This window comes from Triticum urartu, chromosome 1A, assembly GCF_056163025.1.
Source record: "Triticum urartu cultivar PI428250 chromosome 1A, HENAU_Tu73, whole genome shotgun sequence".
In the NCBI taxonomy this organism is placed as follows: domain Eukaryota; kingdom Viridiplantae; phylum Streptophyta; class Magnoliopsida; order Poales; family Poaceae; genus Triticum; species Triticum urartu.
In genome coordinates, this window is record NC_141873.1 from 568500256 (window position 1) to 568572344 (window position 72089).

Sequence of the window (72089 nt, forward strand, 5' to 3'; positions counted from 1 at the left end):
TGTGCCTTGTTGCCAGTGCTGTCACTAGGAAAGGACACCGCAAGATTGAACCCAAAGCTAAGCACTTCTCCCATTGCAAGAAAGATCAATCTAGTAGGCCAAACCAAACTGATAATTCGAAGAGACTTGCAAAGATAAACCAATCATACATAAAAGAATTCAGAGAAGAATCAAATATTGTTCATAGATAAACTTGATCATAAACCCACAATTCATCGGAACTTGACAAACACACCGTAAAAGAAGATTACATCGAATAGATCTCCAAGAAGATCGAGGAGAACCTTGTATTGAAATCCAAAGAGAGAGAAGAAGCCATCTAGCTAATAACTATGGACCTGAAGGTCTGAAGTAAACTACTCACACATCACCGGAGAGGCCATGGAGTTGATGTAGAGGCCCTCCGTGATCAATGCCCCCTCCGGCGGAGTTTCGAAAAAGGCCCCAAGATGAGATCTCTCGGGTACAGAAGGTTGCGCCAGTGGAATTAGGTTTTCGTGGTGCTCCTGTATGTTTGGGGGGTACGTGGATATATATAGGAGGAAGAAGTAGGTCGGTGGAGCAACGAGGGGCCCACGAGGGTGGAGGGCGTGGCTAGGGGGGTAGGCATGCCCCCTGCCTCGTGGCCTCCTCGATTGTTTCTTGACGCCCACTCCAAGTCTCCTGGATCACGTTTGTTGAGAAAATCACGTTCCCGAAGGTTTCATTCCGTTTGGACTCCGTTTGATATTCCTTTTCTACGAAACACTAAAATAGGCAAAAAAACAGCAATTTGGGCTGGGCCTCCGGTTAGTAGGTTAGTCCTAAAAATGATATAAAAGTGTAAAATAAAGCCCATTAACATCCAAAATAGATAATATAATAGCATGAAGCAATCAAAAATTATAGATACGTTGGAGAAGTATCATGCGGTGCCCCCCTCCACCATAATCCACCTCGGTCATATCATAGCGGTGCTTAGGAGAAGCCCTGTTCTGGTAGCATCATCATCACCATTATCATGCTGTCGTGCTAATGAAGCTCTCCCTCGACACTCTGCTGGATCATGAGTTCGTGGGACGTCACCGAGCTGAACGTGTGCAGATCACAGAGGTGTCGTACTTTTGGTACTAGGATCGGTCGATCGTGAAGATGTACGACTAATCAACCGCGTTGTCATAATGCTTCCGCTTACGGTCTACGAGGGTACGTAGACAACACTCTCCTCTCTTGTTGCTATACATCACCATGATCTTGTGTGTGCGTAGGAAAATTTTGAAATTATTGTGTTCCCCAACACCTGGAAGCACCGCTAGGTGACAAGCCTGCTGCTGACGACGTTAAGAACATGTGGCAAAGTAAAGCTGATGACTACTCAATAGTTCAGTGTGCCATGCTTTACGGCTTAGAATCGGGACTTCAATGACATTTTGAACGTTATGGAGCATATGAGATGTTTCAGGAGTTGAAGTTAATATTTCAAGCAAATGCCCGGATTGGGAGATATGAAGTCTTCAATAAGTTCTGCAGCTGCAAAATGGAGGAGAATAGTTCTGTCAGTGAACATATACTCAGAATGTCTGGGTATCACAACCACTTGACTCAGCTGGTAGTTAATCTTCCTGATGATAGTGTCATTGACAGAGTTCTTCTATCACTGCCACCAAGCTACAAGAGCTTCGTGATGAACTATAATATGCAAGGGATGGACAAGACAATTCTTGAGTTCTTCGCAATGCTAAAGGCTACGGAGGTAACAATCAAGAAGGAGCATCAAGTGTTGATGGTCAACAAGACCACCAGTTTCAAGAAGAAGGGCAAAGGGAAGAAGGGGAACTTCAAGAAGAACAACAAACAAGTTGCTGCTCAAGTGAAGAAGCCCAAGTCTGGACCTAAACCTGAGACTGAGTGCTTCTACTACAAAGGGACTGGTCACTGGAAGCGGAACTGCCCCAAGTATTTGGCAGATAAGAAGGATGGCAAAGTGAAAGGTATATTTGATATACATTTTATTGATGTGTACCTTACTAATGCTCGCAGTAGCGCCTGGGTATTTGATAATGGTTCAATTGCTAATATTTGCAACTCGAAACAGGGGCTACGGATTAAGCAAAGATTGGATAAGGACGAGGTGACAATACGTGTGGGAAATGGTTCCAAAGTCGATGTGATCGCCGTCGGCACGCTACCTCTACATCTACCTTCGGGATTAGTTTTAGGCCTGAATAATTGTTATTTGGTGTCAGTGTTAAGCATGAACATTATATCTGGATCTTGTTTGATGCATGACGGTTATTCATTTAAATCAGAGAATAATGGTTGTTCTATTTATACACTAGAAAAAGGGCCTGTTGTCCCGGTTCGTAAGGGCCTTTTGTCCCGGTTCCTGAACCGGGACTAAAGGGTCGGTACTAATGCCCTGCCCCTTTAGTCCCGGTTCAATCCAGAACCGGGACTGATGGGCTTCCACGTGGCCTGTGCGCGGAGCCCAGGCAGGAGACCCTTTGGTACCGGTTGGTGGCACCAACCGGGACCAATAGGCATCCACGCGTCAGCATTTCTGTGGCTGGGGTTTTTGTTTTTTTTTAAAGGGGGGGGTTGGGGGTTTTGGGGGGTTAATTTAGGTGTTTCATATATTGTGTTAGCTAGCTATAATTAATAGAGAGAAGTGTCCTCTCTTATGTCCGTGCTTGGTCGACGCTACGTACTATACATACGTATAGAGAGGACTAGACACGCTAGCTAGCTAGTAAGCAAACGAAGGAAACAGAAGATCGTCATGAACATATATGCATACAGAGAGAAGTGATATCGACCACCTCTCCTTCTCCGAGAGATTGGTCGAACAACAAGTTCTCGTATATCTATCCGACACTACCGGCTACATATATACAATAATTATCTCTTACAAATATAATAATACGGACTCATGGTCCACATAGTATTCTCCGTCTTCAGTGATCACGTGGTCAAGAAAGAATGCCGCCAATTCCTCTTGAATTGCTCGCATGCGAGCTGGTGCTAGGAGTTCATCCCGCTTCCGAAACATCTAATTCGAAGAAGGGGGTCAATACATATATATATGAATGAATGAAACTCAACACAAATGATGGTAATAAAATAAAATTGTGAATGTTGTTATTTACGTACTTCATATTGTTCGTCAGTGTAGCCCCGCTCATAGGTCGTGTGGCGGATGGACTCGCAAACGTAGTATCCACAGAAATCGTTCCCTTTTTCCTGCCACAACCACTTTACAAGAAATAGAGGTCAATCAAACTAATAAGCAAGAATGCCAAATCAATAGGAGATGCGCGGAACATGCTACTATAGTACTTACTTTCGGGTGTCTAAATTGCAGCTTCTTCGGGAGTCCTGGAGCTTTTTTGGAGAATTTTTTCCAAACCCTGCCAGACAAAGAAAACAATTACTTGATATATCAGGAAATGAACAAAGTTGCTGATATGGTGGATAATGATCGATTTAACTTACTTCTCGAGCATTTGAGTCATGTCCGCATAGTCCTGGGGATCTTTTCGTTTTGAGTCTAAGACAGTTACTAGTCCCTGCTCAAGCTTAATCTCTAGGAGAATACAGTGGTAACTGCACACACATGCATAACTCATCAATTACATTACTATAGCCTTGACTAATATATATAAGGGAAACCGAATACGCACAAGACAGTAACACTCACTTGAAGTTGTAAGGAAAGAGTATTATATCTTTGTTTTCATTTATTACCAACGATCGTAGCAAGTTGGCCTCGGTATCTGCGGCATGAAATTTAACCTGAGTTGCATCTATGAGATATGTGTTAATGAACCTAATATCACCGACTTGTCTTTTCTTCAATTCGGCGATCTTCAATCTGCATAATATAGTGAGGATGATTATAAATACATGCGATGAAAGAGCTGAGCTATATAGAGAGACTTAATGACAGAAGTAGTACTACTTACAGACAGTAGCAGGTGACCGTTGTTTTATCGAGGGCCAATTGATTGAAAAACTGAAAGAACTCCTCAAATGGAACAGGCAACAGTTCAATTCCAACGAGGTCATGCTCCTTTTTAACTTTCACATACAAAGTACTCCTCCCCCCAGAGTCTCTGCAGATTTTCAAGTACCAATCATGCAATCTTCGCATCATCGTTGATAGAGATCTTTCATCTTTGACAAGACGCTTCCCATACTCGTATCTTTGTATCTGGACCTCCATGGGTTCATAATGTACATCGTCGGGCAGTTAATCGGCAAGATTGCTATAACCGGGCACCATCCTCGGATCATTAGCGACGTTGTCGCTAGGCACCTTGAGCGGGGGGCACGATTGCTTCGCTTGTTCGCCGAGCTGGGCAATTTGTTTCCCAGCTCGTCGTTCTTTTAGCCTTTGATCACTGACAGTACTTCCCGACCGCTCCGCTTCGGCAAATTCCTTTCCAATAATGCGCTCATAGTTTCCTTTCGGCGGAGACTTGGGTGGTTTTGTCAGGGCAGCCAGAGTGCGCTTCGCTTTCACCGGATCTACCTTCTCCTCCGGAGGTGGATGTTTGTTTGCTTTCAACCCTTGAAACCAGTCATCCACTTCGGTTCGCGTGATCTCGGCGTTCTCCTCCGGGGTCCTCTCGTATGGTAACTTCTCTGGAGTCTTCAGAGAAGGACCGAATCTGTATGTCCTCCCGCCTCTGGCTGTACTGCTAGACGCCGGCCGAGCAGACGGAGCGGTTGTCTTTTTTACTTGCTTACGAGGCGGAGGAGAAGGACTACGATGCGCCAGAGCAGCCGGAGCGGCGGCAGGTCTCTTCCACCCTTGCTGACGAGGCGGAGGAGGAGGAGGCTGGCTGCTCGGGCGCGTCGGCGCAGGCGGAGAAGGAGGCGGAGTGCCGCCACACGCTGGAGAAGGAGCCGGTCGAGTGCCCTGATCATCACTCGCCGGAGGAGGAGGCGGTGGAGGAGGCGGAGTGCCCTGACTCACTGGAGGAGGAGGCGGTGGAGGAGGCGGAGTGCCCTGACTTGCCGGAGGCGGAGGCGTCCAGTTCGGAAGGTTGGTGAGCTCCTTCCGCCATAGGCATGGAGTCTTCAGAGCAGACCCCAGCCTAGTCTCCCCTTCACCGGTAGGGTGGTCAAGCTGGAGGTCCTCAAATCCCTCCGTTATTTCATCCACCATCACCCTAGCATATCCTTCTGGAATCGGCCGGCAGTGAAAAGTTGCGCCGGGTTCAGTAGGATAAACAGAGCCAACAGCCGCCTTGACCTTCAAATTCATCCATTGCGTCATAAGATGGCAATTTTGAGACTCCAAAATAGCATCCACGGGATAGCTGGCAGGAGCCGTCAAGGCATGCTCCGGCTGAAGCAGCTCGGTGGAAGCCACGCTGCTTCTCCGCTGAGATGGCGGGGTAGCTTCGGGGGAAGCTTCGGCAGTACGTTTGCTGTGATTTGCTTCTCGTTCCTCTATCGCTTGTACCCTTGCTTGCAGCGCCTGCATTTGGGTCTGCTGCACTTTTTTCCTCCTCTCATGGGATTTGTAACCGCCTGCGTCCGGAAACCCAACCTTCCACGGAATGGAGCCTGGCGTGCCTCATATCTGTCCAGGGTGCTCAGGATTCCCGAGGGCCATTGCGAGCTCTTCATTCTCTCTGTCTGGAAAGAACGTCCCTTGCTGCGCTGCTTCGATATACTGCTGAAGCTTCCTGACTGGTATGTCCATTTGATCGTTCGTCCAAATGCACTTCCCTGTTACAGGGTCCAAGGTTCCGCCAGCCCCGAAGAACCAAGTCCGGCAATGGTCTGGCCAGTTAATTGTCTCTGGTTCGATCCCTTTATCAACCAGATCATTCTCAGTCTTGGCCCACTTAGGCCGGGCTACGAGGTAGCCACCTGACCCCGTGCGATGGTGATGCTTCTTCTTCGCAGCATTTTGCTTGTTTGTCGCCGACATCTTCTTACTCTTTTCCGATGTCTTATGGGCCACAAATGCGGGCCAGTGATCTCTGATCTTCTCATATCTGCCCTTGAATTCTGGTGTCTCATTATTTTCGACAAACTTATTCAGCTCTTTCTTCCACCTCCTGAATAGTTCTGCCATCCTCTTAAGAGCAAAAGACTTGATTAATTGCTCTTTAACTGGCTTCTCTGGATTATCCTCTGGCGGTAGGGTGAAATTTGACTTCAGCTCAGTCCAAAGATCATTTTTCTGCATATCATTGACATAAGACACCTCAGGGTCTTCTGTAGCCGGCTTAAACCATTGCTGGATGCTGATCGGGATCTTGTCCCTAACCAAAACCCCGCACTGAGCAACAAATGCGCTCTTTGTCCGGAGGGGTTCAATCGGTTGGCCGTCGGGCGCGATTGCTATGATCTCAAACTTTTCATCTGAGCTCAACTTTTTCTTCAGGCCTCGTCTCTTTACCGAAGTTGTGCTCGATCCGGAGGGCTAGAAAAAAGAACAAAGACTTAATTAATATGTGTACATACCAAAACAATGAATGCATCAATTAGCTAGTCAGCAGAAGCTTAACTAATATATATACCTGGCCGGACTCGGTTCGGTCACCGGAGACGTCATCACGGTCTCCTTCTTGCACCGGCATTGGGTCACCGTAGCCGTCCTCACGGTCTCCTTCTTGCACCGGCATTAGGTCACCGGAGCCATTATAATCATAGCCAGCTGCTTCCAGACCATCGGCGTCGTTGCGAAACAACGAGCAGACGGCATCACTTCCTCGTGCGATTATGTCCCCCAACAACTCTTCTTGTACTTCGTCTCGGGCGGTGTCCATAGTTTCTACAAATATTGACAACATGGCAATTATTATTCAAACATGACAGATGGATATATTAGTGGCAAACGTAGAACTAATATTAATTAATGGCCTCGACGCTGCTTCTCTAGGGTTTGGGGTGGCCTCGACGCTGCTTCTCTAGGGTTTGGGGTGGCCTCGACAACGCTTCAAGGATAAAAAAAGAAGAGGAATAAGAACTCCTCTATTCTTTCTTCTCCTCTTTTTTTCTTCTTCTTCCTCTTTTTTTTATCGGGAACGAGGGTCGTCGAGGGTCACCGAGCAGTAGAGGAAACCCTAAATAGCAAGTATCGTGGGTGTGAGATACATGTGGCTGTCGGTGTCGGACACTACATCCACGTCCCACAAGTGACGTGGGCGTCGAAGCCCGCGCCACTTGTGGGACGTGGATGTAGTGTCCGACACCGACGGCCACATGTATCTCACACCGACGATACTTTCTATTTAGGGTTTCCTCTACCGCTGAGCTATCATCAACACCCTCATTTCGATAAAAAAAGAAGAGGAAGAAGAAGAAAAAAAGAGAGGAGAAAAAAAGAGTGGATGTAGTTCTTCTTCTGTTTTTTTTCTTCTTCCTCTTCTTCTCTTTTTTTTCTTCTTCTTCCTCTTTTTTTATCGGAAACGAGGGTCGTCGAGGGTCAGGGTCGCCGAACGGTAGAGGAAACCCTAAATAGCAAGTATCGTGGGTGTGAGATACATGTGGCCATCGGTGTCGGACACTATATCCACGTCCCACAAGTGACGTGGGCGTCGAAGCCCGCGCCACTTGTGGGACGTGGATGTAGTGTCCGACACCGACGATACATGTTTCTCACACCGACGATACTTTCTATTTAGGGTTTCTCCTCTACCGGGACCAACCGGGACCAAAGGTCTCTTTTCGGCAGCCCAAAGGGCCAATTTTCGGCAGCCCACGTCGCTTGTGGGACGTGGATGTAGTATTCGACACCGATGGCCACATGTACCTCGCACCGTCGATACTTGCTATTTAGGGTTTCCTCTACCGCTCGGCTATCATCAACACCCTCGTTTCGATAAAAAAAGAAGAGGAAGAAGAAGAAAAAAAGAGAGGAGAAGAAAGAATAGAGGAGAAGTTCTTCTCATATATTCTTTCTTCTCCTCTTTTTATTCTTTTATTCCTCTTCTTTTTTTATCCTCGACGTCGATGGGAACCCTAAATAGCAATAAGTATGAACGGTGCGAGGTATATGTGGCCGTCGGCGTTGAACACTACATCTACGTCCCACAAGCGATGTGGGTGTCACTTGTGGATGCCCACGTCGCTTGTGGGACGTGGATGTAGTGTTCTACACCGATGGCCACATGTACCTCGCACCGTCGATACTTGCTATTTAGGGTTTCCTCCACCGCTCGGTGATCATCAACACCCTCATTCCCGATAAAAAAAGAAGAGGAAGAAGAAAAAAAAGAGGAGAAGAAGAAAGAATAGAGGAGAAGAAGTTTTCTTCTCCTCTATTCCTTCTTCTTCTCCTCTTTTTTTCTCCTCTTCTTCCCAACCCTCGCCCCCTCGAACACTTGGTGACCCTCGACCCTCTACCCTAGCTAGTTCCCGACCCTCGCCCCCTCCATCCCTCGAACACTCGGCAACCCTCGACCCTCTACCCTAGTTAGTTCCCGACCCTCGCCCCCACGAACCCTCAAACACTCGGTGACCCTCGAACCCTCGGCGACCCCCTCCCCCCATCATGTCGAAGTTACCGGGAGGGGGTATATCGACCCCGCTCATGTCGAAGTTATCTGGTAGGGGGTATATCGACAACGACATACCCGATACATACATACATAGCCATATGCATCCATACATATATGAACAAAATTAATATCTACTAATTAACAACCTAAATAAAAAAAACTAATGCATATCTGCATGCACACACATATACACTGCACACACATACACATACATACACATATACACTACACACATGCATACATATCTCAAAAAAACTAACAGAGGCGGGCGGCGGAGGCAGGGTGCGGCGGCAAACCGGCGGCGGCGCGGCAAGCGGAGCGCGGCCAGGCGGCGGCGTCGAGGCAGAGCATGGCGGGCGGCGGCGGCGAACCGGCGGCGGCGCGGCAAGCGGAGCACGATCAGGCGGCGTCGTCGGGGCAGAGCACGGCGGGCAGCGGCGTCGGGGCGCGGCAAGAGAGCACAGCTGGCGGCGGCAGGGCGCGGCGGGGGGAGAGGAGGAGAGGAGGGGAACGACACGGCGGCTCACAGTGGGAGCGGGCCGGGAAGGCGTCGGGGTAGGGCTCGGCGGCGGCGGCGAGGACGGCGAAGTGGAGCAGCCTGACGGCGTCGGGGCAGGGCTCGGCAGTGGCGGAGGCGACGACGAGGGGCAGGGTTCGGCGGCGGCGACGACGCGAGAGGGGCAGCCTGGCGGCGTCGACGATGAGGAATGGGAGCAGTTGGCGGAAATTTCCCAAGTGTTGTATATATAGCCAGAGCATTGGTCCCGGTTCGTGGCATGGACCGGGACGAATGCCTACCTATTGTCCCGGTTCGTGCCACCAACCAGGACCAAAGGCCAATTTTCAGCAGCCCAAAGGGCAGGAAGCGGCGGTCACGGTTCGTGGCACGAACCGGGACTAAAGAGGGGCATTGGTCACGGTTCGTGGCACCAACCGTGACCAATGCCCCCTTTAGTCCCGGTTGGTGCCACCAACCGGGACCAAAGACCTTGTGCTGCCCCGCGCCCAAATGTTTAGTCCCACCTCGCTAGTTGAGAGGGAGTCGCACCTGTTTATAAGGTGCGGTGCGCCTTCCCTCTCGAGCTCCTCTCTAAAGCAGGCTTTCGGGCCTAACCGTGCAATGTGTGCCTGTAGGCCTACTGGGCCTCCCGCGGGCCTGAATCCTGGCCCATGGTAGGGTTTCTAGTCGTATTCAGGCCGTGGGTGCCCAATAGGTGGCACTTTTTTTTTGTTTCTACTTACAACAAAATACTTATTGTTGCTATATTTAAATTTTTTTCAATTTTTTTGTTTTGTTTTCTGCATTATTTATTTTCTTTTGTTTTTTGCTTTATTTTTTAATTCTTTTTGCTTTTAGTTTTAGAAAAATTATAAACTTTTTGTTAGTGCCATTAGTTTTCAAATTTGAAAACACTTTTTTTGTTTTTTTGTTTTCTTTGTTGCTTTATTTATTTTATTTTGTTTCTACTTACAAGAAAATACTTATTGTTGCTATTTTTATTTTTTTCCAGTTTTTTGTTTTGTTTTCTGTATTATTTATTTTCTTTTGTTTTTTGCTTTATTTTTTAATTCTTTTTGCTTTTAGGTCAGCAAAATTATAAACTTTCTGTTGCTTTATTTATTTTATTTTGTTTCTACTTATAACAAAATACTTATTGTTGCTATTTTTCCAGTTTTTTTGTTTTGTTTTCTGCATTATTTATTTTCTTTTGTTTTTTGCTTTATTTTTTTATTCCTTTTGCTTTTAGTTTTAGAAAAATTATAAACTTTCTGTTAGTGCCATTAGTTTTCAAATTTGGAAACACTTTTTTAGTTTTTTTGTTTTCTTTGTTGCTTTATTTATTTTATTTTGTGATTAACTTTACTATAAAAATAGTTTTTTTCCTATTTTTTGATTTGTTTTTTGCATTATTTATTTTCTTTTGTTTTTTGCTTTAATTTTTAATTCTGTTTGCTTTTAGGTTAGCAAAATTATAAACTTTCTGTTAGTGCCATTAGTTTTAGAAAAATTATAAACTTTCTGTTAGTGCCATTAGTTTTCAAATTTGAATAGTTAAAATTTGAATTCTTTGAAAATTGTTTGAATCACAAGTTTGTGATTAACTTACTAAAAAAATGAGAATAGATGCGCTTATAGAGAAAATTCAACTTAAATTCCTAGTAAATTTCTATGAATTTCAGAGAAATTCACTAGTAAATTTAGGTTAAACTTTTCTCTATTAGGGCATCTATTTTCACTTTGAGAGGAGCTCAACAAGGCAGAGAGGGAAGGGCTTATAAACCGGTGTGAGCCCCCTTCGGTTGGCGAGGTGGGACTAAACTCTGCCCGCAACGAGGACCAACCCTTTAGTCCCGATTTGTGGCACAAACCGGGACTAATGGTCATGGGCCAGGGGCCAGGAGCAAAATTATAAACTTTCTGTTAGTGCCATTAGTTTTAGAAAGTTGAAACTTGAAAGTTGGCATGGGCCAGGGACTAATGGTCATGGTATTACGAGGGCCGAACCATAAGACATGAAAGCATTTCAAATGAACTCTGAAAAAGTTGAAAGTTGGCATGGTATCATAATTTCACCCACATAGCATGTGCATGTACAAAACGGACAATGGTAGCATGTTCGTGTGTTACAAAGTTGGCATGGTATCATCATAATAGTTGCGGGAGAAAGTCTTCACTTTTTCTTCGCTTGTGTCATTTGCTTATTGCGCCGTAACCATGGATAATCTTCATTGTTTATCAGGATGCTTGGGTCAGCCTTGACATTGAAGGGAGGAATTTCATGAAACTTTTCATAATCTTTAGACATGTCTGTCTTACCGTCCACTCCCAGGATGTCCCTTTTTCCTGAAAGAACTATGTGGCGCTTTGGCTCATCGTATGATGTATTCGCTTCCTTATCTTTTCTTTTTCTCGGTTTGGTAGACATGTCCTTCACATAGATAACCTGTGCCACATCATTGGCTAGGACGAACGGTTCGTCAGTGTACCCAAGATTTTTCAGATCCACTGTTGTCATTCCGTACTGTGGGTCTACCTGTACCCCGCCACCTAACAGATTGACCCATTTGCACTTAAACAAAGGGACCTTAAAATCAGGTTCGTAGTCAAGTTCCCATATGTCCACTATGTAACCATAATATGTGTCCTTTCCGCTCCCGGTTGCTGCATCAAAGCGGACACCGCTGTTTTGGTTGGTGCTCTTTTGATCTTGGGCGATCGTGTGAAATTTATTCCCATTTATCTCGTATCCTTTGTAAGTCAATACAGTCAAAGATGGTCCCCTGGACAACAAGTGCAACTCATCACAAATAGTGTTGTCACCTCTGAGACGTGTTTCCAACCAACTGCTGAAAGTCCTGATGTGTTCACATGTAATCCAGTCGTCGCACTACTCCGGGTGTTTGGAGCGCAGACTGTTCTTGTGTTCATCGACATACGGGGTCACCAAGGTAGAGTTCTGTAGAACTGTGTAGTGTGCTTGAGACCAAGAATATCCGTCCCTGCATATTATTGAGTCTCTTCCAAGAGTGCCTTTTCCAGTCAGTCTCCCCTCATACCGCGATTTAGGGAGACCTATCTTCTTAAGGCCAGGAATGAAGTCAACACAAAACCCGATAACATCCTCTGTTTGATGGCCCATGGAGATGCTTCCTTCTGGCCTAGCGCGGTTACGGACATATTTCTTTAGGATTCCCATGAACCTCTCAAAGGGGAACATATTGTGTAGAAATACGGGCCCCGGGATGACAATCTTGTCGACTAGATGAACTAGGACGTGCGTCATGATATTGAAGAAGGATGGTGGGAACACCAGCTCGAAAGTGACAAGACATTGCGCCACATCACTCCTTAGCCTTGGTACAATTTCTGGATCGATCACCTTCTGAGAGATTGCATTGAGGAATGCACATAGCTTCACAATGGCTAATCGGACGTTTTCTGGTAGAAGCTCCCTCAATGCAACCGGAAGCAGTTGCGTCATAATCACGTGGCAGTCATGAGACTTTAGGTTCTGAAACTTTTTATCTGGCATATTTATTATTCCCTTTATATTCGACGAGAAGCCAGTCGTGACCTTCATACTGAGCAGGCATTCAAAGAAGATTTCTTTCACTTCTTTCGTAAGAGCGTAGCTGGCAGGACCTTTATACTGCTTCGGAGGCTTGCCGTCTTTTTCGTGCAAACGTTGCAGGTCCTCCCGTGCCTTAGGTGTATCTTTTGTCTTCCCATACACGCCCAAGAAGCCTAGCAGGTTCACGCAAAGGTTCTTCATCACGTGCATCACGTCGATTGAGGAGCGGACCTCTGGGTCTTTCCAGTAGGGTAGGTCCCAAAATATAGATTTCTTCTTCCACATGGGTGCGTGTCCCTCAGCGTCATTCGGAACAGCTAGTCCACCGGGACCCTTTCCAAAGATAACATAGTGTAAATCATTGACCATAGCAAGTACGTGATCACCGGTACGCATGGCGGGCTTCTTCCGGTGATCTGCCTCGCCTTTGAAATGCTTGCCTTTCTTTCGACATTGATGGTTGGTCGGAAGAAATCGACGATGGCCCAGGTACACATTCTTCCTGCATTTGTCCAGGTATATACTTTCAGTGTCATCTAAACAGTGCGTGCATGCGTGGTATCTTTGTTTGTCTGTCCTGAAAGGTTACTGAGAGCGGGCCAATCGTTGATGGTCACGAACAGCAATGCCTTAAGGTTAAATTCCTCCTGTCTGTGCTCATCCCACGTACGTACACCGTTTCCATTCCACAGCTGTAAAAGTTCTTCAACTAATGGCCTTAGGTACACATCAATTTCATTGCCGGGTTGCTTAGGGCCTTGGATGAGAACTGGCATCATAATGAACTTCCGCTTCATGCACATCCAAGGAGGAAGGTTATACATACATAGAGTCACGGGCCAGGTGTTGTGATTGCTGCTCTGCTCCCCGAAAGGATTAATGACATCCGCGCTTAAAGCAAACCATACATTCCTTGGGTCCTTTGCAAACTCATCCCAGTACTTTCTCTCGATTTTTCTCCACTGCGACCCATCAGCGGGTGCTCTCAACTTCCCATCTTTCTTTTGGTTCTCACTGTGCCATCGCATCAACTTGGCATGCTCTTCGTTTCTGAACAGACGTTTCAACCGTGGTATTATAGGAGCATACCACATCACCTTCGCAGGAACCCTCTTCCTGGGGGGTCGCCGTCAACATCACCAGGGTCATCTCGTCTGATCTTATACCGCAATGCACCACATACCGGGCATGCGTTCATATCCTTGTATGCACCGCGGTAGAGGATGCAGTCATTAGGGCATGCATGTATCTTCCCCACCTCCAATCCTAGAGGGCATACGACCTTCTTTGTTGCGTATGTACTGTCGGGCAATTCGTTATCCTTTGGAAGCTTCTTCTTCAATATTTCCAGTAGCTTCTCAAATCCTTTGTCAGCCACAGCATTCTGTGCCTTCCACTGCAGCAATTCCAGTACGGTACTGAGCTTTGTGTTGCCATCTTCGCAATTGGGGTATAACCCTTTTTTGTGATCCTCTAACATGCGATCGAACTTCAGCTTCTCCTTTTGACTTTCGCATTGCGTCCTTGCATCGACAATGACCCGACGGAGATCATCATCATCGGGCACATCGTCTGGTTCCTCTTGATCTTCAGCAGCTTCACCCGTTGCAGCATCATTGGGCACATCGTCTGGTTCCTCTTGATCTTCACCAGCTCCCCCCGTTGCAGCATCACCGTATTCAGGGGACACATAGTTGTCATCGTACTCTTCTTCTTCACCGTCTTCCATCATAACCCCTATTTCTCTGTGCCTCGTCCAAACATTATAGTGTGGCATGAAACCCTTGTAAAGCAGGTGAGAGTGAAGGATTTTCCGGTTAGAGTAAGACCTCGTATTCCCACATTCAGTGCATGGACAACACATAAAACCATTCTGCTTGTTTGCCTCAGCCGCATCGAGAAACTCATGCACGCCCTTAATGTACTCGCAGGTGTGTCTGTCATCGTACATCCATTGCCGGTTCATCTGCGTGCATTATATATAATTAAGTGTCCAAATTAATAGAAGTTCATCATCACATTAAAACCAAAGTGCATACATAGTTCTCATCTAACAACACATAGCTCTCCAGAGCATATAATTAATTAAACCATACATTGAAACTATGTAAAACATTTCAATGCGAAAACAAATGCGATCATAATCGCAACCAAGGTAACAATTGATCCAACGGCATAATGATACCAAGCCTCGGTATGAATGGCATATTTTCTATCTTTCTAATCTTCAAGCGCATTGCATCCATCTTGATCTTGTGATCATCGACGACATCCGCAACATGCAACTCCAATATCATCTTCTCCTCCTCAATTTTTTTATTTTTTCCTTCAACAAATTGTTTTCTTCTTCAACTAAATTTAACCTCTCGACAATAGGGTCGGTTGGCATTTCCGATTCACATACATCCTACATAAATAAAATCTATGTCACGTTGGTCGGCATAATTTTCATAAACAATAAATGAACCAATAGTTATAAAGATAATATATATACCACATCCGAATCATAGACAGGACGAGGGCCGACGGGGGCAGATACCAAAACCATCGCACTATATAAGATGCAATAATAAAAGTAAGAAAATAATACAAGTATCTATGTAAACATACAAGTAAGAATATTTTTCCTTTCACAAAGAAGATAAGAACAAGAGGCTCACCACGGTGGTGCCGGCGATGAGCTCGGCGCGGGTGATCGACGGCGGTGAAGACGGGGACGGGGCGTGATGGACCGCTAAACCTAGACAAATATTATGGAAAATGGAGCTTGAAGGTCGAGCTTGGAGAGGAGAAAGCTTAAGTAGTGTGGCTCGGGCATTCCATCGAACACCTTGTGTGCATAGGTGGTGAGCTAGAGCACCACCAAGCCCTCTCCCCCTCGGCCAGAGAAAAACAGAGCACTGGGGTGCTCTGCTCGCGAGCGAGGGGTATATATAGGCACCTCATTGGTCCCGGTTGGTGACATGAGCCGGGACTAAAGGGGAGCCTTTGGTCCCGGTTCAAGCCACGAACCGGTACCAATGGTGGTGGGCCAGGAGCGAGGCCCATTGGTCCCGGTTCATCCCACCAACCGGGACCAAAAGGTCCAGATGAACCGGGACCAATGGCCCACGTGGCCCGGCCGGCCCCCTGGGCTCACGAACCGGGACCAATGCCCACATTGGTCCCGGTTCTGGACTGAACCGGGACTAATGGGCTGACCCGGCCTGGACCAAAGCCCTGTTTTCTACTAGTGATATGAGTAATATCTTTTATGGTCATGCACCCTTAATGACTAGTCTATGTTTACTAAATCTTGATAGTAGTGATACACATATTCATAGTATTGAGCCAAAAGATATAAGTTTAATAATTATAGTGCAACTTATTTGTGGCACTGTCGTTTGGGTCATATTGGTGTAAATCGCATGAAGAAACTCAATGCTGATGGACTTTTTGAATCACTTGATTATGAATCACTTGGTGAAGCGCATGAAAAATTAAACAATGTAAGAAAATATTCGTATAATTTTATAAAATATTTATTGTCATTATGAAAATGTAATACACATATTTGGAAACATGTTATCGTGTCACATTAAAAAATTGGAATTTCTTGAATTATTTGTGTTTAAAAAGTATAATCGGTATTTCAAAATTGCTTAGAAAAAATTTCAAGAAATATTTCAAATATTTTCAGGAATGCTTTCATAGATGAACGCTTCTGTCAGTTTTTCAAGACGACCCCCTTATCGGTGTGTTGTCCCGAGTTCAAGTCCTCCTACGCCATAAGGTTTAAAATAGACCGAGATTAAAAAATTTGATGTGCTGATTTTCGGTATTACAAGTTCAGATTCCATTTAGCTTTTGTCTACAAGTTTAATGTTTGTTTTGGACTTTTGCCATATGAAAAATGATAAGGTCTTCAACCGCAGCTGCGGCCGCCTACATATATGGAGTGCAACGGCCATTTATCGTCGCCCGGTTCGAATGAAGAGCAGTCGCCAAAACAAAAAGAGTTGGAACGAAGACAAAATACACACGTAGCCGGACAATGAATTAATCTCGTGGTTGCTTCAAGTAGCGAGCACGCTAGACGCCATGCCACGGCATGCGGCGTGACTGATTGGTCTCACCAACCTGTGGGGCTCCGTCCGGCCGGCCGATGGAAACAACCTCGTAGCATAGCGCCACCCCAGCGGAGCTCCTGCGCCGTGACAACAACGCCCACGCACGGACAATGATTTCTGCTGCGCGGCGATACCACGTACCAGTACTGTAGTAGTACCATGCACGGCCGGCATGGTCCATGCCTCGGATGTCGGGTGAGATACTTCCTTTGCGTCGATGCCACTGCTTTCCCCCAACGGTTAACGCCCCGCTCGCACCAACCTCCGGTGAGCATGCATCGATGCCATGGAAAAAACATTTGTCTAGGTAGGTGGCGCAGTGCTCACTGCGCCACCTACGTCCCCACATGAGACAAATGTTTATGAGCTGCACCGATCCCGGCCGGCGCGGCGGCCGTGGAGCCAGGATGCCACTACTCTCAACTTGAAACGCACTCCTCTGAAGCCTGAACCCGGCCGGCGACGTCCGCCGGTAATCATCGCTCGCAACGGCTACCACCAACGCCCGATGAGCCGGCCGGCCAACCGCCGTGGAGCCGAGATGATAGCCACTTAGCCAGGCCGGCCCTTAGCGCCACGTACCACCGTACCTATCATGGTATCAGCTAGAGCACGCACGTACGCACGTCCTGCTGCTATGGTACGTACTCGTATATAACGTACCTATACGAATACGAGAGACGGTGGGATTCAAAATTCCAACCAAGGATATCCTTGTACGTACTACCTACACAGGCATGCGAACCCCCGGCGCGGCCGATCGGATCACGTGAGGCTGAAAGAAACCGATCGGGGCCGGGAGAGGAGGGCCAAAAACAGAAAAGCTGGAGCGCCGGTGACGGTAGCAACGGGCCGGTAGCAGCTACCGGCATTTATGTCGTCGACGGCGTCGCTCCGCTGCCATTACTCCGACGACCCGTGCTCGATCCGCCCCGCTGCTTTTTTTGTTTCTGAAACGGCCCAACTACGTCGCTCACTCGCACGCTCCAAACCGCAAGCTCTCCATACTCCAGAGCGGCAGAGCCGAGAGGGGCAAGCAATTGAAGCAAGAGCGCGCGCCCGTCGGTCCACGTCGCAGGTGCGGTGGCACGCCGAGCCCACGACGCTGACACGCGGGGCACTCCACGGTTAAGAAAGGCACTGTTGTCTACTCCTTTCGTTTGGAATTACTTGTCACAGAAATGAATGTATCTAAGAAATGGATGTATCTAGACGTATTTTAGTTCTAGATACATCCATATCTGAGATAAGTAATTTTGAAGAAAGGAAGTACCAGCAAGGCAGAGGCAGGCAGGGAGGGAGGAAGGTTTTTGCCGTGGCACGCAGGAGATGCCAAAAAGGCATGCAAGCGTCGCTGTCGTCCAGATTTCGTCGGATCGCGGCAGCAGTGGTGATTCGCCATGATACGTACCGCGCACCAGCAGCCACTGCACCGCGCACGCACGAATGCATGCGGCGCATCATTGTCATTTGTACACATGTTAGAGCAACTCCAACGCGGCCTAACTCATTTCGTCCGCGTGCTGCCGTTTGTACACGAGCAACCCCAACGCGTCGACTCAAACAAACGTGCGCCTGTTTTTTGTCGGCCTGCTGACCTGTTTTCGGATCAAATTTAAGCCTCATTTCATTGGCGCGGACATGAAGCGGACAGGCGGCTCGCGCGCCTACTCCTCACCCTGGCCCATCAGTCGGCGACACAACCCGTTCTTTTTTATCCCCTTCCCCTGCACACCCTCTGCCCGTGCACAAATCCTACCCCCTTCCCCCACCCCCCACCGCCCATCTTCCCCAGTCACCTTGCTCGCCAACACCCTCCCCTCCTCCTCCCAGTACATCCACCGGCTTTGTACCTCCCTACGACCAGTGCAGGGCGCTAAGCGGTAGATCTGCGACGTCGGGATTTGGCGCATCCTGCCGGCCGGATTTGCCGATTTCGGTTGCCGGCGAGTGCGCCTTGTCATGGATTGGTCGGGTACCGGACCACACAGCCTCGGCAGTGCCTCCACGCCGCATGCAGGTGTTGAGGCCTCCTCTAGCCGCTCGGATCTACCCTGTCATCAGTTCGCCTTCAAAGCCACGGCCGACCTTCGCCCTGGCTCGGTGCTGGCCCAGATGCTTGTCGGCTCACCATTGCTGCTCATAAAGTGCGATGACAGTCTGCGGCAGGTCGTGCACCGAGTCTCTTCGGCGCCGGAACATCCCTAATGGGTGTTCATCAAGTACAAAAATGATGGGGTACGTGCTTATGTTGGTTCAGTTTTGTTCTCGATTTCGACGCAGTTTCAGTAGCTTTATATTTGCTTAAATTTGTGTGTACGAGGGACGCAAGTTTTGATTTTGGGAAGAAGAATACATTGATCTTTTGATCAAAAGGAATTTGCTAGATGTCCATGAACTTCTAGTTAGATGAGACTAAAGAAGAGACCAAAGGGGAAGCAACGTCTACTTTTTTATAATCAAAGAAGAAAAAAGTTGTGAAGCTCAAGAATCCGCAGATCAACAATGGAGACATAGAGTAGATATTAGTCCAACTAGTGAGAGCAGTTATGAAAGTTGAACATCTTCTAAAATGTCTAACTATTGTTTTTGTTTTCTTTGATCTTGCTCTCGTAGCAAAGAATTGGGGATTGCGGAAAAAAATTATATGAGAGCAGGTTTCACGGGTTAGCAGGTGAGACCCACTCTGATGGATGACACGTGGCATTCACAAATCATAAATCATCTAATCTCTCCTCCCTATTTCAAATGGGGGTGAGGTAGATGCTTTGTGGTTTGTAAATGTCACGTGTCAGGGCATCTCCAGCCGTTGGCCCCCCAGGAGGGGCAAAAGATCACCCCCTGGGGGCGCACCGGCGCTAAACCGCGCACTGGGGGCGTGATGCCCCCCAGTCGCGGCCCCCACGGGTTTTTTAAAAAAATCAAATACGGCGCAAACACGACTCAAATTTAACGCAAACATCAGCAAGTTCGTTCAAATTTAAACATACTTTACAAAAAAAGAGAAAAACTACCGCGGGCTACCCCCGCCGTCTCCCTCGCCGCCCGCCTCGCCGCCCGCCCACGCGGTTCTACATGCCGAGGAGGCGGTAGAGCCGCGTGTAGTCACCGCCGTCGTCGTCGTCGTCGCCCCCGCCGACGCCTCCGCCGTCCCAGCTGCATCCCTCCCCCGGTTGGCGCGGCGGGTTGGACGGTCCGGGTGCGTCGTCGCCGTCGTCGCTGAGGACCACGACGCCGTGCTCGTCCTCGCGCCCACGCTTGCGGGCGACGATCTCCTCTAGGGCCCGGCGCTGCCGGACCATCTCGTCGCGGAGGTAGTCGTCCCGCGCCCACCGTAGGGCGTCCTTGTCGGAGAAGCCACGCCGGGCTATCTCCTCGTACTCCACGGGGAGGCCGGGCTCCGGCTTGGGCTCTGGCTTGGGCTCGACGAGGACGAAGCGGCCGGTGGGGGAGGCGTTGTCGCCGATGCGGACGCCGGAGCTGCGGGTGCGCGCACTGACAGGCGCGCCCTGGGGCTCCGGCTTGACGAGGCGGAGGTGGAGGCAGGGGGAGCCGCCGGACGAGGAGGAGGACCCCCGGTCTCCATGCGCCTCGAGGTCCAGGAGCTTCCCCGACGGCGTGTGAAGGACGGGGGAGCAGGGTACTCGATGCGCGGCGTGTTGCCGCCCTCGATGTACTCGAGGACGGCCTCCAACGTGCGCCGAGCATGCCCCACCACCGAGGCCGGCCGACGGCGTTGAGCCTGCCGGAGGGCTCGACGCCGTTGGTGGTCTCGAGCTGCTCGGCGTGACGGCGGCGGAAGTAGGGCTCCCAGAGCGGGCTGTCGGAACGTACCGTGGCCCCTCCCTCGCCGCACGCGGCAGGGACGAGCGGATGCATGCGATCTCCGCACGCCGCGCCGCGCCGGTGGGTATCGGGGGCACCGGCACGCCGCCGGCGCTGATCTTCCACGCCCCGGGTACCCGCATGTCCGACGGGACCGGGTACTCGGCCTCGAAAAGGAGGCGAGTCTCGCTCTCGTGAAGATGACGGCGGCCGAAGCCATTCGCCGCCGCGCCGTCGCCTGGGAAGCGCTCGGCCATGGGTGCTGGAGACGTCGAGAGAGAGGAGAGGGAGGAACGACGACGGCGAGAGAGAGGAGAGGGAGGAACGACGATGGCGAGAGAGTACGAGTCGCCGAGTGTGATGGGGTGCGTCTTATATAGGCCGAGGCGCCGCTCGCGCGAGCCGCCGTGAGTACGCGTGGCGGGCGAAGAAGAGCGAGGGACGCGCGTCATACGGTCTTCACTGTGCCGCCCGTGAGGCATCAATGGCGCAGGCTGACCGGCGCGGCAGTTTTGGCATTGATTCGCCGCGGGAAACGAGGCGATGAGGACGACGAAGGGGCGAGAAGAGGGTGGAATCGCTGACGCGGCGGCCCCGCGGCTGTTTCGCGCCAAAACAGTTCGCCCCGGCGCCCCGGGCGCCCCCCAGCGCGCCAGGTTCGGCCTGGGTCCGCCGGCGCTGTTTCCGGCCCAAGCCGGCAAAAATCAGGCTCCTGGGGGCGCGACTGGGCCGATTTTTTGGCGCCGGCGTAAAAAACGACTGGAAAGGCCTTCCTGGAGCGCAGCTGAAGATGCCCTCATCTATCAGGATGGGTCTCACATGTTAACTCATGAGACCTGGTCTTATATAAAATTCTTTTTTGATGAATGCACGTATCAAAAATATGTTTGATGACATAAAAAGAATATTGTATGGCAACCAAGCATACGTGTACTAAATAAAAAATAGGAGGCATGCAGACCGTGAGGACGAAAAATGCATCGACGCTTGGACGCACCGTCAACACAAACGCAAAAGGGACAGACATACCGACCCAAACAGACAACTGACGAACAAAATCACCGTAGGAGTTTGCTCGTAAAGGCATCTTCAGCCGTGCCCCCAGCAGACCCTTCCCAGACGATTTTGCCGCGCCAACGTCAAAAAAAGGCCCAGTCGCGCCTCCAGAAGCCCGTTTTTCGCCGGCTCGGGCAAAAACTGATGCCGGCGGACTCAGGCCAAACCCGGCGTCCTGGGGGACGCTTGGGGAGCCGGCGCAAGCGAAAAAGGCGCGTGGGCCCGCCCTGGCGGCGACCCGAGGGCCTTTTCCCGCCATTTCTTGACGCTTTTCCCTCGCATCTCTCCCGCTCGCTCGCCTTCCTCCCCTCATTCTCTCCCTTTCTCCCGCCAAACCCCTTCCAGCTCGCCTTCCAGTCGCCGCCATGCCGCCGAAGAAGTACGCCATGCCGCGCGCAGCGGCAACCACGACTGGCACCGGGGCCCAGCCGAAGCAGAGGAAGCCGAGGGCGCCGCCATCGAAGCCACCGGGCATGTCGAGCGCCGAGTGGAGGGTGGAAGTTCAGCGACGCGACGCAGTCACCATCGACCGGCGGAACAGGGCCATTGCCAAGAAGGCCCGCGACAACGCGGCGCGTGCGGCGGCGTCTTCCTCATCAGTCGACCACGCGGGGATGATGAATCCACCTGCCGTCAGCCACGCCCAGTACGAGCCCTGGGGACAGCAAGGCATCGGCTCTCCATGGGGATCGTCGTCGCCCGGCTACGCCGACGGCGACGCGCACGGGGGGTTCAACCCAAACATGACCTTCCCCCATGGCCACCCCGCGACGCGCACACCCTCGCCCGCCTTCGTCGGCGTGCAGTACCCTCCATACAACTACTCGCCGCCCGCCGCCTACGCGTCCACACCGACGCCCCATCTCTGACGTGGTCCGCTACCCTTCTCGCACCTCGGCGACGCAGACGACACAGGAGCCGACATGGACGACATCATCGCGACAGGATCGACCGCGGCCGCCGCGTCTCCCGGGTTCGCCACCCAGGACGAGGTAGTGGATCTCAACGGCGACATGGAGGCCGAGCTCGGCTACGTCTACGGTGAGGACGCGCACGAAGCGCAGGAACCCGAGGAGGAGGAGGAGGACGAGGAGGAGGAGGAGGAGGAGCCGGCTCCTGTTCCGATGAAGGGGCGCTAGAAGAAGAAGAAGCGAGCGGCTAGGTCAGGCGAACCGCGCATCAAGTGGACGTCCAAGGAGGAGGAATGCCTCGCCGAAGCATGGAAAGTCGTCTGCCTCGACCCGACCACCGGCGCGAACCAGAGTTTGAAGACGTACTGGGACCGCATCAAGGCCGAGTTCGACGAGCGGAAGCTCGTCGACCCGTACTTCAAAGGCGTCTACATGCAGCGCGGCTCCAAGGCGATGGCGAACCATTGGGGGCATGTCCAGTTGGCGTGCAACAAATGGCATGGAATCGTCGAGGAGGTCGCGGCTCGCCCGGAGAGCGGCGCCAGCGTTGAGGATCAGGTACGCACGCCGTTCGCCCGCATATCTTCGTCGGCTGCGCCCGCCGCCCGCCAACTGTTTGTTCCTCCGCGCAGTTGCTGCGTATGTTCGCCATGTATCGGGGCGATAACCAAGACGCCGACTTCAAGCACCTCCACGTCTACAAACGCATTGACAAGTGCGAGAAGTGGGCGGAAGTCCGACGTGCCCTCGACAAGGCCAAGGAGACATACAAGCCAGACGCGACGACTCCGGGCGCGAGTGAGGGGCGGCCGGACGGCCACAAATTGGCAAAGAAGGGGAAAAACGCCGACGCGGCAACCGCGCGAGTGCAGGAGTCCATCGAGCATTGCCTCGCCGACGCCCAGGCCCGGGCCGTCCTACGTGAAGAGAAGACCGAGGCGCGGTGGTCGTCGTTGATGAAGAACAGCGCCATCAAGCTCGACCTGCTCCGGACGAACGTCGCCGCGAAGAAGAGGAACACCGACATGGCTTTTCTGATGGGCGGGGCGGACATGCTCCAGAGCGACGACGAGGAGCTCAGGGCGTGGTACATGGCGGAGCGCGGCCTCATCCTGAATCAGATGCGGACGGCAACGCCGACGACGCCGACGACGCAAGCTCCCGCGCCCACGACCACACGGACGCCAAGCCCGAACGACGCCTCTACGTCGCCGCCTAGCAGTGCCGAAGCCGCGCATACACAGCCCAGCACCGAAGCAGCTCCGACACCGCCGAGCCCGCGCACGCCGACTCCACCAACGCCTGGAGCCGACCCTGCCGAGTGAATCATGCACGCGAACTTGCGGCGTGCGACCCTTTGTTTTTTGTAACGCCAGACTACGTCCGATCGCCGGATTTGTGGCGTCTTTTGAGGGCGGGAAAGACCAAGTTTTAAATTTCCCGCATCCTGGAGCCGGCGCTTGGGGGCGTGACTGGAAGCTAGGTCGCCCCCAGAGGCCGAACTAGCGCCGACACGCCCCCAGGCCGCTTTATTTAGGCGCCCTGGGGGGCCGAACGGCTGGAGATGCCCTAATGCAGGCATGGGCCAGATATATACATACATTGATGCACCACTCGCCAACCGTCGCATCAACCGTCCGTCCGTCCCAGGGATTTACGTCCTGCGTTGTGCAAAGATTTCTGAAGATTCAAGAGTTTAATGTGATGTGAAACACACGCACGTAGTAGCGGCAGGAGTAAATAACATGCAGACTCTGGATATCGTCGTCTTCCGGCGGATCATCAATGAAGCAGCAGCATGCCGAAGCAAAACGGACATCTTCAAGAATCAAGACTACTGCTCTCTCATTTTCTTTGTAGTCTGCATATATATAAGTTCTATTCAAAGTCAAAGTATATCTCTACTTTGACCAAATATATAAAAGAAATCAACATTTATAATGCCAAATCAATATAGTCAGATTCGTTATGAAATGTACTCTCATAGTACATATATTTGGTAGTGTTGTAGTTGAGTACCACGGCAACGGGTCCGGGTCAAATCCATTTCAAACCCGAGACCTTTTCTTCTAGCCGCAGTAGAGTTGAGTCACTCCGCGACACTCACCAGAAGCAACAGAAAAAAGCTACCACTTGGCAGTAAAGCAGATAAACTCTACACTTTTCTGTCTGCCGAGACCGATGAACCGATAATAATAATAGACTAATAATCTAGGAGTACATCCAAAGAGCTGTTGAGGAAACGGGATATGCAAAGCGAAAAAGGTCAAGATTTGCATAGACACTTGGAGATTCAGATCGTGCGAGCGAGAGCGACCAAAGCAGGTGCATCGAACGCTCCAACGTTCACATTCCACCACCTCACCTCCTCCCCGACCAGCTCCAGTATTTTACCGCTCACACCGGCCACCTCACTCCCTCCCGAACGCTCAGACCAACCGAGCCAAGCCAGAGACCGTTCCTCGGACGCCGTGCCCACCTCCCTCCTCCCTCCGTCCTCGAGCTCGACACCCCACACCTCACCTCGCCTCGCCGCTCAGCTGCCAACCAGAAGCACGCACGGCCACGGAGTGAAGCGAGCAAGCAGCACAGCGCGAGGAGGAGCATGACCGTGGCGCAATCCTAGCTGCCCGTCTCGTCTTCTTCCACGGCCGGACCGGACCGCGGCAATGGTGGCCGGCAGAGTCAAGGCGGCCATGGGCTTCCAGCGCAGCCCGGCCACGCCCAAGACCTCCTCCACCACCACCTCCTCGCGCAAGTCGGCACCGGCACCGGCGCCGTCGCAGAACACCGCCCACGTCCCGGCGGCGGCCCGGCCGCAGACGCCGACGCCGGGCCGCCGGCCCTCGGGTTCACCGGCCCCGCCAAGCTCGGGGGGCAAGGGCGGCGGCAGCTCCTTCGCGCGCTCCTTCGGGGTCTACTTCCCGCGCTCCTCCGCGCAGGTGCAGCCGGCGCGCGCGGCCTCGGCGCCGGCAGAGGTTGCCGAGCTCGCCCGCCTCGTCGAGGAGCTGCAGGAGCGCGAGTCCCGCCTGCGCACCGAGCTGCTCGAGCACAAGATCCTCAAGGAGACCGTCGTCATCGTGCCCTTCCTCGAGACCGAGCTCGCCGCCAAGAGCAGCGAGCTCGGCCGGTGCCGGGACGCCATGTCACGGCTCCAGGCCGAGAACGCACGGCTGCGCGCCGAGCTCGACGCCGCCGTCGCCAGTGTCGCGAGCAAGGAGCAGAGGATTGCCGAGATGGAGAGGCGGATGGCGGAGATGGCGAGGCCGCAGCGAGGTGGCGCCGACGATTGCTCGTCGTCGGACGGCTCCATGGCGGGAGGAGGCGACACGGCGGCCAAGCGAGCGAGCAAGCCCGTTCCCCCTCCTCCACCACCGCCTCCGCCGCCGCCAATGCCGACACGCGCCAAGCCCAAGTCCTACTTCTCCGGCTCCTCCCGTGCCTCGCCGGCCAACTCCTCCTCGTCCGGCTCGTCCACGCCGTCCTGCTCCTCCGACACGGCGGCATCCACGGGCCGCAAGCCGCAGCTCTCGAAGCTGCCCCCGATACCACCGCCACCGCCGCCGCCCCCACCGTCAATGCCGACGCGAGCAACCCGGAGCGCGAGCTCGTCGCCGTCGACCTCAAGCGGCGCCGCGCCGGCCCCTCCGCCCCCGCCACCCCCGCCGCCCCCTTCTGGCCCGTGCGTGCGACGCGTCCCGGAGGTGGTGGAGTTCTACCACTCGCTGATGCGGCGCGACTCCAAGAGGGACTGCGGCGGCGGCGCATGCCCCGAGGCCGGCGGCACGGGCGGTTCCGGCGCGGCGAACGCCCGGGACATGATCGGCGAGATCGAGAACCGCTCCTCCCACCTCATCGCGGTAAGCCAAGCCCAAAAATCCACCCAAAAGAATCCCACATTTACATTTCCCTCCCGTTTAATTTCATTTGTTCCAAATCATCATCGTCGCGTTAGACAAAATCTGAAACCGAAAAAGGGTTTCACGAAAGCCGACGCGGAGTAGCTGCCAACTGCTAGTTGGATGGGTGAATCAAATCAATCAATCGCCGATGAGAGTGGTTGCTTTGCTTTGCTTTGCACGCGGTGCGGAACAAGAACGCAGCACCAGAAAGTTATCGTCTTTTGGGGCGCCAACTGTGCACGCTCACAGGCACATACAGATGCAGATAAATGCGGCTGAACAACACACAGATAAATACAGAGGTGAAAAGAAAGAAACATGGGCCTTTTTCCAGGCTCGTCTTTCTCGAGCTCGCCACCCCGCGTTCCATGGAGAAGCCCACCTCCTCACGCACGCACGCACGCGTTCGTTTCTTTCTTTCTCTTGGATTTTTGTGGTTTTTGGAGGAACTCAACTCAGTAAGATTGGGAACAAAAAAAAGAAGAGGAAAAAACAATGGCAGCATTGGTAAGGTTGCAGTGGATCCGGGAAAAGTTGCTCTTGTCAGACTGGCTCGTAGGGCCCAGGGAGCACGCTGACCAGAGAGAGACTTTCTTCTTTTTTCAAATATCATTACCGGTAGTGCCAACTGCTGGAGGGGAGCGGTCAGCAGCGGCACAGTCTCGTGGACCTGTCTGTCTACTAGCCGTTGGGGCCAGGTGCTGAGGCTTTGACCGTTGCTTCGCGCCATTTCCTCTCGAGAGCCGCGCGAGGAGAGTTTGAAACTTTGATTTGAAATCAAACCATGTGCCACTGCTCCCCTAAAAGTTCTTGATCATGCTTTTTTAGACTGATCTGCTTCTTGATCATGCTTGGATTGATGGGAGTAATAATTAATTAAGCCTGACGAACTGTTTGATGTGTGGGGGGTTGCAGATCAGGTCGGACGTGGAGAGGCAGGGCGACTTCATCCGCTTCCTCATCAAGGAGGTGGAGGGCGCCGCGTTCGCCGACATCGACGACGTCGTCACCTTCGTCAAGTGGCTCGACGTCGAGCTCTCACGCCTGGTACGTGCTAACCAAGCTCGCCTGCGCCCTCCGTCGTCCCAAGTTCAGTGAATCTTGTCAAGGGCTAGGTGACTGATGCATTTTCAATTCCAGGTGGATGAACGGGCGGTGCTCAAGCACTTCGACTGGCCGGAGCAGAAGGCGGACGCGCTCCGGGAGGCGGCTTTCGGCTACCGCGACCTCAAGAAGGTCGAGTCTGAGGCGGCGGCATTCTGTGACGATCCCCGGCAGCCCTGCGCCTCTGCTCTCAAGAAGATGCAGGCCCTGTTTGAGAAGTAAGCCGTTCTCTTCCTGTACTATCATGCATCTTCTTCTACCTATGAGCAAATGACCAGCTTCAATCTGCCTTCTGCTTGCCCCTGTGCTCATCATCGTTCATGGTTGTTGGCAGGTTGGAGCATGGGGTGTACAGCCTGTCTCGTGTGCGCGACGGCGCCATGAACCGCTACCGAGGGTACCAGATCCCATGGGAGTGGATGCAGGACACCGGAATTGTCAGTCAGGTAAATTCAGTTATCTAGTAGCACATGACTTACAGACAAACAGATCAATCATTCGAACAAGCATAATTTCTTGTTAGAACCTAGCCCAAGTATAGAATGATGCACTAGGTACAAAGGCACCAATATAGATCAATCATTTGAATGCTATTAGCTATATGGCACATGGTCTTGGCACCAAGATGCTGCTGATTTCGGCGCATTGAGAATGCTATGGCTTGTGTCGGTGTTCGAATGTAGTGAATTTGTTTTTGTTTTTTGCAGTAACTAGTGTCAAATAATAATAGTACCACCTTCTGAAACAAAGACGCAAATCTGAACACACTGATCATATTGGTGCTAGAATTTTCTTTTACCTTATTTACAACCGTTAGAGGAAATTAATCAAAAAGGCAAACAAATGGCATCAAGCCATCTAACTATTGGTCCTAGATACTATAGTTCTTTATGTAGCAGATGGATTTTCAGTAGGATAGAATATTTTGAGTTGATCCTGGGTATGTGCAAGTGTACCCAATATCTCTTCATTTGTCACTGCTGCTGCTACTAGGCTAATATTCTCATTCATAAACTTTCTGAAAAATGTCCTTTGCGTACCTGCTACATGTGCATTGTCTCCATTGAGATTCCGCTCTTAAACTAGGCAATGATCCTGGTCTGCAACTTTGGGTAGGAAAATGTTTGTTTTTCTAGGTACCGCACAACTGGTCTGTAAATTAACTGGATGAAAAGCTTTGTAAGCTGAGCAAGTGCAGCAAGTGACAGTCACCACTAGTTTCTGTGAACAAAATGGCATTCGGTTGACAAGTTGTGTGTCTTGATGCTGCAGATCAAAATCCAGTCAGTGAAGTTAGCAAGGAAGTATCTGAGAAGGGTTTCCTCCGAGCTCGAGGCCACACAGGGCGGCCCCGACGAAGAAGAGCTCATGCTCCAGGGAGTCCGATTCGCCTTCAGAGTACACCAGGTACACCCCCCAGCTCCTCCATTTTCTCTTACACTCACTCTATCCCCATTTTTGGACATGGTACTCATTCATGTTGCTTCATGCAGTTCGCTGGCGGATTCGACGGCGACACGATGCGGGCCTTCCAGGAGATCAAGGAGAAGGCGAACGCTCTCCAGTCGCAGCGGGATCAGCAGCACCTGCAACAGCAAAGGCTCGCCGCTGGCAGAAGCTGAGACCTGAGAGTACCTACCATATACTATTCGTTGTCAGAGGAAAGTTCATATGTTTCCTGTAACGAAAACACTTTCACAAAATTTATCATCAATGAACACTTCTTTGCTCTCACTGAAATCTTCCAGAGTCAGTGTGTTTGCTATAACTTGTGAACTAATACCCGAGAACATGGATGCGCGATCATGTGTAGATGATATGTTGCTATCTGAATTTACACGCTAAGATGAAAATCAGTGGCAAATTTTGACAAGCTAGAAAGAAACATAGAAAGAGAACTGAGCACTCTGCACATTGTTCAGCAAGGCAGGCTCTTGGAGCTAGAGCTGGCCACTAGCTGCTTGGCGTTGGTCATGTCCACGGACGCCGTGGCTCGCCGCATGATGGACCTCATGTTCATGTCCAGGCTCTGCTTCACTATCCTGTCCACGGCGCTCCGGCAAGCCTTCGTCCCGTCGGCACCACCGTCGTTGCCATGGCACGCTTCCATGCGCGGGCCGGAGTGCGCCCTGATCCGGTCCTGCCCGTCGTCCTTGAACCACTGAAGGATCTTGGCCGCCCTGCTCCGCGCGAGGGGGCTCCCGAGCAGCGACACCTCGAGGAGCGCCTGCACGGCGCCGAGCTGGCGCATCCGCCGCAGCAGCGCGCGGCCGCCGCCGCCGCCGTGCGCGAGCGCCATGACCAGGTACGTCGCGTGCTCCTGGCACCCCGCGCTCTCGTGCCGCGCCATGGCCTCCACCAGCGCCCTGGGCGCCTCCTCGTCCTCCGCCATCTCCCGCCTCCCCGCCGCGCTCGCCGCCGCCACGTCGGCGAGGACAGCCAACGCCGCCTCCGCTGTCGTCTCCGTATGCTCCATCAGGGAGGGCGCCAGGAGCGCGCGCACGGCGCCGCTGGTGACCACGGCCCGGACGTGCTCGAGCTTGGCGGAGAGGTTGCGGAGCGCGGCCAGGCACGCCAGCCTCGTGTCGGCCGGGACGTCGGCGGCGCCGAGCGTTGCGACGAGGAACGGGAGGAGGTCGGCCGTGGAGAGCGGGAAGTCGGTGTTGGCCAGCGAGGAGACGGAGAGGAGGAGGAGCGCGAGGTCGTGGCTTGTTGACAGGTCCATGAGCTTCGGCAGCTTCTTGAGAAGGCCGGCCTTCACTATGTGCACCTTGTTTCTGAAAACCAAAAATCAACAATGGCATGCTTCTTCAGAGGATCAACCATGCCACAATCACACAACACAAGTGCTGAAAATGAGATTAATAGTTCTAGCATCTGCTGAGCACAAGATCTCTTATGCGCGTGGTTAGATTTATTTTTTAAGAAATTTTGATGGAAAAAATACGAGGAAGAAGAACTGATTGAAAAATGTGGGAATGGGATTAATGCACCAAACACTATTTGGATCAACCGATCAAGCAAATTACCAGCGAGTAGATGGGTTCTGCGTGCATAGACTCTTGTGGTCTTCGTGCACAGCTGGGATTCGTTAGGCAGGCGAGTTGGCGCCACGGTTTTGAATTTCGGTTTCAGAAAGATTTAGTTCCAGCGGTTTCGTTTTGCATTTGGGTCAAAGGACCGGAACAGCGGTGATTTGAAATTCAACATTTTTTTCTGGATTTTTGAAATTCATTTGAATTCTTGTGCGCGACTGAAACGCAAAACGAAATCGCTGGAACTAAATCTTTCAGGAATTCATTTCAATTTTCTGTCATCTCGTTGAAAGTGAAAACCCTTGTCGATCACTGTCGTATCGTGCACTTGAGTCTCACCACTAGCTCAACTGAAGCACTATTTCTGTGTTCGTGGTGGCCATGCAAAACTGAGTGCAGGGTCTCCATCATCATAACATCCACTTCCTCTGGCCTCTGCTTGACATATCTTATCCAAACGGAGCAAATGTGTTACTATAGTTAGGCAGGATTTTCCATGGAGGGAGAAGAGGAAAAAGGGAAGGAGAATAGCACTTCATATAGTAGTAGTACATTATTAGATTGTTGGCACAGTTTGGTATGTAGCGTCGCAAGTCAAATTGCAGCAACCCTGCTGCCAAACATTGTACCTACGTCTGGCCTGCCTAATCATCCAACGAACTACTACTAAAATGAATTATTGTATGCAGAGTCAGATAGAGTGCTGACATTTCTTCTCAAAGCCAACATGTGATTCTCTGATACCGCAGCTAATCCAACACTAGGTTCCAAGAAGAACAGCCAAAGGTTAGCACGGGCCCCTCGCCTAATATGCAAGGAAAATGCTGTGCATGTTGAGGAATTCTTGTGGGCGACGACTAATTGTGCATGGCGACACTGACTGCAGAGCATGTGAAAAAACTGTGTCATTGTCAAGGCTGGGTTAGTGCTTTCCGTGGAATCATACTAGAAGGAGAAAAAGAAGATCACATGTGAAAAAACTGTGTTCATGTCGGGGAGCATGCGAGAACGACCATGATACACTGCTCGGTCGGTTGATTTCTTGCTAATTCACCGGACGATTTGCACGGGGAAGATCAATGGGCAGGAGACCGATCGTATCATACTGGACACAGCACAGCACGGCATGGCGCGCGAGAACTCACAGCAGCAGCGATCTAGGAGGAGGCAGTGACTGACTGACCTGTGGGTGCCTCTGGCGAGCTCGAGCAGCGCCCGCGCGGCGGCCAGACGTGCACCGGCGCCTGCCCCGGCGTCCGCGAGCATGGACACGAGCGGCGGCACGACGCCGAGCTCCGGGAGGGCGCGCTTGGTCCGCTCGTCCGACCGCGCCAGCCTCCCGACCTCCCCGGCCGCTTCCGCCCTCTCCACCTCCGACGCGGCGCCGAGGCTCAGCCGCCTCACGGCCCTCCTCACCGCCGCCCCGTCGCCGTCTCCTGCGGTCGTCGCCGCCACCTCCCCCATCGTCCACGCGAGGGTGCACCAGAGTTCCGGAGGGTACGTGTTTTCTGGCGGGGGAAGAAGAAATGAAAGTTGGGTTGGGTTCGGCCGACGTGTAGAGCAGAGGCAGAGCAGAGCACCTGGGTGGGCCGTGGGCGTGGGTGGAGAGGGAGGGTTTAGGCATGCACGGTAGCACGAAAAGGCTGGTTGATTATAAGCGGCGGCGCGCCGCCATGACCGGCCGGACAGCTATCGTCGCGCCTGGGGGTGGTACGTGGCCGTGCACTACGACCGATCCGTGCGTGTGCTCCTGTCGCGCGCAGATTAACCAGTGCTTGGCTGCCTGAACGGCGACGTTTAACCATGTGTTACCTGAACTTAGGCACCACAAGGACAACCAAGATCAAAAAATAAATAAATAATTGTAGCACTGCTTCCTCTGTTTTCGGCTCAACCAGCTCCAAACTTGTGTACGTGTGGCATTCATAACGTGGCCGAACTCGATGGCCTCCTGTCGTACAAGGCCAGCTGTTTCCGCTACGGAGGAAATCAAGTTCAACTCAAATGCAACCATCGTGCACTCCTATGTAGAGTAGTACACAATTTAATGGTGACTAGAGAGCCTCCCTACGGTGGTTCATTATGCTTCAATTCATTTCTAGATTGCTCGAACCAGCTGATAAATTAAGACATAAAATAGCTCGAGAAATCATCGCACGCATGATATATATGGAAAAAAAGTTAAGGTGACGGCGTGACTCTACGTACGTACGTGGACCAACACAATGTATAGTGCACGTCAACTTCTCATCGACGTCAGGTCAGACCCATACCTCGATCTAGCTTGAGGATGCATGCTGGCCACTGATTCGAGAAAGAAAACGCTCTGGTACGTGGACGAGGTGGTGATCGCATCGTGGCAAGGTAGGGCGGCTCGGTCGGTGGAGCATTAACCCAGCTAGCGAGCGTACGTGAGCACACTTGATTAATGGAGTGCTTGGACTAAGCTCCCGTAGCCTGTTATTTTTATTTTTATTTACCATGCGTAGTGTGCTTTGCGAGCATGTGCTGGACCTTACCGATGGATAACCGTACGGACACGTGCATGCTTTATTTTCTACTCCATCTGTAAGTAGTAGTGATCTAAACACTTTTATATTAGTTTACTAAGGAAGTATTTAGCAGTTTTTTTTTCTTTCATATTTTTACTTAATTTAACTAGGATATGGCTAGATCTCAGCCACTGAAACTCGTCAAGTGACACACCATATAAAAAAGAAGCAAAAAGAAACTAAAAGAAATGTTTGCACGGATCTCAATGTAAGATCACACAAATATAGCATCTAGTGAGACTTCCTGATTTAATTAAACTTGTGTCATTATTTAACTCTTAATTTTTTTAGGCGCTTTCACCGATCGGACTCACTTATTCGTCTTGAATTGGCATGCCACACAGATGGTTTTATTTGGCCAACTGATTTTCTGTTTGGTTCGTTTCGGTTTTCATCGTTGTTGTTGACTCATTCATCAAGGTAGTTACCGCAACAACTTCAGATGACCGGTTGCTTGCCGCTCCAGCGGAGTGCCGCCACCGTGTAGTCTCTTCTCGCCACTGATCTCTTCACCTTCTCTCAAAACCCTAACGACTCCCGACCAATGTGTCCTCCTCCCTGGTCATCGTATTTTCCGAGCCAGCGGAGACAACAGAGACATCGTCACCAACAAAGTCACATCCATTGCGCAAGAAGGGAAAGGGGAGGGCGGTCCTTGTCATGATGGCGATGGCACCAACGACCATCCCTTCACCGGAGTAGCAGAGGCGAGACAACACGGAGGATAAGTGCGACCGTGGTCCATAGAGTCAGGATGCTCCAAAAGCTGAAGCGCATGAATGGTGTTAGGCTCAATGAGATCGGGAAGGTACCCTTGATGGAATCACCACCTCCTCTCCATGATGCGAGCAATTGAGGGAAGCTCTAGGAGCACGATTGATCCTACCGCCGTTGTAAATTCCAGACAATGCCATCTGCAGATAGCAAACACGTGAGAGATTCGGATGGTGCACATGGCGATAATTTACCTAGGTTCAGGCCTTTGGATTGAGGTAAGACCCTACTTCCAGCTTGTCTACAGTGCGAATCTCACCTCGCATGAGAACTAGGTTTTGTATTTAGAAGGTGGTTGATCATAGATCGTCTAGGGGTTGAAGCCTCAGATGTCTTGCTAGAATAAAGTGTCTATTTGGGGGGGGGGTCCCTGTTGGGCCTTATATAGGTTAATGAGACAAGGTTAAAAGTCATGAGTGGGTCAAAGAGTTGTCTTATGCTCGCGTTTGGTAGAAATCCGGGTCAGTTAGTACATGTCATATACGAACAGTTCCTAGCATAATACGAAAAAGGAATCTTTGTCTTCTCCCCCAAGGTGGTGGTGTGCTCCTGATTGTCAGTGGACGTAGAGTTGTGGGCTTGAGCCACCCTATCTTTGTTGGGCCACTTCTGACCTACATAGCTACACCCAGAGGCATGGCACTGTCACTCGACTTAGGCATGCACATGGACACTCCAGGACGAGTAGGTGGCCACAACGACAGATAGACGCATTTTTTTTCCGGATCAAGAGCTTATATTACTCAAACAGATCGATGCATAAATCACCTATGTTTCCTGGAATGCAATGTACATGCTCTTGCATAACCAGGTACCAAGGTCAGTTAATCATTTCCGTTTGGGGCGACCCAAGAGGAAACCCTAGCCGGCCGTCGCAAGCCTTCCCCAACCCTCCAACCCCACCTCTGACGACGTCGGAGGGCGTCGTCAGGCAAAGCCCATGTGGAGTCAGCGGGGCTAGTTTTCTCTTCCTATTGCTTCAGATGGGGAAGCTCGGGACACTAGATTCGATGAAGGCGGGGCCAACTTTCTCTTCCTCTCGCTTCAGATGGCGTGGAGCGGGACACTAAATCTGGCAGAGGCTCACGCGGCGGCGGAATGCGCACGCCGGCGAGCTCGGGGCGGCTCGGGCGGGAAGAGTTGTGCCGGCGGAGGTCCGGGTGGAGGCAACGGCTCGATCTGGGGCTTCCTCCATCGGGATCTGGCCTCTGAAGGGGAGGAGGTAGGCTCGCCGGGGCAGCGGTTGGAGGTTTGCAGGTGGTTGCGGCTCCTAGAAGAGGGTGGATGGTGGTGGGGTGAGCGCTTGTGCTAGCAGCGCCTCATCTCGTGGCACGTCTGGGTCGGTGGTGCTTCACCCTTCAGCAAGACTCAGGGGTGGTTGGAGGTGGTCTTGGCGGAGGTGGGCTGGCGATGGACACACTTGGCTCTATCCCAGTCGACCATGGTGAACGGAGGTGGTTGGATTTGGGCCTAGGTGCCCAGATCTGATGGTGGAACATTCCTGGCACGATGGTGGTGGTGCGGGCTCGATCCGGGCAGAGCTGAGGTTGCCATGTTCCATATCTGGTTGACTTGGTGGTGGCGGCTGCTGTCTTGTGAGATTCGTCTCCTCCTCCTCCTGTGGTAGTCGGCCTTCTTGAGCAGCTCCAATGGACTTTGGGTTTTGTGATCTTGGGTTAGGAGAATTCTCTACTTCGCGATGTCCGAGGCTGACAACGGTGACGCCCGTGGGCACCGTCCCCTCCCTAGAGGTGTTGCTTTGGCCGTGATTAGACTCCCTCCCTCGTTCGGGGGGGAGGGGGCTTGGTACGCCCTCCGAACTAGGCGGTGTTGCTCGAGGCATCCTGGTGGCGTGACTTGCTTTGGGTGTGAGCCTCCGAGGTGCAATGCACACCGTCGACGATGCTCTCTCAACAATGTCTTCTCTAGGTCCACCCAGGCCCTGGTCTCCACTTGCCGACTTACTCTTGGCACAGTGAGTGACGATATGTTGTTGTGTGCTGTCAGCGGGGCTTGATTGCTCTTGGGTTTGCCTACTTGTTATTGGCATGAGGTTTGACTAGGTGGAACATGTATTGGAGTACACGTGGTGGGTGTGGCCCCTACTTCTCCAGATTAGCGTTGTAATAGCCGAAAGACATTTGACCTAGCTTATTTTCGGCTTTTTCCTTCATATGCATCCTTATGTGTATTCTAGATTTTTTTAAATAATTTTCCATCACCTGATGAAAGCACTAATTAATTGTAAATTCTAGCGGATCCACCGGAAGAAATTACGTTGAACTCAAACAATTTAGTAACCAATTGTACCTGTACCATAAATGGAGGGAGATAAACTGATCACGTTTGTATTATGGTTAGTGGGCTCATGATAGAAAGTCTACGTGACACTGAGTAAAGCACGAAGTCGACCTCACATCGACCAACTAATTATAAGAAAACCTCACATGGATCTGTAGCTGCAGGTCGCAATCTAGCTCGACAATGGATGCACACGCTGATTGAGTTGAGAAAGGAAACGCAAATGCTGCCACTCGGGTGGTGGGCGGCTCGACCGATCGGGTAGGAAAACGGTGGAGCATTAAGCTGTCTATCTATCTTTAGCTTGCTAGTTGTTAGCGTGAGTGTCCACTCGATTAATTAGTGGAATACTTACAAGTGGATATCCATCGATCGTGCAATTAGCTGAGCCTGTAGTTGCGCACGTGCATGCTTCGGCTTCATGTTACGTTTGCTCGTGCAGGTAAAGTCAAAGTGGCTGGCGTGTCAAAGTTTCCAGGAAAGGAAGTTTTGGAGAGTTTTGTGCTTTTGGGCCGAAACCGAGGTTCGGCCTATGATGCGTATGATCTATCTTGATCATCCTTCTTCGGACTATTTACACGCTTTCGGCCATACTATTAATGACAAGCACTAGCCGTTGGAGGGAAGCTCCATCTTCCATCCTCGTGCTGATTTTTCTTTTGAAACATGGTAGACACGCTCACAATAAGTATGTATGCTCAAACTTATGAACACAACTTTAAAATAAGCAATCCCTCCCCTATACATGTATACATGTACTAAGTTAGTTCCCATCCACCACCACTTTAATATTTGAGGTCACACAATATTGTCACATTATTTGACAAAATATACACCTTATGCATACCTATGGACTTGAATCGACCAAAGAGAAGAGCGTGCATAATCACTCTCGCTACCATTTGACTCATGGCCCTGTAATAAGTACAAGGGTATGCCAAGAAGTTGGACGCACTTGATGCAACAATGCTATATCAAGAACAAATGAAAATTTAACACTTGATGGTTGTTGAATTCATAAGAATAAACAAGCAGTGGCAAAGATTCGAGAACAAACCCCCTCATAGATATTATACATACTTAAAGAGTTTTCTAGTATACTGATAGCTACCCATTCAATTTACTTAGACTTACCTTAAATCATTTGCTCTAGAACCCATTACTAGCTTCCGAGCACTCTCCCGTGATATTTAAGGATACTATAACAGACAAGACCACATACATATGTTTGTAGTTCATTGTAGAGATACAAACTAATATGTAATGACTTGTAGTCTTGTTGATTTTTATTTTCCTTGATCTAGAGAAAATAAATTTAACCAGAATGTTTGAAGAAAACACTATCCACAAGAAAACAAATAATGCCATTTTGCTTGTATACTTTAATTTTAGTGCGGGTGCATTTCCAAGATTGATGTTAAAATTGTATTTAAAAAATTGTATCTTTAATATTCAGCTGGATTATATAGCTAATTTTGGTGATTTAAAATAAAATTATAATCACTAAGACCGCATGTGAAGAATGAGTTATAAATAAGTAAAAATGTTTAGTATAAATAAGCGATAATCGCTTATTTTAACTTGTAAGGGTCCGCATGTTAGTTATAATATTTACAAGCTATTTCATTTTTTTTGAGAAATTGCTAGGTTAAGAGGGTCCTTAGTTAAGTATTGCTTAAGTACTAGAGACACTTTTTTAATATACAATTTGTAACAATTGATCCCTTATATAAATGAATTAAATATTTACATTATTTTTATTTATTTTTATTTATATGATAATATCAAGTTTTAATCCGCTAGTGTTTTTTTTATATGATGTCCATGTATGATCTTCCTAAAGGTATAGCAAAAAAATGAATTTCTTTCGAGTAGAATGTTTTGGGAAGAAGATACAACTGTTAGAAAATATCACTTAATAAATTGTAAGGAGTGCCAACATAGAGATCTGGGGGGGGGGGGGTGTTAGGTGTAACCGATATATCTATTGTGAATACATTTTTGTTTTCTTAGTAGACGACTTTGCAGATTAGAAAATGAAGAAAGGCTAGAAAAAATATCTGAGTGATTTCACATTATCTCAGTGTAAACTAAAGCATATTAATTCCCATTTCTGGTTTGGGCTGATGAAGGTGAAATGCATGTTTTTCAATTCTGTAGAAGAAAAGTAAGGAATGGGCAAATAACTAGATTTTGTAATGACGAATGGCATTTAATATTAATTTTGTTGTTAAATATCCTAAATTATATGATTTGTGTAATAATAGGAACTAGCAGAGTGACCCGCGCATTTGCGCGACTTGATTTACAACACATTATTATAAAAACTATTTTTGATTTTGACACAGATTCTAATACAACTCTGGCAATATTTTACTTAAGCAATTCATATTTCTTAATCTTCACCGGCCTGTTGTGATAGCCTATCGTACATATCATCTAAACTATTACAAATTATTGAGATAGTGTAAACTAACCTACATATGATTCATGGAAAATTCCTAATCTATCATGATTTTGAGCAGCAGCTCAATTCATTTAATATTTAGTCTTCAAAAGTTTAACCTTTTTTTGTCCATTCAACAACACTGTTTCTTGGTAATTACTTTCATAGCTTCTCCTTTTATATTCATGCATATGAAGTTTGCACTATTTTGTTATATGAACTATTAAAACTAATTATTACATAGTTTCCAAATAGTGTGTAGCTTCCTACATGCCACACAATTGCATGCACACAATGCACAGTAACATCCACCCACATTAGTATTACATGATCTCATGCGTGTGGTGCAAGCTATCCTCATGCATGTATATACACATGCAGATACATCTAATTCATATTTTCTATTTTCCTTCAACAAAAATGCACCAATTAAACTTGCATGACAATGCATATATTTTCTTCTACTATGTTATCACCTCTTCGGCCCTTATAGTTGACATTTTTCGCAGCCTCTACATATTGGCTGTTCGTGAATACCAATATGTTAATATATTTCTAGTTCATTTTCTTCCACTACATATATTTCTGTTTTTTATTCATAAAGTTAAGCCCGTAAAATACACATAAGGTTGAGTATCATGCATGCACATGTCCGTGTTCAGGGAGTACACAGCTTGTCTTTTATTTTTTTGAATTGCATGGCTTGTCTTTTTCTTAACATAGGAACGTACGCCGCACTGACTCCTCCTACATCATCTTTCTTTTCCTTCTAACTCTGAACTGCTCCGTTTACATCTCCTCTCCATCACGTTGGCTTTGGTTAAAAAATATAGCTATTTGTACGTGACATGTCTAATTGTTTGTACGTAATAATGTTTGCGTGTAATGCTTTCATCTTTAAATCCCAGCCCTTAATTTATAAAATTAGTGGTCAAGATAATTTAATATGTGTGGATGAACGTAATAGCTTGTTTGCCTATTGTTTTAATTATATAATAGATAGATAGATGTTAGAGGGCTAGTTTTAGTTTCAAAACAAATCATTGCGGGGAGGGGGGATTGGCTATCTTATGGGACAAGTTGAAAAATGATTATGCTTCTGTGGTGCTTAATGATGAGTTCGATAGATATGTATGGACCTAATTATGGATATTTGAAGTTAAGTCGATGTATAATGCTACCAACACTAGGCATGCACAGTATCCTTTAAAATAATTATGGTTTAGTAAGGCCCCTGTCAAAATTAAAGTATACTTATGGCTGATTAGTACGAAAATCATACTAACTAAGGATGTATTGTTACATAGATGATGGAAGGGTAGTGCAACTAGTATGTTTTGTAACTCTAGAGAGGGGATTGATCATCTTTTCTTCTCATGTCTTGCGGCTACATATGTATATAATGTGATCAACTGTGCTATTAATTTGAAAGAAACTCCTAGTGCCTTTCAAGATATACCGATTTGGCTTGGTAAGTCTCATGTTAGTATAGTAGATGATTTATTGCTTGTGGTGTATCTGCTGTAGTGTAGTCAATCTGGAAGTACAGAAACAATGCATGTTTTGACGGGATTATGCCATGAGACCCTACTAAAATTGTATGGTGGGTAGCACATTAAATTGAACTATTGGTTTGGATTGTAGAGACAAAAAGTTCAAAGCCTTTGCCGCAGCGAGACAAGCATGTTGGTCATGGCAACCCATGATTTCTTCAACCGCAAGAAAGGATGGGCGCCTGCCACTCCTAGACATGGAGGGCCCTAAAAATAAAGATATTTGATGGATTCAACGACAGTTTGGAGCTGTTGCTTGAGTTCCTAGGTTCTGCTTATATACGTGCCTTGCTGGTTGTTCATAGGCCCTACTTTTCTACATGTACCTTGTTGGCTATTACTAGGTGTTGCTTATGTCTGTCTTGTGCGTGTGTGTGTGTGTGTGTGTGACAAATAACTGTGTCCTGGATAGTTCAGTTGTTCTGTTCATTGGTTGTTTTGCGGCTGGTGTTTCTTTAGCTTGGTAGGCTGATTTGTAGTTGTGGCCATGAATGTGTTTCAGTGGAACTTGACAAATTTGTGATTGTTTTATTAGTTTCATGAAAAATGAAATTTGGAGCTTGAGCTTCTTTGATTTAAAAAAATATGGAGAGCAAGTCGTACACCATATTGAATACGCACACATGCAACTAATCATTGATCATAAAGGGAGGGCGCTCAAGGCAATAAAAAGATCATCAATCAGACTAGCCACAATGGGTAGTAACATAGAGTAGTAACATGGGCATGTTACTACTCTATGTTACTACCTCTATAGTGAGGAGTAACATATGTGTGTAACATGCAACACTTCATTTATTAGGCTATAGACTCACCTTGCCTTGATATGTGTGATGTTATTCATATTAGACTAGCCACAATGGGTAGTAACATAGAGTAGTAACATAAACATGTTACTAGTCTATGTTACTGCCTCTATAGTGGGGAGTAACATATGTGTGGTAACATGCAACACTTCATTTATTAAGCTATAGACACATCTTGCCTTGATATATGTGATGTTACTCATACTACTAGTAACTAGCTATGTTACTACTTTGATATCTTTCTTCATTTATTGTTTGCCACATCACCTATTTTATCTAGATATGTGTGATGTTACGACCTATGTTACTCCCATTGTGGGTAATCTTAATAGTAATTAGCTATGTTACCACATGTCTCTCTTTCTTCATTTATTGCTTGCCACATCATCTATTCTATCTAGATATGTGTGATGTTACTATCTATATTACTCCCACTGTGGGTAGTCTCATAGTCAGTCACCACAGGGATATGCCGACGATGTCCTAAGACTACCCATAATGGGAGTAACATAGCTAGTAACATCACACATATCTAGATAAAATAGATGATGTGACAAGCAATAAATGAAGAAAGAGAGTCATGTAGTAACAAAGCTAGTTACTACTAGTATGAGTAACATCACACATATCAAGGCAAGATGAGTCTATACCATAATAAATAAAGTGTTGCATGTTACCACATATATGTTACTCCCCACTATAGAGGTAGTAACATAAAGTAGTAACATGGGCATGTTACTACTCTATGTTACTATCCATTATGGCTAGTCCAAATGTCTAAGACGCTCCTGCAACATCTTCCTAGAAAAGTCCAAACCGTCGGAGAGGGTCACGACAACCGACATGGCCTTCCCACTAATGGATCTACTGTCAATTCTAGTTATCCGTTTCATGTGTGTTCAAGTGTTCTATTAACAAGATTTAGACCCCTTTTGTGTTTTACCATAAAGATATTATGCTATCAGTTTTGCCCCGCAGGGCTTTAGCTATTGACCAGGCCATTTCCCTCCCAGCAGTGAACCTTATACCTTATCATCTCATTGGCCATCTTCTGACATTTCCGGTCTATCAAGACGGTGGTGACATCAACTGCAAGATCGAGTTTGATTTGATTGGTTGTTATCCTCTTTCACTTTTTCGTGTTCTTGGCATTGTTTCTCGCTAATGCGGTAAAAAATCAATTGGGTGCCAAGATGGGTATTTTTACCCACGGGTATTACCCGCACCTGGCCAGGTATTAGTATGGGAACAACATGAAACTCGGGGTGCGGGTAAGGGTTTTGTGGCGGAGTCCTGAACTAGGGGGTACTCACCATGTTGTCTCCTGGCCAGGAGGGCAGGCTGAGGACCCCATGGTGGTTCATTAGCGGCTACTTCGGGAAGCCCATGATACATACAAGGGTGATTCCACAAGACTTGGTATACAAGAGAATGACTCCTTTCCACCGACGTAGTCGACTAGGATTCCTGTTATTCTAGACCTCAATTAAATTATATAAACTGAGGCTAGGCCAATCGATTGATCATCTCATAAAAACTCATTCATATAGGATCTCGAGGTAGATCAACCTGTACTCTATGCCCCATCCACTATCAATACAAATAAAGCATAACATAGGGTTTTACCTCTACGAGAGAGCCTGAATCTAGGTAAACATCGTGTCTCCTTCTGTCCTGTTACCATCATGCCACGACAATCAACTCGGGACCCCCAACCCAAGATCTTCCAGATTCGACTATGTCATTGGTAGCCCATACATGTCCCCCTGGGTATTTGATACGTCTCCATCGTATCTACTTTTCCAAACACTTTTGCCCTTGTTTTGGACTCTAACTTGTATGATTTGAATGGAACTAACCCGGACTGACGCTGTTTTCAGCAGAATTGCCATGATGTTGTTTTATGTGCAGAAAACAGAAGTTCTTGGAATGACCTGAAACTCCACGGAATATCTTATAATAAAAAAAATAAAAAATCCTCGCCAAAGATGAAGACCAGGGGGCCCACACCCTTGCCACGAGGGTGGGGGGCGTGCCCCCCTAGGGCGCGCCCCCTACCTCGTGGGCCCCCTGGAGACCTCCCGACTCCAACTCCAACTCCAACTCTATATAACTGCTTTTGGGGAGAAAAATAGGAAAGAAGAAATCATCACGTTTTACGATACGAAGCCGCCGCCAAGCCCTAAAACCTCTCGGGAGGGTTGATCTGGAGTCCGTTCGGGGCTCCGGAGAGGGGGATTCGTCACCGTCGTCATCATCAACCATCCTCCATCACCAATTTCATGATGCTCACCGCCGTGCGTGAGTAATTCCACCGTAGGCTTGCTGGACGGTGATGGTTTGGATGATATTTACCATGTAATCGAGTTAGTTTTGTTAGGGTTTGATCCCTAGTATCCACTATGTTCTGAGATTGATGTTGCTATGACTTTGCTATGCTTAATGCTTGTCACTAGGGCCCGAGTGCCATGATTTCAGATCTGAACCTATTATGTTTTCATCAATATATGAGAGTTCTTGATCCTATCTTGCAAGTCTATAGTCACCTATTATGTGTTATGATCCGTTAACCCCGGAGTGACAATAATCGGGATACTTACTGTTAGGGAACGTTGCAGAAAACAAAAAAAATTCCTACGTTTTCACCAAGATCCATCTATGAGTTCATCTAGCAATGAGTGATCGGATTCATGTACATACCTTTGTAGATCGCGAGCGGAAGCGTTCAAAGAACGGGGATGAGGGAGTCGTACTCGTCGTGATCCAAATCACCGGAGATCCTAGCGCCGAACGGACGGCACCTCCGCGTTCAACACACGTACGGTCAGCGTGACGTCTCCTCCTTCTTGATCCAGCAAGGGGGAAGGAGAGGTTGATGAAGATCCAGCAGCACGACGGCGTGGTGGTGGATGCAGCAGTCACTGCAGCAGGGCTTCGCCGAGCTTCTGCGAGAGGGAGAGGTGTAGCAGGAGAGAGGGAGGCGCCAAGGCTTGAGATGTCGCTTCCCTCCCTCCCCCCTTTATATAGGCCCCCTAGGGGGGTGGCCGGCCCTAGGAGATGGGATCTCCTAGGGGGGGCGGCGGCCAAGGGGGTGGAGTAACCCCCAAGGCAAGTGGAGGCGCCCCCTCCCCTAGGGTTCCCAACCCTAGGCGCATGGGGGGCCCAAGGGGGGGGGGCGCACCAGCCCACTATGGGCTGGTTCCCCTCCCCACTTCAGCCCATGGGGCCCTCCGGGATGGGTGGCCCCACCCGGTGGACCCCCGGGACCCATCCGGTGGTCCCGGTACAATACCGGTGACCCCGAAACTTTCCCGATGGCCGAAACTACACTTCCTATATATAATTATTCACCTCCGGACCATTCTGGAACTTCTCGTGACGTCCAGGATCTCATCCGGGACTCCGAAAAACTTTCGGATTACTGCATACTCATATCTATACAACCCTAGCGTCACCGAACCTTAAGTGTGTAGACCCTACGGGTTCGGGAGACAAGCAGACATGACCGAGACGACTCTCTGGTCAATAACCAACAGCGGGATCTGGATACCCATGTTGCCTCCCACATGCTCCTCGATGATCTCATCGGATGAACCACGATGTCGAGGACCTAATCAATCCCGTACTCAATTCCATTTGTCAATCGGTACGTTACTTGCCCGAGACTCGATCGTCGGTATCCCAATACCTCGTTCAGTCTCGTTACCGGCAAGTCACTTTACTCGTACCGTAATGCATGATCCCGTGATCAACCACTTGATCACATTGAGCTCATTATGATGATGCATTACCGAGTGGGCCCAGAGATACCTCTCCGTCATACGGAGTGACAAATCCCAGTCTCGATTCGTGCCAACCCAACAGACACTTTCGGAGATACTTGTAATGTACCTTTATAGTCACCCAGTTACGCTGTGACGTTTGGCACACCCAAGGCACTCCTACGGCATCCGGGAGTTGCACAATCTCATGGTCTAAGGAAATGATACTTGACATCCAGAAAAGCTACAGCAAACGAACTACACGATCTTTGTGCTATGCTTAGGTTTGGGTCTTGTCCGTCACATCATTCTCCTAATGATGTGATCCCGTTATCAATGACATCCCCATGTCCATAGCCAGGAAACCATGACTATCTGTTGATCAACGAGCTAGCCAACTAGAGGCTCACTAGGGACACATTGTGGTCTATGTATTCACACATGTATTACAATTTCCGGATAATACAATTATAGCATGAATAATAGACAATTATCATGAACAAGGAAATATAATAATCATTTTATTATTGCCTCTAGGGCATATTTCCAACAGTCTCCCACTTGCACTAGAGTCAATCATCTAGTTACATTGTGATGAATCGAACACCCATGGAATTCTGGTGTTGATCATGTTTTGCTCTAGGGAGAGGTTTAGTCAACGGATCTGCTACATTCAGGTCCGTATGTACTTTACAAATCTCTATGTCTCCATTTTGAACACTTTCACGAATGGAGTTGAAGCGACGCTTGATATGCCTGGTCTTCCTGTGAAACCTGGGCTCCTTGGCAAGGGCAATAGCTCCAGTGTTGTCACAGAAGAGAGTCATCGGGCCCGACGCATTGGGTATGACTCCTAGGTCGGTAATGAACTCCTTCACCCAGACTGCTTCGTGTGCTACCTCAGAGGCTGCCATGTATTCCGCTTCACATGTAGATCCCGCCACAACGCTTTGCTTGCAACTACACCAGTTTACTGCCCCACCATTCAAAATATACACGTATCCGGTTTGTGACTTAGAGTCATCCAGATCTGTGTCGAAGCTAGTGTCAACGTAGCCCTTTACGACGAGCTCTTCGTCACCTCCATAAACGAGAAACATTTCCTTAGTCCTTTTCAGGTACTTCAGGATATTCTTGACCGCTGTCCAGTGTTCCTTGCCGGGATTACTTTGGTACCTACCTACCAAACTTAAGGCAAGGTTTACATCAGGTCTGGTACACAGTATGGCATACATAATAGACCCTATGGCTGAGGCATAGGGGATGACACTCATCTCTTCTATATCTTCTGCCGTGGTCGGACATTGAGCTGAGCTCAATTTCACACCTTGCAACACAGGCAAGAACCCCTTCTTAGACTGATCCATATTGAACTTCTTCAATATCTTATCAAGGTATGTGCTTTGTGAAAGACCTATGAGGCGTCTTGATCTATCTCTAAAGATCTTGATGCCTAATATATAAGCAGCTTCTCCAAGGTCCTTCATTGAAAACCTCTTATTCAAGTAGGCCTTAATGCTGTCCAAAAGCACTATATCATTTCCCATCAAAAGTATGTCATCTACATATAATATGAGAAATGCTACAGAGCTCCCACTCACTTTCTTGTAAACGCAGGCTTCTCCATAAGTCTGCATAAACCCAAATGCTTTGATCATCTCATCAAAGCGAATGTTCCAACTCTGAGATGCTTGCACCAGTCCATAAATCGAGCGTTGGAGCTTGCACACCTTGTCAGCATTCTTAGGATCGACAAAACCTTCCGGCTGCATCATATACAATTCTTCCTTAAGGAAACCATTAAGGAATGCCGTTTTGACATCCATTTGCCATATCTCATAATCATAGAATGCGGCAATTGCTAACATGATTCGGACGGACTTCAGCTTCGCTACAGGTGAGAAAGTCTCATCGTAGTCAACCCCTTGAACTTGTCGATAACCCTTAGCGACAAGCCGAGCTTTATAGATGGTCACATTACCATCCGCGTCTGTCTTCTTCTTAAAGATCCATTTATTTTCTATGGCTCACCGATCATCGGGCAAGTCAGTCAAAGTCCATACTTCGTTTTCATACATGGATCCTATCTCGGATTTCATGGCTTCCAGCCATTTGTCGGAATCCGGGCCCGCCATCGCTTCTTCATAGTTCGAAGGTTCACCGTTGTCTAACAACATGATTCCCAAGACAGGGTTGCCGTACCACTCTGGTGCGGAACGTGTCCTTGTGGACCTTCGAAGTTCAGTAGGAGCTTGATCAGAAGTATCTTGATCATCATCATTAACTTCCTCTCCAATTGGTGCAGGCACCACAGGAACATTTCCTGAGCTGCGCTACTCTCTGCTTCAAGAGGCAGTACTTCATCAAGCTCTACTTTCCTCCCACTTACTTCTTTCGAGAGAAACTCCTTCTCTAGAAAGGATCCATTCTTGGCAACAAAGATCTTGCCTTTGGATCATAGGTAGAAGGTATACCCAATAGTTTCTTTAGGGTATCCTATGAAGACGCATTTTTCCGACTTGGGTTCGAGCTTTTCAGGTTGAAGTTTCTTGACATAAGCATCGCATCCCCAAACTTTTAGAAACGACAGCTTAGGTTTCCTCCCAAACCATAATTCATACGGTGTTGTCTCAAAGGATTTCGACGGTGCCCTATTTAAAGTGAACGCGGCAGTCTCTAAAGCATAGCCCCAAAATGATAGCGGTAAATCGGTAAGAGACATCATAGATCGCACCATATCTAATAGAGTGCGATTACGACGTTCGGACACACCATTATACTGAGGTGTTCCAGGCGGCGTCAGTTGTGAAACTATTCCACATTGTCTTAAGTGTGTGCCAAATTCGTGACTCAAGTATTCTCCCCCACGATCTGATCGCAAGAACTTGATTTTCCTGTCACGTTGATTCTCAACCTCACTCTGAAATTCCTTGAACTTTTCAAAGCTCTCAGACTTATGTTTCATTAAGTAGACATACCCATATCTACTCAAGTCATCAGTGAGGGTGAGAACATAACGATAGCCACCGCGAGCCTCAACGCTCATTGGACCGCACACATCAGTATGTATGATTTCCAATAAGTTGGTTGCTCGCTCCATTGTTCCTGAGAACGGAGTCTTGGTAATTTTACCCATGAGGCATGGTTCACATGTGTCAAATGATTCATAATCAAGAGACTCTAAAAGTCCATCTGCATGGAGCTTCTTCATGCGTTTGACACCTATGTGACCAAGGCGGCAGTGCCACAAGTATGTGGGACTATCATTATCAACCTTACATCTTTTGGTATTCACACTATGAACATGTGTAGCATTACGCTCGAGATTCATTAAGAATAAACCATTCACCATCGGAGCATGACCATCAAACATATCTCTCATATAAATAGAACAACCATTATTCTCGGATTTAAATGAGTTGCCATCTCGTATTAAACGAGATCCTGATACAATGTTCATGCTCAAAGCTGGCACTAAATAACAATTATTGAGGTTTAAAACTAATCCCGTAGGTAAATGTAGAGGTAGCGTGCCGACGGCGATCACATCGACCTTGGAACCATTCCCGACGCGCATCGTCACCTCGTCCTTCGCCAGTCTCTGCTTATTCCGTAGCTCCTGCTTTGAGTTACAAATGTGAGCAACCGCACCGGTATCAAATACCCAGGAGCTACTACGAGTACTGGTAAGGTACACATCAATTACATGCATATCACATATACCTTTCGTGATGCCGGCCTTCTTGTCCGCTAAGTATTTGGGGCAGTTCCGCTTTCAGTGACCATTTCCCTTGCAATAAAAACACTCAGTCTCGGGCTTGGGTCCATTCTTTGGCTTCTTCCCGGCAGCTTGCTTACCGGGCGCGGCAACTCCCTTGCCGTCCTTCTTGAAGTTCTTCTTACCCTTGCCTTTCTTGAACTTAGTGGTTTTATTCACCATCAATACTTGATGTTCCTTTTTGACTTCTACCTCTGCTGATTTCAGCATTGCAAATACTTCAGGAATGGTCTTTTCCATCCCCTGCATATTGAAGTTCATCACAAAGCTCTTGTAGCTTGGTGGAAGCGACTGGAGGATTCTGTCAATGACCGCGTCATCCGGGAGATTAACTCCCAGCTGAGTCAAGCGGTTATGTAACCCAGACATTGTGAGTATGTGCTCACTGACAGAACTATTTTCCTCCATCTTACAGCTGAAGAATTTGTCAGAGACTTCATATCTCTCGACCCGGGCATGAGCTTGAAAAACCATTTTCAGCTCTTCGAACATCTCATATGCTCCGTGTCTCTCAAAACACTTTTGGAGCCCCGGTTCTAAGCTGTAAAGCATGCCGCACTGAACGAGGGAGTAATCATCAGTACGTGTCTGCCAAGCGTTCATAACGTCTTGTTCTGCAGGGAGAGCAGGTGCTTCACCTAGCAGTGCTTGTAGGACATAATCTTTCTTGGCAGCTATGAGGATGATCCTCAGGTTCCGGGCCCAGTCCGTATAGTTGCTGCCATCGTCTTTCAGCTTGGTTTTCTCTAGGAACGCGTTGAAGTTGAGGACAACGTTGGCCATTTGATCTACAAGACATATTGTAAAGATTTTAGACTAAGTTCATGATAATTAAGTTCATCTAATCAAATTATTCAATAAACTCCCACTTTGATAGACATCCCTCCAGTCATCTAAGTATAACATGATCCGAGTTGACTAGGCCGTGTCCGATCATCACGTGAGACGGACTAGTCAACATCGGTGAACATCTTCATGTTGATCGTATCTTCTATACGACTCATGCTCGACCTTTCGGTCTTCTGTGTTCCGAGGCCAGGTTTGTACATGCTAGGCTCGTCAAGTCAACCTAAGTGTTTGCATGTGTAAATCTGTCTTACACCCGTTGTATGTGAACGTTGCAATCTATCACACCCGATCATCACGTGGTGCTTCGAAACAACAAACTGTCGCAACGGCGCACAGTTAGGGGAAACACTTTCTTGAAATTATTATGAGGGATCATCTTATTTACTACCGTCGTTCTAAGTAAACAAGATGCAAAAACATGATAAACATCTCATGCAATCAAATAATAGTGACATGATATGGCCAATATCATATAGCTCCTGTGATCTCCATCTTGGGGCTCCATGATCATCTTGTCACCGGCATGACACCATGATCTCCATCATCGTGTCTCCATGAAGTTGCTCGCCAACTATTACTTCTACTACTATGGCTAACACGTTTAGCAATAAAGTGAAGTAATTTACATGGCATTTCTCAATGACACACAGGTCATACAAAAATAAAGACAACTCCTATGGCTCCTGCCGGTTGTCATACTCATCGACATGCAAGTCGTGATTCCTATTACAAGAACATGATCTCATACATCACATATATCATTCATCATTCATCACAACTTTGGCCATATCACATCATAAAACACTTGCTGCAAAAACAAGTTAGACGTCCTCTAATTGTTGTTGCAAGTTTTACGTGGCTGCAAGAGGGTTCTAGCAAGAACGTTTTCTTACCTACGTTAAAGCCACAACGTGATTTATCAACTTCTATTTACCCTTCATAAGGACCCTTTTCGTCAAATCTGCTCCAACTAAAGTGGGAGAGACAGACACCCGCCAGCCACCTTATGCAACTAGTGCATGTCAGTCGGTGGAACCGGTCTCACGTAAGCGTACGTGTAAGGTTGGTCCGGGCCGTTTCATCCCACAATACCGCTGAAGCAAAATAAGACTAGTAGCGGCAAGAAAGTTGACAACATCTACGCCCACAACAAATTGTGTTCTACTCGTGCAAAGAGAACTACGCATAGACCTAGCTCATGATGCCACTGTTGGGGAACGTTGCAGAAAACAAAAAAATTCCTACGTTTTCACCAAGATCCATCTATGAGTTCATCTAGCAACGAGTGATCGGATGCATCTACATACCTTTGTAGATCGCGAGCGGAAGCGTTCAAAGAACGGGGATGAGGGAGTCGTACTCGTCGTGACCCAAATCACCGGAGATCCTAGCGCTGAACGGACGGCACCTCCGCGTTCAACACACGTACGGTCAGCGTGACGTCTCCTCCTTCTTGATCCAGCAAGGGGGAAGGAGAGGTTGATGAAGATCCAGCAGCACGACGGCGTGGTGGTGGATGCAGTAGTCACCGCAGCAGGGCTTCGCCGAGCTTCTGCGAGAGGGAGAGGTGTAGCAGGGGAGAGGGAGGCGCCAAGGCTTGAGATGTCATTGCCCTCCCTCCCTCCTTTATATAGGCCCCCTAGGGGGGTGCGCCGGCCCTAGGAGATGGGATCTCCTAGGGGGGGCAGGGGCCAAGGGGTGGAGTAACCCCCAAGGCAAGTGGAGGCGCCCCCTCTCCTAGGGCTCCCAACCCTAGGCGCATGGGGGGCCCAAGGGGGGCGCACCAGCCCACTATGGGCTGGTTCCCCTCCCCACTTCAGCCCATGGGGCCCTCCGGGATGGGTGGCCCCACCCGGTGGACCCTCGAGACCCATCCGGTGGTCCCGGTACAATACCGGTGACCCCGAAACTTTCCCGATGGCCGAAACTACACTTCCTACATATAATTATTCACCTCCGGACCATTCCAGAACTTCTCGTGACGTCCAGGATCTCATCCGGGACTCCGAACAACTTTTGGATTACTGCATACTCATATCTATACAACCCTAGCGTCACCGAACCTTAAGTGTGTAGACCCTACGGGTTCGGGAGACAAGCAGACATGACCGAGACAACTCTCTGGTCAATAACCAACAGCGGGATCTGGATACCCATGTTGGCTCCCACATGCTCCTCGATGATCTCATCGGATGAACCATGATGTCGAGGACCTAATCAATCCCGTACTCAATTCCCTTTGTCAATCGGTACGTTACTTGCCCGAGACTCGATCGTCGGTATCCCAATACCTCGTTCAGTCTCGTTACCGGCAAGTCACTTTACTCGTACCGTAATGCATGATCCCGTGATGAACCACTTTATCACATTGAGCTCATTATGATGATGCATTACCGAGTGGGCCCAGAGATACCTCTCCGTCATACGGAGTGACAAATCCCAGTCTCAATTCGTGCCAACCCAACAGACACTTTCGGAGATACCTGTAATGTACCTTTATAGTCACCCAGTTACGTTGTGACGTTTGGCACACCCAAGGCACTCCTACGGCATCCGGGAGTTGCACAATCTCATGGTCTAAGGAAATGATACTTGACATCCAGAAAAGCTACAACAAACGAACTACACAATCTTTGTGCTATGCTTAGGTTTGGGTCTTGTCCATCACATCATTCTCCTAATGATGTGATCCCGCTATCAATGACATCCCCATGTCCATAGCCAGGAAACCATGACTATCTGTTGATCAACGAGCCAGTCAACTAGAGGCTCACTAGGGACACATTGTGGTCTATGTATTCACACATGTATTACGATTTCCGGATAATACAATTATAGCATGAATAATAGACAATTATCATGAACAAGGAAATATAATAATCATTTTATTATTGCCTCTAGGGTATATTTCCAACACTTACCGGTGATGACCGTAGTTTGAGGAGTTCATGTATTCACTATGTGCTAATGCTTTGTTCCGGTTCTCTATTAAAAGGAGGCCTTAATATCCCTTAGTTTCCATTAGGACCCCGCTGCCACGGGAGGGTAGGACAAAAGATGTCATGAAAGTTCTTTTCCATAAGCACGTATGACTATATTCGGAATACATGCCTACATTACATTGATGAATTGGAGCTAGTTCTGTGTCACCCTATGTTATGACTGTTACATGATGAACCACATCCGGCATAATTATCCATCATTGATCCGATGCCTACGAGCTTTCCATATACTGGTTTACGCTTATTTACTTTCCCGTTGCTATTGTTACAATCATTACGTAACACCAAAAATATTACTTTGCTTTCATTACTCTTTTGTTACCGTTACCATCACTATCATATTACTTTGCTACTAAACACTTTGCTGCAGATACTAAGTTTCCAGGTGTGGTTGAATTGACAACTCAGCTGCTAATACTTGAGAATATTTTTTGGCTCCCCTTGTGTCGAATCAATAAATTTAGGTTGAATACTCTACCCTCGAAAGCTGTTGTGATCCCCTATACTTGTGGGTTATCAAGACTAATTTCTGGCGCCGTTGCCGGGGAGCATAGCTCTATTTTTTGAGTCACTTGGGATTTATATCTGCTTATCATTATGAAGAATTTGAAAGACGCTAAGACAACAATTTACCCCTCAACTACGAGGGGAGGTAAGGAACTGCCATCTAGCTCTGCACTTGATTCACCTTCTGTTATGAGTAAGCTTGCAACACCTAAACCTGCTTCTGCTATTCGTTCTGATATGTCGCATGTTATTGATGATGCTACTTCTGCTATACATGATACTTATGATGAAACTAGAAGCACAACCTTCTGTACCCTCTCTATACTTTCTGTTATTTAGTTGAAATAAAGTAAAAATAAATAATTTTCTGTCTGTTATCTGATTATCCGTGCAATATAAAAATACCTCAAAAATAAAAGTTCTCCAAATGCCCTGAAAATTAAATATGATTTTTTCTAGAATATTTGAGGATTTATGGAACAAAGAACACACCAGGGGGCCAACCACCTTGCCACGAGGGTGGAGGGCGCGCCCACCCCCCCTAGGGTGCGCCCCCTGCCTCATGGGCCCACGGTGGCCCTCCTCCACTTATTCCTGCACCCATCCTCTTCTTCTTCCTCCCACAAACACGAAAAACCAACTCAAGCATGAGTTCCAGCCCTCTTTGCTGCCATTTTCGATCTCATTGCTCAAAGCACCTCTCACAAAACTGCTTGGGGAGATTGTTCCTTGTTATGTGACTCCTCCATTGGTCCAATTAGTTTTTGTTCTAGTGCTTTATTCATTGCAAATTTTTGCTGCTTAGGTGACCCTGTTCTTGAGCTTGGATGTCAAATTTATATGGTCAAAAATAGTTTTGATGCATGATATAGGCCCTAGGCACTTGTAGGAGTAGTTGCTATCAATATTATTGAGTTTGGTTTACTTTTATTTTGAAGTTCCTAAAAATTTTCAGAATTTTTCAGAGAAAGAAATATGCTTAGGAAAATGTTCCAAGGTGGTTCTTCAAGGAAGCAAGGACCCAGGCTTGCAATGCGTGATGCTGACGAAGAGCCACCAAGAGACGCTCCAGTGCGTCCTTGTGGGTGGCCTTCTGAAAATTTTATGGATCGAGCGGGAATTAAAGAAGAATTTAACACATATTTGCGTAATGCCGGTCTTGAGGACTTTGAGGCAGACAAATGCGCCCAGTATCATGATCTCACAAGCTCTTTTGTGAGGAGGTTTGAGTATTCATCTCCGCGTAATTCTCCTTCAGTCATGTTTGATCTTTATGACAAATCTTATACCATGGACTTAGAGGATTTCACTTTTGCTTGCAAACTTCCACAATGGGGTAGTGTTAGGGATCCCCCTAAATTTGAATTTAGAAACTTTCTTGCTAGTATAACTGTAGGGGAATCTAGAGATATAACGCAAGCTACCATAGGGAGCATTCACTTTCCTGCTATACATTATTTTGCTCTCTTCATAGGTAGGTGCATAAATGCTAAGGATGAAGCATGTCACATGTGTGTCCCTGACCTTAGCATTCTCAGGAGTGATGTGTCAGGAGACCAATCTTATCATATGGGAGCCATTGTAGCTCGTAGGTTGCATCATAATAGATATAATGGAGATTTGTTTGGAGGAATTTATGCAACCCGCTTAGCTAAATTTCTTGAGATAGACGTTTGTGAAGGAGAGATGGAGTTGCCTCCTGCTTATTTAGATTTTGATTCTATGGTTTCTCACCATTTTGTCGAGAGGAACGAATCGCCTCTCCAGTACCGACTAATCTTTGACAGACGCCGTGCTATCTGTATTACTCTCCCTGCTCCTGCTTTCTTTGATTATCAGGCAAGAGGAGGATATACTATTACCAGAGAGGAGGCAGATGAGTACGAGAGGAGAGCGGAGGCCGCTCGTCGCCACACTGCAGCTCAGGAGGCAATAGCCGCTGCATCACAGTACGACCCCAACAACTATTATTATGGATATCAGCCAGGCCAGCCGTGGCCATAGACCAACTTAGGCCAAAAGCCTAAGCTTGGGGGAGTACGTATTTCTCACCGACATTACATTTATGTTCACACACACTCATTGCTAGATGTCGGTGCTCATACTTTTTCATTGTATCATCCATGCTAGTTTATTTCCTTTTATGCTTTCTTCTTGTGTGTTTAATAAACCTTAAGAAAAACCAAAAAAATTAGTTGTAGCTTTTAATTAATTTACTTTCCATGCTTGTAGTATTAATTAAAAAGAAAAACCCAAAAATATTTCCTGTTCTTCTTTTGCTTGTTGGGAGCTTTCCCGTGTAAATAGTTTTATTTATTTTCTTTTCTTTGGGGGTCAGTAGGAGAAGACCATGATTAAATTATTGAAGTGGCTCTTATATGCTTTATTGTTGATTTAACCAAGAGCCCATATTGCTTTGTCTTCTCCTGTTTATTGAATGCCTGCAGATTCCAGCTTAGTCCAATGCACGTGCACTTTTATTATTATTCACATCGTTCGGTCGTGCAAGTGAAAGGCAATTATGATGATATATGATGGACTGACTAAGATGAGAAAAACTGGTATGAACTCGACCTCTTTTGTTTTTGTAAATATGATGAGTTCTTCGTTCTTGATTCAGCTTGTTATGAATAAACATGTTTGCAATGACAATTAGAGATCATAGTTGCTTGTGTCATGCTTGATTAGCTATGAGTTATAATGGTTTACCTTGCGTGCCAACATGCTATTAAAATGGTTATGATGTGGTATGATAGGGTGGTATCCTCCTCTGAATGATTTAAGTGACTTGACTTGGCACATGTTCACGCATGTATTTGAAACAAATCAACATAGCCTTCACGATATTTATGTTCATGGTGGATTATATCCTACTCATTCTTGCATCCAATGTTTATTAATTTTAATGCATGTACATGGCTGTTGTCACTCTCTAGTTGGTCGCTTCCCAGTCTTTTGCTAGCCTTCACCTGTACTAAGCGAGAATACTGCTTGTGCATCCAATCCCTTAAACCCTAAAGTTATTCCAGATGAGTCCACTATACCTTCCTATATGCGGTATCTACCTGCCGCTCCAAGTAAATTTGTATGTGCCAAACTCTAAACCTTCAAATAATCATCCTGTTTTGTATGCTCGAATAGCTCATGTATCAACTAGGGCTGCCTGTATCTTCCATACTAGGCGGGTTATTCTCAAGAGGAGTGGACTCCGCTCCTCACTCACGAGAAAATGGCTGGTCACCGGGATGCCCAGTCCCATGCTTTATGCAAACTAAATCAAAAATAATTGCAAAACAAAACTCCCCTGGGACCTGATGTATGTTGGAGGCACTCGTTGTTTCGAGAAGCCATGGATTGATGTTTGTTGGTGGAGGGGGAGTATAAACTTTACCATTCTGTTTGGGAACCGCCTATAATATGTGTAGCATGGAAGATATCGCCATCTCTTGGTTGTTATGTTGACAATGAAAGTATAACGCTCAAAATATTATTCACCTCTATTTCAAAACTAAGCTCTGGCACCTCTACAAATCCCTGCTTCCCTCTGCGAAGGGCCTATCCATTTACTTTTATGTTGAGTCATCACCCTCTTATTAAAAGCACTAGCTGGAGAGCGCAGCTGTCATTTGCATTCATTACTGTTAATTTATATTGGGTGTGACTATGATTGGATCTATTTTACCATGAATTACAATGTCTAGTCCTTGATCTTTAAAGGTGCTCTGCATTTATGTTTTGCGGTCTCAGAAAGGGCTAGCGAGATACCATCTTGTTATATCATATTATGATTGTTTTGAGAAAGTGTTGTCATCCGAGATATATTATTATGGCTTGCTAGTTGATTATGCTATTGATATGGGTAATCATGAGACCTAAGAATTATTGCAAATGTGGTTAGTTATAATCTTTGCTGAAAACTTGAATGCTAGCTTGACATATTTTATAACAACAAGAGCAAACAGAGTTTGTAAAAGTTTTTCTTTATTTCTTTCAGTTTGTCAACTGAATTGCTTGAGGACAAGCAAGGGTTTAAGCTTGGGGGAGTTGATACGTCTCCGTCGTATCTACTTTTCCAAACACTTTTGCCCTTGTTTTGGACTCTAACTTGTATGATTTGAATGGAACTAACCCGGACTGATGCTGTTTCAGCAGAATTGCCATGATGTTGTTTTATGTGCAGAAAACAAAAGTTCTCAGAATGACCTGAAACTCCACGGTATATCTTATAGTAAATAATAAAAAATCCTCGCCAAAGATGAAGACCAGGGGGCCCACACCCTTGCCATGAGGTTGGGGGCGCCCCCCTAGGCCGCGCCCCCTACCTCGTGGGCCCCCTGGAGACCTCCCGACTCCAACTCCAACTCTATATAACTGCTTTCAGGGAGAAAAAAATAGGAGAGAAGAAATCATCGCGTTTTACGATACGGAGCCGCCGCCAATCCCTAAAACCTCTCGGGAGGGCTGATCTGGAGTCCGTTCGGGGCTCCGGAGAGGGGGATTCGTCACCGTCGTCATCATCAACCATCCTCCATCACCAATTTCATGATGCTCACCGCCGTGCGTGAGTAATTCCATCATAGGCTTGCTGGACGGTGATGGGTTGGATGAGATTTACCATGTAATCGAGTTAGTTTTGTTAGGGTTTGATCCCTAGTATCCACTATGTTCTGAGATTGATGTTGCTATGACTTTTCTATGCTTAATGCTTGTCACTAGGGCCCGAGTGCCATGATTTCAGATCTGAACCTATTATGTTTTCATCAATATATGAGAGTTCTTGATCCTATATTGCAAGTCTATAGTCACCTATTATGTGTTATGATCCGTTAACCCCGAAGTGACAATAATCAGGATACTTACCGGTGATGACCGTAGTTTGAGGAGTTCATGTATTCACTATGTGCTAATGCTTTGTTCCGGTTCTCTATTAAAAGGAGGCCTTAATATCCCTTAGTTTCCATTAGGACCCCGCTGCCACGGGAGGGTAGGACAAAAGATGTCATGCAAGTTCTTTTCCATAAGCACGTATGACTATATTCGGAATACATGCCTACATTACATTGATGAATTGGAGCTAGTTCTGTGTCACCCTATGTTATGACTGTTACATGATGAACCACATCCAGCATAATTATCCATCATTGATCCGATGCCTACGAACTTTCCATATACTGGTTTACGCTTATTTACTTTCCCGTTGCTATTGTTACAATCACTACATAACACCAAAAGTATTACTTTGCTTTCATTACTCTTTTGTTACCGTTACCATCACTATCATATTACTTTGCTACTAAACACTTTGCTGCAGATACTAAGTTTCCAGGTGTGGTTGAATTGACAACTCAGCTGCTAATACTTGAGAATATTCTTTGGCTCCCCTTGTGTCGAATCAATAAATTTGGGTTGAATACTCTACCCTCAAAAGTTGTCGCGATCCCCTATACTTGTGGGTTATCAGTATTCGCCAAGGTGCGATGGGAATTCAGGTGGGCTCCATTACGATAACAGATCTTCATTGCTGACTCCATTGGTCACCTCGGCCAGGTCGGATCTGTTAGGGATTGGTGGTGTTTTCACCAACATTGACTTTGATCTCAACCTAGATCATGGAAAAGATCATCCATGGAACTCAGGTCTCAACGTAAACATTGTCCTCGCGCAACCGTGTAGAGTATTTTGCAGATCAGACATGTTCTCGTTGTCCTTGCCTCCTGGAGCATCGCTTTGACGATGCTTCTATGAAATTGTGTGGAATTGAGTCCACAACGGCCACATAATTTTGTGTGGAACTGAGTCCACGATGGAGGAATCTCTGACAATCGCTGATATACTGAAGCCTTGTCGGATCTGAACGGGAATCTGCAAGAGTTTGAAATTTGAAGTCCAGCGACCAGCTCGGGCATCCTTTGGAAGATCCAACTTCATCTGCTGCAGAATTTCTATGTCAACAACCCCTTAAAATTTCATCTCGATCCGACGGTTCAAACTCCACCAACTGCCCAAGGAGTGTATTAATTCTCGGATCTGTATTCCGCGTGAAAACGAATCCGACCCAAGTTCCTATTTTTTCATGAATGGGTTACCAGAAGTCCTTTTTGGAGGATTTTTTGTAAGGTATTGTGTTTTGTTCTCAAATACATGCCCACAAATTTTGAGTATTTTCAAAGGTGATCTTCACCATTGCGTCGGTGTCAAACCAGTTCGAACTTGTTGCTCCACACATGCCGACCTGTGCCAGCATGGCTGCGCCTCGCTCCATCGAGCCGACATCAACCACGTCGCATCTCCACCTCGGAGAGCCGACCAAAAGTTCGACATCGTCAAGATCACACCGTCGACCATGGATTGAGCGGGTCGGGCGCACCGGCATCGCCGTGCTATCACTTCATCAAGCTATCATCGACAGTGTCATAAATTCCAACCCGCGCCAGCATCGCCTTGTTGTCGCCTCATAGTGCCGACGTCCACCTCATTGACCTGTTCCGGCATGACGTCTGGCATGGGGGCTCCGATGTCACCCCACCAACCTGCTCCGTCACCTCGGCTGAACCGGGGGCTTTGCCATCGTTTCATCGACATGCTCCGGCCGCTCCATCATCACCCTGCTGACCAGTTTCATCACGTCCGTTGGACCGGGGCCTTCGCCCTGTCACAATGGGACCAACTTGGGGGTTGGGACCTCTCCAGGTCGAGGACTACACACCATGTCAGATCTATTAGCGATCGTTGGGCATCTTTGTCCCGCTACAAGCCCGGAGCACGTCATCAACACCGAGAACATTAACCAGCTAAGTGCTTTTCATGCTTTTTTTTTCTGTTTTTTGTCTACCTCGAACATGCATTATATTTGTGTTAAACAAAAAGGTCATTTTTTAAAAATAACTTCCTTTACCAAATTTAGAGGGGGGGGTCTTAAATTTATATATATCGTTTTATAATAAATATTTTCTTGTAAGTCGTTGCAAAGTCTTTTTCTACTATTCCTTTTTTTGGCTCGAATTCACAATCAAATAGACGGATAGCCTGTGGCTTCTCTATATGCCGCTCGAGTTTAGTTCGCTAAATTGGCCAAAGGAGCACTCCGCCTTCAGGAAAAAGAGGTTGAAGCCGAAGGCTAGCCTACCTGAAGCCCGAAGATCAGCCGTATTATGTTAAAACACGATGGAAGCACAAATTAATTTTAAGACCAATTTCAAATTGGCACATAAAAACTTGACTTGATTCAAACGTAAAGTTTTTACATAAGTTTTTTTGGTATTCCGAGCTTATGACACTTTTAACCTATTTGTATGATTTTTTTTTCAGGAGGCAGGGCATCCTTCTTGGCTGAGGTGTACTACATGTTATTCTGTCAAGGAAAGATCTTTTCCTACCTGCAGTTCGGCATCTTCCGTGCGGAGCTGCACCTTGGTAATGGAAAAATACACTCACTGGTATTTGGTTGAAAAACTTCCTGAGGAGATATGATCCTAGGGTCGGTCATGTTGCACAACCAAGTCTCGGGGGCTACTGCATTGACATTTCAATGCAGAAAAAATCAAAGTGCAATACGGTTTTAGTGGAGATTATGATCCTCAGGTCGATCGGCCACACCAGATAGGTGCACCACCTCAGAAGTAGTCTGGCTGCGAGTGGCTGGCTCCACAGGAGACTTTTTTGGTGTGAAGCTCGGCTAAACTCCCTCAACTTTTTCACGATAGAGGAGGTCTATTTCACCTCAGATGCAGTCTGAAATTGGAGCATGGCTGCATGGGGAAAAAATCAACCCCAGGTGCAGCGTGAAAATAACTAGACGTCTGATAAAGGCTAAGGGAACCTAGAAGGGGATGCTCGGATGCCCGATGTCGGTGTCAAAACCGGCGGATCTTGGGTAGGGGGTCCCGAACTATGCGTTTAAGGCAGATGGTAACAGGAGGCAGGGGACACGATGTTTTACCCAGGTTCGGGCCCTCTTGATGGAGGTAAAACCCTACGTCCTGCTTGATTTATTCTTGATAATATGAGTAGTACAAGAGTTGATCTACCATGAGATCGGAGAGGCTAAACCCTAGAAGCTAGCCTATGGTATGATTGTATGTTGTCCTACGGACTAAAACCCTCCGGTTTATATAGACACCGGAGGGGGCTAGGGTTACACAAGGCCGGTTACAAAGGAGGAGATATACATATCCGTATTGCCTAGCTTGCCTTCCACGCCAAGGAGAGTCCCATCCGGACACGAGACGAAGTCTTCAATCTTGTATCTTCATAGTCCAACAGTCCGGCCAAAGGATATAATCCGGCTGTCCAGAGACCCCCTAATCCAGGACTCCCTCAGTAGCCCCTGAACCAGGCTTCAATGATGATGAGTCCGGCGCGCAGTGTTGTCTTCGGCATTGCAAGGCGGGTTCCTCCTCTGAATACACCACAGAAGAGTTTGAATACAAGGATAGTGTCCGACCCTGCAAACTAAGTTCCACATACCACCGCAGAGAGAATAATATTTCCACAAATCTAATTTGCTGACGCGCCCCGTAGTGTGACATCACACCACAACCAGGTCTTTATTCGAATCGCTTTTCATAACCTATCTCAGCGTGTTTCGCGAGGCGGTTTTCTTGGCACATCTTGTCGAAGCAGAGATCGTGTCCCCTTATTACGGGATTCCCGTCAATACGGACGTGGGTAACCCAACCACGCCATCAATTACGACGCTTGGGGGATAAGCGAGTTTTACCAGGCTAGTGGGGGCGCATAGTTTCGTCCGCCCTTATAAAGGGATAAGGTTTTACCTTTTTCTACCCACGCCTTCTTCCTCCTTGCTCATCCATTCTTGCGCACTCGAGCTCCAACGCCCAAGCCCGCATCCTTCTCCTCAACTCTCTCCAAACATGTCCGGAGAGGGAGGCAAGTGGATGGTCTCCTCCGTCACGGAGGGACACATCAAAAAGCTACATGGAGCTGGATACTTAGCCGCGGATATCGCGCACCGGCTGCCAGCCGTGGGGCAGGTCGTCCCTACCCCGGAACCTCACGAAAGGGTGGTTTTCCTCCCCCACTTCGTCCGCGGACTGGGGTTTCCCCTCCATCCATTCGTCCGCGGCCTCATGTTCTATTATGGGCTGGACTTTCATGATCTGGCCCCAAATTTCATCCTCAACATCTCGGCGTTCATCGTCGTGTGCGAGGCTTTCCTCCGCATCAGGCCCCACTTCGGCATGTGGCTGGTGTTGGAAATATGCCCTAGATGCAATAATAAAATGGTTATTATTATAATTCTTTGTTCATGATAATTGTCTATTATTCATGCTATAATTGTGTTATCCGGAAATCGTAATACATGTGTGAATACATAGACCACAACACGTCCCTAGTGAGCCTCTAGTTGACTAGCTCGTTGATCAAAAGATAGTCATGGTTTCCTGACTATGGACATTGGATGTCATTGATAATGGGATCAAATCATTAGGAGAATGATGTGATGGACAAGACCCAATCCTAAGCATAGCTCAAAGATCGTGTAGTTCGTTTGTTGTAGCTTTTTCGAATGTCAAGTATCATTTCCTTAGACCATGAGATTATGCAAATCCCGGATACCGTAGGAGTGCCTTGGGTGTGCCAAACGTCACAACGTAACTGGGTGACTATAAAGGTACATTACAGGTATCTCCGAAAGTGTCTGTTGGGTTGACACGAATCGACACTGGGATTTGCCACTCCGTGTGACGGAGAGGTATCTCTGGGCCCACTCGGTAATGCATCATCATAATGAGCTCAATGTGACCAAGTGGTTGATCACGGGATCATGCATTACGACACGAGTAAAGTGACTTGCCGGTAACGAGATTGAACGAGGTATTGGGATACCGACGATCGAGTCTCGGGCAAGTAACGTACCGATTAACAAAGGGAATTGTATACAGATTGATTGAATCCTCGACAGCGTGGTTCATCCGATGAGATCATCGTGGAGCATGTGGGAGCCAACATGGGTATCCAGATCCCGCTGTTGGTTATTGACCGGAGAGGCGTCTCGGTCATGTCTGCATGTCTCCCGAACCCGTAGGGTCTACACACTTAAGGTTCGGTGACGCTAGGGTTGTAGAGATATTAGTATGCAGTAACCTGAAAGTTGTTCGGAGTCCCGGATGAGATCCTGGACGTCACGAGGAGTTCTGGAATGGTCCAGAGGTAAATATTTATATATAGGAAGTCCAGTTTCGGCCATCGGGAAGGTTTCGGGGGTCATCGGTATTGTACCGGGACCACCGGAAGGGTCCCGGGGGTCCACCGGGTGGGGCCACCTATCTCGGAGGGCCCCATGGGCTGCGTTGGGAGGGGAACCAGCCCCTAGTGGGCTGGTGCGCCCCCCCTTGGGCCTCCCCTGCGCCTAGGGTTGGGAAACCCTAGGGGTGGGGGCGCCCCCACTTGGCTTGGGGGGGAAGCCACCCCTTGGCCCCCGCCCCCTTGGAGATCCATCTCCTAGGGCCGGCGCCCCCAAGGCCCCTATATAAAGAGGGGGGAGGGAGGGCATCCTTACCCCTTGCTCTTGGCGCCTCCCTCTCCCTCCGTTACACCTCTCCTCCCCGCTTGCGATTGGCGAAGCCCTGCCGGGATCCTGCTGCATCCACCACCATGCCGTCGTGCTGCTGGATCTTCATCAACCTCTCCTTCCCCCTTGCTGGATCAAGAAGGGGGAGACGTCTCCCAACCGTACGTGTGTTGAACGCGGAGGTGTTGTCCGTTCGGCACTTGGTCATCGGTGATTTGGATCACGTCGAGTACGACTCCATCAACCCCGTTCTCTTGAACGCTTCCGCACGCGATCTACAAGGGTATGTAGATGCACTCCTCTCTCCCTCGTTGCTAGATGACTCCATAGATTGATCTTGGTGATGCGTAGAAAATTTTAAAATTCTGCTACTTTCCCCAACAGTGGCATCATGAGCTAGGTCTATGCGTAGTTACTATGCACGAGTAGAACACAAAGTAGTTGTGGGCGTCGAAATTGTCAATTATCTTGCCGTTACTAGTCTTATCTTGATTCGGCGGCATTGTGGGATGAAGCAGCCCGAACCGACCTTACACGTACGCTTACGTGAGACTGGTTCCATCGACTGACATGCACTAGTTGCATAAGGTGGCTGGCGGGTGTCTGTCTCTCCCACTTTAGTCGGATCGGATTCGATGAACAGGGTCCTTATGAAGGGTAAATAGAAATTGGCAATTCACGTTGTGGTTTTGGCGTAGGTAAGAAACGTTCTTGCTAGAATCCTATAGCAGCTACGTAAAAACTTGCAACAACAATTAGAGGACCTCTAACTTGTTTTTGCAGCAAGTGTTTTGTGATGTGATATGGCCAAAGGATGTGATGAATGATATATGTGATGTATGAGATGATCATGTTCTTGTAATAGGAATCACGACTTGCATGTCGATGAGTATGACAACTGGCAGGAGCCATAGGAGTTGTCTTTATTTATTTATGACCTGCGTGTCAACATAAACGTTATGTAATTACTTTACTTTATTGCTAAAGTGTTAGCCATAGTAGTAGAAGTAATAGATGACGAGACAACTTCAAGAAGACACGATGATGGAGATCATGGTGTCATACCGGTGACAACGATGATCATGGAGCCCCGAAGATGGAGATCAAAAGGAGCAAATGATATTGGCCATATCATGTCACTATTTGATTGCATGTGATGTTTATCATGTTTTACATCTTATTTGCTTAGAACGACGGTAGCTTAAATAAGATGATCCCTCGTAATAATTTCAAGAAAGTGTTCCCCCTAACTGTGCACCGTTGCGAAGATTCGTTGTTTCGAAGCACCACGTGATGATCGGGTGTGATAGATTCTAACGTTCGAATACAACGGGTGTAAGCCAGATTTACACATGCAATACACTTAGGTTGACCTGACGAGCCTAGCATGTACAGACATGACCTCGGAACACGGAAGACCGAAAGGTCGAGCATGAGTCGTACAGAAGATACGATCAACATGAAGATGTTCACCGATGTTGGCTAGTCTGTCTCACGTGATGATCGGACACGGCCTAGTTAACTCGGATCATGTTTCACTTAGATGACTGGAGGGATGTCTATCTGAGTGGGAGTTCATTGAATAATTTGATTAGATGAACTTAATTATCATGAACTTAGTCTAAAATCTTTACAATATGTATTGTAGATCAAATGGCCCACGTTGTCCTCAACTTCAACGCGTTCCTAGAGAAAACCAAGCTGAAAGATGATGGCAACAACTATACAGACTGGGTCCGGAACCTGAGGATCATCCTCATAGCTGCCAAGAAAGATTATGTCCTAGAAGCACCGCTAGGTGACACACCTGTCCCAGAGAACCAAGACATTATGAACGCTTGGCAGTCATGTGCTGATGATTACTCACTCGTTCAGTGCGGCATGCTTTATAGCTTAGAACCGGGGCTCCAAAAGCGTTTTGAGAGACACTGAGCATATGAGATGTTCGAAGAGCTGAAAATGGTTTTTCAAGCTCATGCCCGGGTCGAGAGGTATGAAGTGTCCGACAAGTTCTTCAGCTGTAAGATGGAGGAAAATAGTTCTGTCAGTGAGCACATACTCAAAATGTCTGGGTTGCATAACCGCTTGACTCAGCTGGGAATTAATCTCCCGGATGACGCGGTCATTAACATAATCCTTCAGTCGCTTCCACCAAGCTACAAGAGCTTTGTGATGAACTTCAATATGCAGGGGATGGAAAAGACCATTCCTGAGGTATATTCAATGCTGAAATCAGCAGAGGTGGAAATCAAAAAGGAACATCAAGTGTTGATGGTGAATAAAACCACTAAGTTCAAAAAAGGCAAGGGTAAGAAGAACTTCAAGAAGGACGGCAAGGGAGTTGCCGCGCCCGGTAAGCAAGCTGCCGGGAAGAAGCCAAAGAATGGACCCAAGCCCGAGACTAAGTGTTTTTATTGCAAGGGAAGTGGTCACTGGAAGCGGAACTGCCCCAAATACTTAGCGGACAAGAAGGCCGGCAAAACTAAAGGTATATGTGATATACATGTAATTGATGTGTACCTTACCAGTACTCGTAGTAGCTCCTGGGTATTTGATACCGGTGCGGTTGCTCACATTTGTAACTCAAAGCAGGAGCTGCGGAATAAACGGAGACTGGCGAAGGACGAGGTGACGATGCGTGTCGGGAATGGTTCCAAGGTCGATGTGATCACCGTCGGCACGCTGCCTCTACATTTACCTACGGGATTAGTTTTAAACCTCAATAATTGTTATTTAGTGCCAGCTTGGAGCATGAACATTGTATCAGGATCTCGTTTAATTTGAGATGGCTACTCATTTAAATCCGAGAATAATGGTTGTTCTATTTATATGAGAGATATGTTTTATGGTCATGCTCCGTTGGTGAATGGTTTATTCTTAATGAATCTCGAGTGTAATGTTACACATGTTCGTAGTGTGAATACCAAAAGATGTAAGGTTGACAATGATAGTCCCACATACTTGTGGCACTGCCGCCTTGGTCACATAGGTGTCAAACGCATGAAGAAGCTCCATGCAGATGGACTTTTAGAGTCTCTTGATTACGGATCATTTGACACGTGCGAACCATGCCTCATGGGTAAAATGACCAAGACTCCGTTCTCAGGAACAATGGAGCGAGCAACCAACTTATTGGAAATCATACATACTGATGTGTGCGGTCCAATGAGCGTTGAGGCTCGCGGTGGCTATCGTTATGTTCTCACCCTCACTGATGACTTGAGTAGATATGGGTATGTCTACTTAATGAAACATAAGTCTGAGAGCTTTGAAAAGTTCAAGGAATTTCAGAGTGAGGTTGAGAATCAACGTGACAGGAAAATCAAGTTCTTGCGATCAGATCGTGGGGGAGAATACTTGAGTCACGAATTTGGCACACACTTAAGACAATGTGGAATAGTTTCACAACTGACGCCGCCTGGAACACCTCAGTATAATGGTGTGTCCGAACGTCGTAATCGCACTCTATTAGATATGGTGCGATCTATGATGTCTCTTACCGATTTACCGCTATCATTTTGGGGCTATGCTTTAGAGACTGCCGCGTTCACTTTAAATAGGGCACCGTCGAAATCCTTTGAGACAACACCGTATGAATTATGGTTTGGGAGGAAACCTAAGCTGTCGTTTCTAAAAGTTTGGGGATGCGATGCTTATGTCAAGAAACTTCAACCTGAAAAGCTCGAACCCAAGTCGGAAAAATGCGTCTTCATAGGATACCCTAAAGAAACTATTGGGTATACCTTCTACCTATGATCCAAAGGCAAGATCTTTGTTGCCAAGAATGGATCCTTTCTAGAGAAGGAGTTTCTCTCGAAAGAAGTAAGTGGGAGGAAAGTAGAGCTTGATGAAGTACTGCCTCTTGAAGCAGAGAGTAGCGCAGCTCAGGAAATGTTCCTGTGGTGCCTGCACCAATTGGAGAGGAAGTTAATGATGATGATCAAGATACTTCTGATCAAGCTCCTACTGAACTTCGAAGGTCCACAAGGACACGTTCCGCACCAGAGTGGTACGGCAACCCTGTCTTGGGAATCATGTTGTTAGACAACGGTGAACCTTCGAACTATGAAGAAGCGATGGCGGGCCCGGATTCCGACAAATGGCTGGAAGCCATGAAATCCGAGATAGGATCCATGTATGAAAACGAAGTATGGACTTTGACTGACTTGCCCGATGATCGGTGAGCCATAGAAAATAAATGGATCTTTAAGAAGAAGACAGACGCGGATGGTAATGTGACCATCTATAAAGCTCGGCTTGTCGCTAAGGGTTATCGACAAGTTCAAGGGGTTGACTACGATGAGACTTTCTCACCTGTAGCGAAGCTGAAGTCCGTCCGAATCATGTTAGCAATTGCCGCATTCTATGATTATGAGATATGGCAAATGGATGTCAAAACGGCATTCCTTAATGGTTTCCTTAAGGAAGAATTGTATATGATGCAGCCGGAAGGTTTTGTCGACCTAAGAATGCTGACAAGGTGTGCAAGCTCCAACGCTCGATTTATGGGCTGGTGCAAGCATCTCGGAGTTGGAACATTCGTTTTGATGAGATGATCAAAGCGTTTGGGTTTACGCAGACTTATGGAGAAGCCTGCATTTACAAGAAAGTGAGTGGGAGCTCTGTAGCATTTCTCATATTGTATGTGGATGACAAACTGTTGATGGGAAATGATATAGAATTCTTGGAAAGCATAAAGGCTTACTTGAACAAGTGTTTTTCAATGAAGGACCTTGGAGAAGCTGCTTATATATTAGGCATCAAGATCTATAGAGATAGATCGACACGCCTCATTGGTCTTTCACAGAGTACGTACCTTGACAAGATATTGAAGAAGTTCAAAATGGATCAGTCAAAGAAGGGGTTCTTGCGTGTATTGCAAGGTACGAGATTGAGCATGGCTCAATGCCCGACCACGGCAGAAGATAGAGAAAAGATGAGTGTCGTCCCCTATGCCTCGGCCATATGGTCTATCATGTATGCTATGCTGTGTACCAGACCTGATGTAAACCTTGCCGTAAGTTTGGTAGGAAGGTACCAAAGTAATCCCGGCATGGAACACTGGACAGCGGTCAAGAATATCCTGAAGTACCTGAAAAGGACTAAGGAAATGTTTCTCGTTTATGGAGGTGACGAAGAGCTCGTCGTAAAGGGTTACGTCGATGCTAGCTTCGACACAGATCTGGATGACTCTAAGTCACAAACCGGATATGTGTATATTTTGAATGGTGGGGAAGTAAGCTGGTGCAGTTGCAAGCAAAGCGTTGTGGCGGGATCTACATGTGAAGCAGAGTACGTGGCAGCCTCTGAGGCAGCACAAGAAGCAGTCTGGGTGAAGGAGTTCATTACCGACCTAGGAGTCATACCCAATGCGTCGGGCCCGATGACTCTATTCTGTGACAACACTGGAGCTATTGCCCTTGCCAAGGAGCCCAGGTTTCACAGGAAGACCAAGCATATCAAGCGTCGCTTCAACTCCATTCATGAAAGTGTTCAAAATGGAGACATGGAGATTTGTAATGTACATACGAACCTGAATGTGGCAGATACGTTGACTAAACCTCTCCCTAGAGCAAAACATGATCAACACCAGAACTGCATGGGTGTTCGATTCATCACAATGTAACTAGAATATTGACTCTAGTGCAAGTGGGAGACTGTTGGAAATATGCCCTAGAGGCAATAATAAAATGGTTATTATTATATTTCTTTGTTCATGATAATTTTCCATTATTCATGCTATAATTGTGTTATCGGGTAACCGTAATACATGTGTGAATATATAGACCACAACACGTCCCTAGTGAGCCTCTAGTTGACTAGCTCGTTGATCAAAAGATAGTCATGGTTTCCTGACTATGGACATTGGATGTCATTGATAACGGGATCACATCATTAGGAGAATGATGTGATGGACAAGACCCAATCCTAAGCATAGCTCAAAGATCATGTAGTTCGTTTGCTGTAGCTTTTCCGAATGTCAAGTATCATTTCCTTAGACCATGAGATTGTGCAACTCCCGGATACCGTAGGAGTGCCTTGGGTGTGCCAAACGTCACAAGTAACTGGGTGACGATAAAGGTACATTACAGGTATCTCCGAAAGTGTCTGTTGGGTTGACACGAATCGAGACTGGGATTTGTCACTCCGTGTGACGGAGAGGTATCTCTGGGCCCACTCGGTAATGCATCATCATAATGAGCTCAATGTGACCAAGTGGTTGATCACGGGATCATGCATTACGGCACGAGTAAAGTGACTTGCCGGTAACGAGATTAAACGAGGTATTGGGATACCGACGATCGAGTCTCGGGCAAGTAACGTACTGATTGACAAAGGGAATTGTATACGGATTGATTGAATCCTCGACATCGTGGTTCATCCGATGAGATCATCGTGGAGCATGTGGGAGCCAACATGGGTATCCAGATCCCGCTGTTGGTTATTGACCGGAGAGGCGTCTCGGTCATGTCTGTATGTCTCCCGAACCCGTAGGGTCTACACACTTAAGGCTCGGTGACGCTAGGGTTGTAGAGATATTAGTATGCAGTAACCCGAAAGTTGTTCGGAGTCCCGAATGAGATCCCGGACGTCACGAGGAGTTCCGGAATGGTCCGGAGGTAAATATTTATATATAGGAAGTCTAGTTTTGGCCATCGGGAAGGTTGGGGGGGGTCATCGGTATTGTACCGGGACCACCGGAAGGGTCCCGGGGGTCCACCGGGTGGGGCCACCTATCCCGGAGGGCCCCATGGGATGAGTTGGGAGGGGAACCAGCCCCTAGTGGGCTGGTGAGCCCCCCTTGGGCCTCCCCTGCGCCTAGGGTTGGGAAACCCTAGGGATGGGGGCGCCCCCCACTTGGCTTGGGGGGGAAGCCACCCCTTGGCCACCGCCCCCTTGGAGATCCATCTCCTAGGGCTGCCCCCCCAAGGCCCCTATATAAAGAGGGGGAGGGAGGGCATCCTTACCCCTTGCTCTTGGCGCCTCCCTCTCCCTCCGTTACACCTCTCCTCCCCGCTTGCGCTTGGCGAAGCCCTGCCGGGATCCTGCTGCATCCACCACCACGCCGTCGTGCTGCTGGATCTTCATCAACCTCTCCTTCCCCCTTGCTGGATCAAGAAGGAGGAGACGTCTCCCAACTGTACGTGTGTTGAACGCGGAGGTGTTGTCCGTTCGGCACTTGGTCATCGGTGATTTGGATCACGTCGAGTACGACTCCATCGACCCCGTTCTCTTGAACGCTTCCGCATGCGATCTGCAAGGGTATATAGATGCACTCCTCTCTCCCTCGTTGCTAGATGACTCCATAGATTGATCTTGGTGATGCGTAGAAAATTTTAAAATTCTGCTACGTTCCCCAACAGCTGAAGACCTTCAATATCAAGCCAAAGGTGGTGGGCGGCCAACAAGCGGAATGCGGCAGAGCCATGGTGGGCAAAATGCCCAACGTCATATGGCTCGAGGGCTCCTTCGTGGAGACCATAAAGGGATGGCAATCGGTGTGGTTCTACATCATCGAGCCGCGCGACACCAACTGGGTGGCGGCCCCCGAGTTTTGATCTGGATTCCCCACGCGGCTCACTTCCTGGAAGGAGAAGGGCTTGTCCTGGGGTTCATCGGTGGAGCTGGACGGACTCCAGAAATGTATCCGGAACATGATAAGCAAGAAACTTAAGCTTGTCAACATAGTTCAGGTCATGCTCTTCCGCCGGATCCTCCCATGTCAACAACGGGATTTCAACTTATGGGAGTTCGATCCGGCCCAGCACCAGACTTTAAGTGAGCTCTTCGACACAACGCATAAAGACATCTGGAGGGTGATGTTCAAGGGCGCCAAGGTCCCTCCCTCTCTTACCGAGGACCGCAGGCTAAGCGCGAAGCGTTCTGCGAATCCGGTAAGTTCTGTACATCTGGTAGGGTGTTTATTTCCCATAGCTTAACCATATGCGAGGTCTGAGCTCCCATGCCTTTGACAGGACTGAGTGGAGACATCGGAGCAGATTAACTGTCCGGTCCCTCTGCCCGAAGACACTGCGGGCGCTCTCTTGGCGGAGATGCTGACTCCGGCTCCTTATGAGGTGCCGGAGAAGACCAAGAAGAAGGCCAAGGGAATCCGAAAGAGTTCCCGGCGCCAGGTGGTATCGGACTCATCGTCCGATAACTCCGCGATGCACTCCTCCCATGGAAATGAGGAGGAGGAAGATGAAGATGCTCCCCCTCTAGCCGGGGGAGATAAGAAAAGGAAGGCCGCCCCAACCGGGGAGGCCAAAGGGTCCAAGAAGGGAAGGACTCTCCTTCCGGACTGCTCCACCGCCGCCGCCGACGACGAAGACGAGTGGCTGCTCAGGGCCAAGCCCCTGGCGAAGTCATAAGTATTCGGATACCAAAGTAACTCATAGCATACCTTTGGCGCACTGCTTCTCCTAACGCCGGATATGATTATGCAGACCGCCCCAAGCCCATATCTACGTATCCTCGTCGGACGGTTCCTTGGACTCGTCGGATATGGATAGCGATCCACTTCTGACCGCCTCCTCCCCTTGCCCTACGGACAATGCCGAGGTATTGTCTCAAGGGGCACTGAGCCGGGGGAGACAAGTCCCGGAGGCGCCTCAAAGCGACCTTCCGGACTCCAGGAGCAAAGGGAGCCAGGCTCCCGGGGGCTCCAAGTTCTGCTCTCAGCCGAACACCGCGCCGGAACCTCCAGTGG

General features: G+C 48.1%; 2 protein-coding genes across 2 annotated transcripts; one reads left to right on the forward strand and one right to left on the reverse strand.

Moving 5' to 3' along the window:
* Nucleotides 1–24802: 24802 nt before the first annotated feature.
* LOC147992842 (protein INCREASED PETAL GROWTH ANISOTROPY 1-like) lies at nt 24803–29221 on the forward strand. The gene is made up of 6 exons (XM_087532001.1): nt 24803–26335; nt 27293–27424; nt 27518–27699; nt 27816–27927; nt 28754–28888; nt 28975–29221. The coding sequence occupies exons 1-6, from the start codon at nt 25145–25147 to the stop codon at nt 29101–29103; spliced, it is 1881 nt and encodes a 626-aa protein (XP_087388127.1). The 5' UTR covers nt 24803–25144; the 3' UTR covers nt 29104–29221.
* Nucleotides 29222–32308, reverse strand: LOC147992843 (uncharacterized). The gene is made up of 2 exons (XM_087532006.1): nt 31700–32308; nt 29222–30258 (listed from the first exon to the last, which is right to left on the reverse strand). Exons 1-2 carry the CDS (start codon nt 31978–31980, stop codon nt 29400–29402), a joined length of 1140 nt encoding a protein of 379 aa, XP_087388132.1. The 5' UTR covers nt 31981–32308; the 3' UTR covers nt 29222–29399.
* Nucleotides 32309–72089: the final 39781 nt, after the last annotated feature.

What these genes read in the sequence shown, in the direction of transcription:
- LOC147992842 (XM_087532001.1), top strand. Translation starts at nt 25,145, where the DNA reads ATGGTGGCCGGCAGAGTCAAGGCGGCCATGGGCTTCCAGCGCAGCCCG. An exon ending in GCTCCTCCCACCTCATCGCG is followed by an intron (nt 26,336 to 27,292) that starts GTAAGCCAAGCC and finishes GGGGGGTTGCAG; the next exon opens with ATCAGGTCGGACGTGGAGAG. An exon ending in ACACCGGAATTGTCAGTCAG is followed by an intron (nt 27,928 to 28,753) that starts GTAAATTCAGTT and finishes TTGATGCTGCAG; the next exon opens with ATCAAAATCCAGTCAGTGAA.
- LOC147992843 (XM_087532006.1), bottom strand. Translation starts at nt 31,980, where the DNA reads ATGGGGGAGGTGGCGGCGACGACCGCAGGAGACGGCGACGGGGCGGCG. An exon ending in CTCGCCAGAGGCACCCACAG is followed by an intron (nt 30,259 to 31,699) that starts GTCAGTCAGTCA and finishes TTTGGTTTTCAG; the next exon opens with AAACAAGGTGCACATAGTGA.